This window comes from Procambarus clarkii, chromosome 18 (assembly GCF_040958095.1).
Source record: "Procambarus clarkii isolate CNS0578487 chromosome 18, FALCON_Pclarkii_2.0, whole genome shotgun sequence".
Lineage (NCBI taxonomy): Eukaryota > Metazoa > Arthropoda > Malacostraca > Decapoda > Cambaridae > Procambarus > Procambarus clarkii.
The window spans coordinates 6,080,482-6,152,570 of record NC_091167.1 but is presented as its reverse complement, the minus strand read 5'-3'; the positions used below and the strand labels follow the sequence as shown (position 1 = coordinate 6,152,570).

Below are 72,089 nucleotides of genomic sequence, written 5' to 3'. Positions count from 1 at the left end.
AGGTTGATGTCACCAGTTTCCAGTTACTCGATTTATAACACTGTTTTATTCTTTGCTTGTATTCTTACAAGGAATTTTCCGCCTAATTTCCTGCTTGCAGTGGTACTCACTAACTTTATTACTAATTCCTAGATTCACATTTCCATATTACACTATATATTTTCCGTATTTTATCCCTGTGGGACGTGCCCTGGGGTAGGCCTCGTGGCTTGTGTAAACACAGCCTACTGATGTCGCCTCTTGTCACTATTCTATATTTCTAGTATTCTATATTTATAATATTCTATGCACGATTTCCCTTCACTTCCAACTTATATGTTGTTGTGATACCCGTTCCACTTCACTGTTCCACGAATCACCGTTCACTATTTTTTCCCCATACACGCTTGTACACAAAGCCTCGTGCACTGGCTCACACGTGGTCTCCCGTTTATTCTCTATTTAACACAAAGTTCCATTCTTAATGACTTAAATTTTCCAGCGGGTCACTATGCACTTTGTTATGTCTGTAATCAGTAATCCATGGCTGTAATCCTAAGAAATCCCGGTTAATGTCACGATTTTAACGGAGCGCGCACGATACGTCTTCCCCCTCCTTCGACCCAGGTAGACCACCCCCTGGGTGGTGATTGTACAGGGTGGTGATTGTACAGGGTGGTGATTGTACAGGGTGGTGATTGTACAGGGTGGTGATTGTACTGGGTGGTGATTGTACAGGGTGGTGATTGTACGGGGTGGCGTGGGTGGTGATTGTACTGGGTGGTGATTGTACTGGGTGGTGATTGTACTGGGTGGTGTGGGGGGGGGGTGATTGTACAGGGTGGTGTGGGTGGTGATTTTACAGGGTGGTGTTAGTGGTGATTGTACTGGGTGGTGATTTTACAGAGTGGTGTGGGTGGTGATTTTAATGGGTTGTGTGGGTGGTTATTGTACAGGGTGGAGATTGTACAGGGTGGTGTGGGTGGAGAGTGTACTGGGTGGTGATTGTACAGGGTGGTGATTGTACAGGGTGGTGATTGTACTGAGTGGTGATTTTACAGGGTGGTGTGGAGTAGTAGGGATGACATGCCACAGACGATATTTTTTTTTGGCCAGAGGACCCCTGTGGACTGTACAGTCCACAGACGATATTTTGTTTCTGGGAAATATCGTGTGTAGCATGTCAGGGTTTTCAGGCGAATTTAGAAATATCGTGTGTAGCATGTCAGGGTTTTCAGGTAAATTTTGTGTCACAGATTTTAGAAGTAAGGATTTCTTTTGATGAAAATAATTTCCGAGACTTAGAAGTTTGTTAAGGCCTTATGGGAGAAATTCAAATATCGTGTGTAGCGCTTTAGGGTTTCCATGAGAACTCTACGGACATATTTTACATGTTTTCAACTTACAAAAATCGTCTATGTAAGCCTTAGTTATTCATGTAAATTTAGAAAGTTATCTGTGTAAGCCAGGGTTTTCAGGGCTCGTACCTCACACCCCCTCCCTCCCCCCTTACCTCGCAATCTCTCGCTTCACCTTTATTTACCTTACGCCCAGCCAGCCAGACGCTTCGTGTAGGTCTCCTCTTATCATATCTTATCTTTTCTTCTCCATAATATCTGGACCGTCCCTCCTCTCTCTCTCTCTCTCTCCTTTCATTCAGTTCAGCTATTTTCCAACATCGTATGTTTGCTCCTTTTCATTAAGCAAGTCAGTTTTACACAAATAAATTGTGTTAGTAAGCATGTTCTAGCTCACGTTCCCCCGCCTTAGTCCCCTGTCGTATAATGAATACTATCATTCCAATCCCTCTAAAATTTAAAAATAATCATATTTCAAACGTAGTTCAATACAGTAATTTAGTTACCAAGCTCAAGCGCTTGTCCTCCCCCTTAGCTCTCTCTCGTATCTTCGTTAATACCTATTCAAATTCCCTGAAATTTTTACCCTCTGTATTTCAGGCACCGTAAATAAGATCAAAACAGTTATCGAGCTCCAGCTCTCGTCCCCCACCTTAGTTCATTTATACAAGATCGTTAGTAACAGATCAATTTCCCTGAAATTTTTACCCTCTGTATTTCAGGCACCGTAAATAAGATCAAAACAGTTATCGAGCTCCAGCTCTCATCCCCCACCTTAGTTCATTTGTACAAGATCGTTAGTAACAGTCCAATTTCCCTGAAATTTTTACCCTCTGTATTTCAGGCACCGTAAATAAGATCAAAACAGTTATCAAGCTCCAGCTCTCGTCCCCCACCTTAGTTCATTTGTACAAGATCGTTAGTAACAGATCAATTCCCCTGAAATTTTTTACCCTCTGTATTTCAGACACCGTAAATAAAATCAAGTCAGTTATCGAGCTCCAGCTCTCGTCCTCCACCTTAGTTCTCTCTCGTATATTTGTAAATAACCCATCAATTTCCCGACATTTAAAAGCAGACATACTTCAAAGTTAGTAAATAAGATCAAGTCAGTTACTGAGCTCCAGCTCTCGTCCCCACCTTAGTTCTCTTTCGTATCTTTGTAAAATAACCCATCAATTTCCCTGAAATTTTTACCATCTGTATTTCAGACATAGTAAATATGAAGTAAACAAATATAAAACTCTAGCTCTTGTCCTCTGTCCAAGTTCACTCATGTAAATTCATTACTATCAGTCCAAATCCCCCTGAGATTTAAACACCCAACTACATTTTCAGACATAGTAAATAAAAAACCAGTTCAGTTATCAAGTTTCAACTCTTGTGCCCCAGCTTAGTTCATTTTGTACAAGTTCTTTATTTTCCAACTAAATCACCCTGAGATTTAAAATCACCTTATTTTCTAACGTAGTAAAATTAATCTGGACATTAGCCAAGTTCCATTTCCTCAGCCTTAGATCATCAGACATAAATATATTCAATCAAGTCCATCTCCAGCCTAACTCTTATCCGAGTACACACATAACCCCAACCTGTGTAATTATCTTTCACCCCCTCCCACCTTCCTCCATCTCATCTCATCTCACCTTACCCTTTCCCTCCCTTACCTTCTCATCCCCAACGTATCCAAACCTTCAATAATCGTACTGTATTTGCATATTTTCTCTATATTCACTGTGTTCTTCGTATTCTCATCCGTGTTCACTCCATGTTCTTCAAATGTTCACAGTCCCATTCAGTTCATATTTTCACAAGTATCTCCATTTTTTCTGTAATCTTTCTCTTAGTCTCATTACTTTCTCTACAAATTCTAGTCATATTTTCTATGTTTTCATGTTCATCACATGTTCTCTTTACAACTTTTATACTCAATATTCATGCTAACTTCCATATTTTTGTGTTCTTTGTCAATATTCATGTTCCTCTACAAGTTCATGTTCCTCACAAGATCACTTCGTTTTTCACCTTTACTTACATGTTTTCTACATTCTTTGTCATATTCTCCATGTTCTTCACAAGTCCATTGTTCATTCTTTGTAATCCCTATTCTCCTTATCATGTTTTCATGTTCTCTGTAAGTTCATATTCCCAGCATGTTCACTGTATTCATCAACTTTTCTTACATATGTTCTTTGCCATGTTCCCCCATATGTTCTCTGGGTTTTTCCCCTTACATGTTATTTAACGTTCCTTAACTAAAAAAATCTTTCGCCAATCAACTAAAACATAGTCACTTTCGTCATTTCTCAACTAAACTTATTATCCAGTCAACTAAAAATTGTCCAAGGAATCTTTCCAACACTGTTCATAACTAAACTTATTCCCTAGTCATCAGAAAATAACCGTGTTCGTCATGTTTCATTGTCATTTCATAACTAAAATTATCTGCCAATCATCAGAAAAAGTCATGTTCATCATGTTTTGTCTTTTGCTCAACTAAAAGTATTCATCGGTCAACTAAAAATAGTTACTTCATCATGTTTCCTTGTCATTTCTTAACTGAAATATCACTTCTCTCATCTGAAAATAGTCAGGATTAATCTTATTCAACACCGTTCTTAACTAAAACAACCTTTCGCTTAGCTAAAAATTGTCAAAGGAATCTTTTCAGCACTGTTCATAACTAACTTTATCCATCGTCAAGTAAGAAAATATAGTCAAAGATATCTATCATCGTCGTTCTTAACTGGCATTATACTTTGTGGAGCACTAAAATAGTCACTGTCGTCATATTTTGTCTTTTTCCTCAACTAAAAGAGTCAAATGTAACTTTTTCAACACTTTCGTAACTAAAATTATATGTCGCTAAGTAAGAAAAAATAGTCAAATGTAACTTTTTCAGCACTTTCGTAAAAATTATATGTCGTTAAGTAAGAAAAATAGTCAAAGGTGCTCTCCGTAACACCAAAGTTACTCTTCGAGATAACAAAAGACACTCTCAAACACTCAAAAATTTACTCGCATCCTCAAAGTTATTCTCAGAGTCATCAAAAAGTTAATCTCAGTCATCAAAATGCTATTCTCCAAGTAGCCTTTCATTCATCAGAGAACTTTCTAAGACATCTTCGTTCATTAAAGTTAATCTCAGAGGCATAAAAGTTATTCTCGGAGCTATCAAAAAGTTAATCTCTAAAACAACAAAAGTTAATCTCTGTCATCAAAGTTGATCTGCAAGATATCTTCGAGTCATCAAAGTTACTTTTCATTACATCAAAGACGCATTCAAATACTACCCATGTTCTCAGAAGTCATTCTCAAAGTCATCAAAGTTATTCAAAGAGCTAACAAAAGTTATTCTCAGAGTCACCTTCGTTCTTCAGAGAAACTTTCCAAAACATCTTTGTTCATCAAAGTTGATCTCAGAGTTAACAAAGGTAATCTCTAACTCACTCTCGTTCATCAAAGTTGTTTCAAAGACATCAAAGTTAATCTCAGAGTTAACAAAGGTAATCTCTAACTCACTTTCGTTCAACATATTAATTCTCTAAGTCCTCAAAGTTATTCTCTAAGACAACAAAGGTATTCTCTAAGACAACAAAGTCTTTCTCAGAGCTATCAAACTTGTTCTCAAAGTCATCAAAGTTATTCCAAGAGACGTTAAAGTTAATCCAAGACATCATCTTTCATCAAAGATATTCTCTCTAAGCCATCAATGTTCTTCTCTAAGACATAAAAGTTATTCTCTATGTCATCAAAAAGTTATTCTCTGAGCTAACAAAATACTACTCATGTTCTGAAAGACATTCTCAGTCATCAAAGTTATTCCAAGAGACATCAAAGTTAATCTCAGAGTTATCCAAAGATATTCTCATGTCCACAAAAGTTATTCCAAGAGACGTCAAAGTTAATCTCAGACATCTTCGTTCATAAAAGTTATTCTCAGAGCCATAAAAAAAGTTAAATACGATCATCAAAGTTATTCTCTAAGTATCTTTTCGTTCATCAGAGAAGCTTTCTAAGACATCTTTGTTCATCAAAAGTTGTTCTCTAAAACATCAATGTTGCTATCTAAGACATCAACGATGTTCTCTAAATCATAAAAGTTAATCTTTAAGTCACCTTCGTTCATTAGAGAAACTTTCCAATCCATATTCGTTGACCAAAGTTATTCTCAGAGTCACCAAAGTGATCTCTAATTCGCCTTCGTTCTCCAAAAGTTGTTCTCTAAGACACCTTCGTTCATCAAAGAAACTCTCCTTCTTCCATCATGTTATTCTTTAAGACATCTTCAGTCATAAAATTTTCTCTCCAAAATGTAACTAGTTCAGCTTTTCATACCAAACCTGCACTTGTTAAAATATATTTCCTTAGTCACTTTACCCTAAAACTGTTCTCTGAACTACACTGTTCAAACCTACGTAACCTATCCTCTCCACCCAATGTTACTTACCTAACTTAACCTGCATAACCTATCTTAACATGACTTACCTTACATTACCTATCTTACTTAACTTAACCTGCTCAACCTAACTTTACCTATCCTACATTACCTTACCTAACGTACCTAACTTACCTGCTAAACCTAACTTTACCTATCTTAACATGACTTACCTTACATTACCTATCTTACTTAACTTAACCTGCTCAACCTAACTTTACCTATCCTACCTTACCTTACCTAACTTTACCTATCTTACCTAACTTACCTACATTACCTAACTTAACCTACTTAACCTAACTTACCTAACGTACCTAACTTAACCTGTATAACCTAACCTGCTTAACCTAACTTACCTTACCTTACCTTACCTAACTTTACCTATGTTACCTAACTTAACCTGCATAACCTAACTTTACCTATCCTAACTTAACTTACCTACATTTCCTAACTTAACCTGCTTAACCTAACTTACGTAACTTAACCTAACTTACCTTACCTATCTTACCTAACTTACATAATTTAACCTAACTTACCTTACCTTACCTAACTTAACCTGCGTAACCTAACTTACATAACTTATCCTAACTTAAATACGTAACTTATCTTACCTATCCTAACCTAACCTAACTTGCTTTACCTAACTTAATCTTACATTCCCAAACTGATGTATCCTAACTTATCTAGTCAAACCAGACATGATCTAACTTACATAAGTATTCCTTCTTGTCTTTTGTGTTTCGTCAATCATTGTCTCATATTCATTTACTCTTTTCATTAGTTAATTTCTCAAATGGTCACTTATGCATTTCAAGTGCTATTTGTTAGAGATTGGATATTTAAGCATTTCAAAGAATTTTTGTTATATATGGGCATTTACTCATTTCAAGGGATAATTTCTCAAATGGACGTTTTTGCATTTCAAGTGTTATTTGTTTAAGATTGGGTGTTTAACCATTTCAAAGGAATTTTGTTATATATGGGAACTTACTCGTTTCAAGGGCTAATTTCTCAAATGGTCATTTTTGCAGATCAAGGGTTATTTGTTAAAGTTCATCAAGTTGCTCATAAGTTGTATTTATTATGTTTGTTATCATTTATTCTTATTCCCCAACCCCTTAACCTAACCTCTTATAATCTTAGTGTATTTGGTAGGTTCTATCATATGTTCTTATTCCCCAACCCTTTAACCTAACCTTTCAGATGTAGTTTATTGTGTTTTTGACGTATTTGTTGAATATATTATCCTTTTCCTAACCTTTCAGATGTAGTTTTGTTTCTCCTTTGTATATTTTTACCCAAGCCTTCTTTCCTTCTTTTACTTTGATTCTCCTACTCCTTCTAACCCTCCTTTTCTATCTCTCTCCCTTATTCTCTCTCTTCCTCCCCCGCTCTCTCCCTCATTTGCTCAAATGCTCTCTTCTTTCTCAAATTCAAGTATTAATGCCCCCATTCTCACACCCTCACTCTCATTCACTTAGTTTTTCTTTTTCTCAAATTCAAGTCTTAGTGCTCCCATGCTCTTCCTCCCCCCTCTCTCTTACTCTTTTCTCCTCTTTTCATGCTCTCACTCACTTGCTCTCTTGTTTCTCAATTTCAAGTCTTAGTTCCCCCATGCCCACACTCTCTCTCTCATTCTCTCTTCTTTGGTCCCATTTTCTTCCGCCCCCTCTCTCTTACTCCTTGCTCTTCTTTCATGCTCTCACTCCCGTGAGCTCTTGTTTCTCAATTTCAAGTCTTAGTTCCCCCATGCCCACACTCTCCCTCTCATTCTCTCTTCTTTGGTCCCATTTTCTTCCGCCCCCTCTCTCTTACTCCTTGCTCTTCTTTCATGCTCTCACTCCCTTGAGCTCTTGTTTCTCAATTTCAAGTCTTAGTAGATCTGATTCTTTACTATTGTAATTTTTATTATTACTATGATAAAGAATGAACTTATATGTGAAAACAAAGTAAAAGAAGGAAAGAAGGCTTGGGTAAAAATATACAAAGGAGAAACAAAACTACATCTGAAAGGTTAGGAAAAGGATAATATATTCAACAAATACGTCAAAAACACAATAAACTACATCTGAAAGGTTAGGTTAAAGGGTTGGGGAATAAGAACATATGATAGAACCTACCAAATACACTAAGATTACAAGAGGTTAGGTTAAGGGGTTGGGGAATAAGAATAAATGATAACAAACATAATAAATACAACTTATGAGCAACTTGATGAACTTTAACAAATAACCCTTGATCTGCAAAAATGACCATTTGAGAAATTAGCCCTTGAAACGAGTAAGTTCCCATATATAACAAAATTCCTTTGAAATGGTTAAACACCCAATCTTAAACAAATAACACTTGAAATGCAAAAACGTCCATTTGAGAAATTATCCCTTGAAATGAGTAAATGCCCATATATAACAAAAATTCTTTGAAATGCTTAAATATCCAATCTCTAACAAATAGCACTTGAAATGCATAAGTGACCATTTGAGAAATTAACTAATGAAAAGAGTAAATGAATATGAGACAATGATTGACGAAACACAAAAGACAAGAAGGAATACTTATGTAAGTTAGATCATGTCTGGTTTGACTAGATAAGTTAGGATACATCAGTTTGGGAATGTAAGATTAAGTTAGGTAAAGCAAGTTAGGTTAGGTTAGGATAGGTAAGATAAGTTACGTATTTAAGTTAGGATAAGTTATGTAAGTTAGGTTACGCAGGTTAAGTTAGGTAAGGTAAGGTAAGGTAAGGTAAGTTAGGTTAAATTATGTAAGTTAGGTAAGGTAAGTTAGGTTAAGTTATGTAAGTTAGGTTAAGCAGGTTAAGTTAGGTAATGTAGGTAAGTTAAGTTAGGATAGGTAAAGTTAGGTTATGCAGGTTAAGTTAGGTAACATAGGTAAAGTTAGGTAAGGTAAGGTAAGGTAAGTTAGGTTAAGCAGGTTAGGTTATACAGGTTAAGTTAGGTACGTTAGGTAAGTTAGGTTAAGCAGGTTAAGTTAGGTAATGTAGGTAAGTTAGGTAAGATAGGTAAAGTTAGGTAAGGTAAGGTAGGATAGGTAAAGTTAGGTTGAGCAGGTTAAGTTAAGTAAGATATGTAATGTAAGGTAAGTCATGTTAAGATAGGTAAAGTTAGGTTTAGCAGGTAAGTTAGGTACGTTAGGTAAGGTAATGTAGGATAGGTAAAGTTAGGTTGAGCAGGTTAAGTTAAGTAAGATAGGTAATGTAAGGTAAGTCATGTTAAGATAGGTTATGCAGGTTAAGTTAGGTAAGTAACATTGGGTGGAGAGGATAGGTTACGTAGGTTTGAACAGTGTAGTTCAGAGAACAGTTTTAGGGTAAAGTGACTAAGGAAATATATTTTAACAAGTGCAGGTTTGGTATGAAAAGCTGAACTAGTTACATTTTGGAGAGAAAATTTTATGACTGAAGATGTCTTAAAGAATAACATGATGGAAGAAGGAGAGTTTCTTTGATGAACGAAGGTGTCTTAGAGAACAACTTTTGGAGAACGAAGGCGAATTAGAGATCACTTTGGTGACTCTGAGAATAACTTTGGTCAACGAATATGGATTGGAAAGTTTCTCTAATGAACGAAGGTGACTTAAAGATTAACTTTTATGATTTAGAGAACATCTTTGATGTCTTAGATAGCAACATTGATGTTTTAGAGAACAACTTTTGATGAACAAAGATGTCTTAGAAAGCTTCTCTGATGAACGAAAAGATACTTAGAGAATAACTTTGATGATCGTATTTAACTTTTTTTATGGCTCTGAGAATAACTTTTATGAACGAAGATGTCTGAGATTAACTTTGACGTCTCTTGGAATAACTTTTGTGGACATGAGAATATCTTTGGATAACTCTGAGATTAACTTTGATGTCTCTTGGAATAACTTTGATGACTGAGAATGTCTTTGAGAACATGAGTAGTATTTTGTTAGCTCAGAGAATAACTTTTTGATGACATAGAGAATAACTTTTATGTCTTAGAGAAGAACATTGATGGCTTAGAGAGAATATCTTTGATGAAAGATGATGTCTTGGATTAACTTTAACGTCTCTTGGAATAACTTTGATGACTTTGAGAACAAGTTTGATAGCTCTGAGAAAGACGTTGTTGTCTTAGAGAATACCTTTGTTGTCTTAGAGAATAACTTTGAGGACTTAGAGAATTAATATGTTGAACGAAAGTGAGTTAGAGATTACCTTTGTTAACTCTGAGATTAACTTTGATGTCTTTGAAACAACTTTGATGAACGAGAGTGAGTTAGAGATTACCTTTGTTAACTCTGAGATCAACTTTGATGAACAAAGATGTTTTGGAAAGTTTCTCTGAAGAACGAAGGTGACTCTGAGAATAACTTTTGTTAGCTCTTTGAATAACTTTGATGACTTTGAGAATGACTTCTGAGAACATGGGTAGTATTTGAATGCGTCTTTGATGTAATGAAAAGTAACTTTGATGACTCGAAGATATCTTGCAGATCAACTTTGATGACAGAGATTAACTTTTGTTGTTTTAGAGATTAACTTTTTGATAGCTCCGAGAATAACTTTTATGCCTCTGAGATTAACTTTAATGAACGAAGATGTCTTAGAAAGTTCTCTGATGAATGAAAGGCTACTTGGAGAATAGCATTTTGATGACTGAGATTAACTTTTTGATGACTCTGAGAATAACTTTGAGGATGCGAGTAAATTTTTGAGTGTTTGAGAGTGTCTTTTGTTATCTCGAAGAGTAACTTTGGTGTTACGGAGAGCACCTTTGACTATTTTTCTTACTTAACGACATATAATTTTTACGAAAGTGCTGAAAAAGTTACATTTGACTATTTTTTCTTACTTAGCGACATATAATTTTAGTTACGAAAGTGTTGAAAAAGTTACATTTGACTCTTTTAGTTGAGGAAAAAGACAAAATATGACGACAGTGACTATTTTAGTGCTCCACAAAGTATAATGCCAGTTAAGAACGATGATGATAGATATCTTTGACTATATTTTCTTACTTGACGATGGATAAAGTTAGTTATGAACAGTGCTGAAAAGATTCCTTTGACAATTTTTAGCTAAGCGAAAGGTTGTTTTAGTTAAGAACGGTGTTGAATAAGATTAATCCTGACTATTTTCAGATGAGAGAAGTGATATTTCAGTTAAGAAATGACAAGGAAACATGATGAAGTAACTATTTTTAGTTGACCGATGAATACTTTTAGTTGAGCAAAAGACAAAACATGATGAACATGACTTTTTCTGATGATTGGCAGATAATTTTAGTTATGAAATGACAATGAAACATGACGAACACGGTTATTTTCTGATGACTAGGGAATAAGTTTAGTTATGAACAGTGTTGGAAAGATTCCTTTGACAATTTTTAGTTGACTGGATAATAAGTTTAGTTGAGAAATGACGAAAGTGACTATGTTTTAGTTGATTGGCGAAAGATTTTTTTAGTTAAGGAACGTTAAATAACATGTAAGGGGAAAAACCCAGAGAACATATGGGGGAACATGGCAAAGAACATATGTAAGAAAAGTTGATGAATACAGTGAACATGCTGGGAATATGAACTTACAGAGAACATGAAAACATGATAAGGAGAATAGGGATTACAAAGAATGAACAATGGACTTGTGAAGAACATGGAGAATATGACAAAGAATGTAGAAAACATGTAAGTAAAGGTGAAAAACGAAGTGATCTTGTGAGGAACATGAACTTGTAGAGGAACATGAATATTGACAAAGAACACAAAAATATGGAAGTTAGCATGAATATTGAGTATAAAAGTTGTAAAGAGAACATGTGATGAACATGAAAACATAGAAAATATGACTAGAATTTGTAGAGAAAATAATGAGACTAAGAGAAAGATTACAGAAAAAATGGAGATACTTGTGAAAATATGAACTGAATGGGACTGTGAACATTTGAAGAACATGGAGTGAACACGGATGAGAATACGAAGAACACAGTGAATATAGAGAAAATATGCAAATACAGTACGATTATTGAAGGTTTGGATACGTTGGGGATGAGAAGGTAAGGGAGGGAAAGGGTAAGGTGAGATGAGATGAGATGGAGGAAGGTGGGAGGGGGTGAAAGATAATTACACAGGTTGGGGTTATGTGTGTACTCGGATAAGAGTTAGGCTGGAGATGGACTTGATTGAATATATTTATGTCTGATGATCTAAGGCTGAGGAAATGGAACTTGGCTAATGTCCAGATTAATTTTACTACGTTAGAAAATAAGGTGATTTTAAATCTCAGGGTGATTTAGTTGGAAAATAAAGAACTTGTACAAAATGAACTAAGCTGGGGCACAAGAGTTGAAACTTGATAACTGAACTGGTTTTTTATTTACTATGTCTGAAAATGTAGTTGGGTGTTTAAATCTCAGGGGGATTTGGACTGATAGTAATGAATTTACATGAGTGAACTTGGACAGAGGACAAGAGCTAGAGTTTTATATTTGTTTACTTCATATTTACTATGTCTGAAATACAGATGGTAAAAATTTCAGGGAAATTGATGGGTTATTTTACAAAGATACGAAAGAGAACTAAGGTGGGGACGAGAGCTGGAGCTCAGTAACTGACTTGATCTTATTTACTAACTTTGAAGTATGTCTGCTTTTAAATGTCGGGAAATTGATGGGTTATTTACAAATATACGAGAGAGAACTAAGGTGGAGGACGAGAGCTGGAGCTCGATAACTGACTTGATTTTATTTACGGTGTCTGAAATACAGAGGGTAAAAAATTTCAGGGGAATTGATCTGTTACTAACGATCTTGTACAAATGAACTAAGGTGGGGGACGAGAGCTGGAGCTCGATAACTGTTTTGATCTTATTTACGGTGCCTGAAATACAGAGGGTAAAAATTTCAGGGAAATTGGACTGTTACTAACGATCTTGTACAAATGAACTAAGGTGGGGGATAAGAGCTGGAGCTCGATAACTGACTTGATTTTATTTGCGGTGTCTGAAATACAGAGGGTAAAAATTTCAGGGAAATTGGACTGTTACTAACGATCTTGTACAAATGAACTAAGGTGGGGGACGAGAGCTGGAGCTCGATAACTGTTTTGATCTTATTTACGGTGCCTGAAATACAGAGGGTAAAAATTTCAGAGAAATTGATCTGTTACTAACGATCTTGTATAAATGAACTAAGGTGGGGGACGAGAGCTGGAGCTCGATAACTGTTTTGATCTTATTTACGGTGCCTGAAATACAGAGGGTAAAAATTTCAGGGAATTTGAATAGGTATTAACGAAGATACGAGAGAGAGCTAAGGGGGAGGACAAGCGCTGGAGCTTGGTAACTAAATTACTGTATTGAACTACGTTTGAAATATGATTATTTTTAAATTTTAGAGGGATTGGAATGATAGTATTCATTATACGACAGGGGACTAAGGCGGGGGAACGTGAGCTAGAACATGCTTACTAACACGATTTATTTGTGTAAAACTGACTTGCTTAATGAAAAGGAGCAAACATACGATGTTGGAAAATAGCTGAACTGAATGAAAGGAGAGAGAGAGAGAGAGAGGAGGGACGGTCCAGATATTATGGAGAAGAAAAGATAAGATATGATAAGAGGAGACCTACACGAAGCGTCTGGCTGGCTGGGCATAAGGTAAATAAAGGTGACGCGAGAGATTGCGAGGTAAGGGGGGAGGGAGGGGGTGTGAGGTACGAGCCCTGAAAACCCTGGCTTACACAGATAACTTTCTAAATTTACATGAATAACTAAGGCTTACATAGACGATTTTTGTAAGTTGAAAACATGTAAAATATGTCCGTAGAGTTCTCATGGAAACCCTAAAGCGCTACACACGATATTTGAATTTCTCCCATAAGGCCTTAACAAACTTCTAAGTCTCGGAAATTATTTTCATCAAAAGAAATCCTTACTTCTAAAATCTGTGACACAAAATTTACCTGAAAACCCTGACATGCTACACACGATATTTCTAAATTCGCCTGAAAACCCTGACATGCTACACACGATATTTCCCAGAAACAAAATATCGTCTGTGGACTGTACAGTCCACAGGGGTCCTCTGGCCAAAAAAAAATATCGTCTGTGGCATGTCATCCCTACTACTGTGTGGGTGGTGATTGTACTGGGTGATTTGGTTGGTGATTGTACAGGGTGGTGTGGATGGTGGGTGGAGACACTATACTTCACGACACTATACAAAACAACACTATACACCATGACACTATACACCATGACACTATACACCATGACACTATACACCACAACACTATACACCATGACACTATATTAAGGATTCGATTTAACCCCTACCGGAAATCGATTCAATTGTTCCAATAGTTTTTTAATAAGGAAATCCTTCTAGAAGCTTCTGGATCCTTGAAATATCATGCACAAAGCCACGTAGGCTCCTATAGGGCCCTATGGTGTACGTGATCATAGGTGGCAGTCTTGTATGATCCAGATATAATGAATCTATAGTGATTCTGATATTATTCTGTTATGATTTTGATATGATATAGAAATAATACATTTCTTAGATAATAATATAGATATAGTGGGTAAAATTTCCCACAACATGATCACTACCTACAAAATTCTCAGAGGAATTGACAGGGTAGATAGAGATAAGCTGTTTAACTCGGGTGGTACGCGAACAAGGGAACACAGGTGGAAACTGAGTGCCCAAATGAGCCACAGGGACGTTAGAAAGAACTTTTTCAGTGTCAGAGTAGTTAACAGATGGAATGCATTAGGCAGCTCAACTCCTGCAAGCACAAATAGGTGAGTACATATATATGTACAATTCATCCCCTATCACCCAAACATCTGTCCAATCCATCCTCTCTCAATTATATATCTGTACAATCTATCCTCTCTCATCTATATATATATATATATATATATATATATATATATATATATATATATATATATATATATATATATATATATATATATATATATATATATATATATATATATGTACAATCCATCCCCGCTCACCCTATATATCTACACAATCCATCCCTCTCTCACCCATATATCTGTACAATCCATCCCCCTCTCACCCATACATCGGTGCAATCCATCCCCTCTCACCCATATATCTGTACAGTCCATCCTCCTCTCACCCATATATCTGTATAGTCTATTCCTCTCTCACCCATACTATCTGTACAATGCACTCCTTTTCGCCAATGTATCTATACAATGCATTTCATCTCTCAAATATTTGTGTAACTATCCCCCTCTCTCCCATATGTGATCAAACCATGCCCTTTCACTCAAATGTCTATACAATCTAAGTACTCTCACCCATATCCCCTCTCATCTATATATCTGTATAATCATCTTCCTCTCTCTCTTATATCTATATAATTCTTTCCCTCTCGTCTATATACATTTAAAATATATCCCCTCTTATCTTTATATCTTTAAAATCTATCCCCTTTCACCTATATATCTGAACAATTAATTCCCTCTCAATCATATATAGAAACACTCCACCCCTTTCTCTTACTCATATATATAGAGAGAATTTATTACTCAGACACTACAACACAAGAATAAAGTAGCCCCGAGAAGGCCAAATTACTGGTTAGTACTGGGTTCTCACCCAACCGCTTTCAGTATATATCCAGCCTACTTCCAAACTTGTATCAACTTAATTTGTTTTAAGTCTGATATGTTTCAGTTTTGGCTAGATTTTTTTAAGCCATTTAAAATATCCGATGTTGTTAAGTTTCAACACATTTGTTTATTAATGTAATGGCAATCTTAGACCTAGAGTTTAACTAATGTAAATTTAGATAAAGTCCGTGGGAGAGACTGACACAAGAATACGAAAAGACAAACACAAGAACTGGGAGAGACTGACACAATAATCTGGAGCGACTGACCCAAGAATCAGGAGTAACTGACACAAGAATCTGGAGAGACTGACATGAGAATCTGGAGACTGACACATAAATGGAAAAGAAGAATATATAAGCAGTCATAATACAATCAGGGGTGTTTTTGTATACTGTGTAAAATGACCAATGTATATTTTCTTAGTATATAATAAAAATAATAATAATAATAATAATAAAGATAGTACTGACATGGGTAATATTTACTTTAGGATAACAAAGGTTCAACAGTGTTAAAGTAATCAAGACGCATCTAACAATGTATTACTAAATGTTTTCCTGTTATCTTTAGTTCAATTCATCAGTCAATAGTTGGAAATAACTAATGAAAAACATTTTATTTTTTTAAATCTTTACTAATTGTAATATTAATACCGAATATATTTAAAGTTATACAAAAATATATAAATTTTATTGGCGAGCTGGTTGTGCAAGGATGGAAGGTGATGGATGCTGTCACGTGGGGGTGGGCGGTCCGGGGCTCCGCTAACACTTAACTGCTAGAGGCTCAAAAGCCCAAATACTCAGCCCCTCCGACTCCCTGGATTCACCGGAGTCTCCTTGGTCACACAAGAGAGGACCAACAATGCCCACCTCCGCAGGTCTTTGCTTCCACCACAAAGGGGTGCCACTGATTCACCCTGGAAGCCCTTCAGTCAAACACGGGGAAACTGCTGTTAACAGTTCCGGCCTAGACCCGTGGGGGAGTGAAGGAAGACTCAGGCTTACCTATAACCATAACCTCCCTGAGTCTTGCCTGCCAGACAAAAAAAGGTTGCAGGAACTCCTTTCCCGCCTGTCTTCTCTATCTTCCTCTTAGCAAGGTCGCCAGCTGGGTTATTATATCTGCACCCCAGCAATGCAGTTCAGTGGGTGTATTATATATTGTTTGTAGCCAGAAATGTATGCTCATAGAGAATTATCATAAATGGAGGCACACTCAAACACAGTAATAAAATGTGTGGATTTACTGATGCAAATTACATGAACGCACACACACAATCACAAGTAATACATGAATGTGGAATATGGATAATGAGCCTGGAGATCGTCAGCCTCTTCTCCCACGACCATCCAACACTCCTTCAACTGGGCAGGAAGACAGGAGTCTCACACTCTCACAGGAGGGCCTCTTCACCACGTCGGCACCTCTTCACTGTCCTGCCATCCATACACACTGTCCTCTCTGACAGCCCTGGACACAAGCTGCTTTGCAGCCTACTCTACTATTAAAGTAATAAAGTCTTGCTGCCACATACACAAGTAAATATTGTGGCCTATCTAGCCTACTCATACAAGGGGTAATGGGAGGGAAAAATGATCTACCTTACACTCCTGGCTCACGACGCCTGTCCCTCGATGGTGTGAGGTTCCCACGCTTCCTTGGGTCGATCCTCGACGATCCAGGACGTTCCACAGGTCCTCAGGTGTCGTGAAGCCTTCGCGTCGTCGCCGTTCCAATCCCTGAGATTCAGCTGCCCCAATCCTGGTTCATCGATGGGCGCTGAGCTAATCACTATTTTTCCCCACACTCGCCTCTCCCACAGGGCGTCGCTCCTTGTCCTAGGCACGGTGTCGTCCTTCCAAGATTCTCAGTGGATGTGACCCCAGTCACAGCTGGGCTTGCTCGCCCCACCTTCCAGACCTCAACGTCCAGCCAGCGGCGCCGCCCAGCGTCGTCGCCGACTATTTTCCAAGTTTGGCACTTCTCTGCTCACTGAACTTGGTTCCTCTTTGGCTTCCCAGAAGCGCAGGGTCTCCAATAACTGTGATGGGCTGCGAAGGCCAGCTCAATCCACTGAACAAGGCTTGCAGAGCCTCCAATCCTTGAGAGCAGACCGAGGCGCGTCCTGTCGCTTCCCAGGTCAGATCAACTCTGACGTTGGCGCCGCCCGGGGCACTCGGTGACGTCATGGCGGGCCCTGATTTGTCGCCCGCGACCTACGTCGGCCAATCCGCGATCGGCTTGTCTCCCTTCCAAAAGGTCATATCTGCCGTAGGGGATACTGTTTCATTTTATAACAGGGCGCCAATTTTCCTTTATTTACAACTTATAATATAACCTCCTTCCATTAAATGGCAGCCGGTCTGGTCGCCACATATACCATTAGACTCCCTGAACCTCAGAGAGTCAGTAGGGAGAGCTGATATGACTCTTTAAGCCGGCAAACGAAAGAAATAGGAGAGGGCACCGTAACAATGCTTATGTCGTCTTGATCTGAGGTCGTCTACCTCTGAGCTCGTCAGCCTTTCAGGAGGTTAACCTTTAAGGTCGTCTGCTTCTAGGGTCGTCCGCCTCTGAAGTCGTCTGCCTCTGAAATCATCTGCCTCTAAAGTTGTCTGCCTCTGAGATCGTCTGCCTCTGTGGACGTCAGTCTTTGAGGTCGTTACCTCTGAGGTCGTCCGCCTCTAAGGTCGTCTTCCTCTGAGGTCGTCTGCCTCTGAGATCGTCTACCTGGCATTTGCCTCTGAGATCGTATGCCACTGAGGTTGTCTGCTTTTGAGATCGTCTCCTGCAGGACGGACATCGCCGGGGCAGAGGTTGGCACGGCAACAAGGAGAGACAAATATAATTGTTCACGACTAATTATTCTGAAGAGCAAAAATTTATGTTCCGAGCCACCGACATCTTGCACCACCACAACACATTCACACACAAAAAATTAGAATTTTAGCATAAAGTTTATTTAGTAGAAAACTGTTATATTTAACAGTTTTGACATGTACAGAAGGTCGGGTGCTGACACCGTCAGGAGTAGCGGAGATCCTGGGACTCGGAGCCTCACTTGAGTCACCACAACACACCAGAGAACACATTGGGGGTGGTATAAAGCAACTGAAGTGTGAGGGCCACGGCCGGACGTTACATTAACAGTAACCCCATAATTTCTTAAATATGAAATTAATATTTATATTAATTTTCTTAAATGAATTTCAGGGAAGAAATTAACACTACAGCGGTGAGTCTACAAATCACTACAACTGTCTGTTATTTCAGCATTTTTGCCAAACCTAATATTTATAAGACAATGAAGGCGTCTTCACTAATGAAACAAGGAAGCATGATAGCTGAAGATTGCTTTGTGTCTGAACTTTCTGAATTGTGGACACTGCTTTTTTGATAACCAAAAAGATCGAGATTAATCACTGTCATCACTGCAGTATTGATCAAGATTTTCGGAGTTAAGCAAGAGATGGGACACGAACCATGGTTCAATACGACCACCTCTCATTATCTCAGCTTCCATGATCGAGCCTTCATGTTCTTCAGCTAGTGTTGTGGGTGTTATGGGTGTTGTAGATGCGTGGTGGGTGTTGTGTGTGTTATTGGTGTTATAGGTGTTGTGTGAGTTGTGGGTGGATGACGCTTCTCTATAGTGGACAGGTGGCACTGCTCTAGAGTGGACGGGTGACACTTCCCTATTCTTGGCAGCAGACACTGTTTTTGAGTGGACGGGTGACACTTCCGTATTCTTGGCAGGAGACACTGTCCAATAGTGGACGGGTGGCACTTCTGTATTTTGGACTGGAGACACTGTCCTAGTGTGGACGGATAGCACATCTGTATGCTTAGAAGGAGACACTGTCTCTGAGTGGACGGGCGACACTTCTGTATTTTGAGCTCGAGGCTCTACCATACAGTGGACGGGAGGCAATTCTCTCTTTTGAGTAAGAGGCACTGTCGTAGAGTGGACGGGTGGCACTTCTGTATCGTGGACGGCTGGTACTCGCATAGACTGAACATAAGACACTTCTGGATACTGGACAGCTGATACTGGCCTATACTGGACGTGTGGAACATTTGTATAGTGGACAGGAGGCACTGGCGTACGGTTGACAGACGCCCCTTGTGAATGGCGGACAGGAGTCGCCGGTGAACAGTGGACGGGAACCATTGTTGAGTGATTGACGGAAGCCTTCGGTGCACAACGTGAGTATGGCTTTAGTCTTCGGGGTGGGTTAGGCACTGTCCTATTGTGTTCATGAGGGACTCTCATGTGGAGCTCTTGAGTTACTGTCATTTGGGGCTCTTGAGACACCGTCATTTGGGGCTCTTGAGGCACCGTCATTTGGGGCTCTTGTGGCACTGTTATGTGGAGCTCTTGTGGCACTGTCATGTGGGGCTCTTGATCCACTGTCATGTGGACCTCATGGGGCACTGTCATGTGGGGCTCTTGATCCACTGTCATGTGGACCTCATGGGGCACTGTCATGTGGGGCTCTTGATCCACTGTCATGTGGACCTCATGGGGCACTGTCATGTGGGGCTCTTGATCCACTGTCATGTGGAGCTCTTGTGGCACTGTCATGTGGACCTCATGGGGCACTGTCATGTGGGGCTCTTGATCCACTGTCATGTGGAGCTCTTGTGGCACTGCCATGTGAAGCTCTTGAGGCATTGTCGTTTGGGGCTCTTGAGGCACTCTCATTTGGGGCTCTTGAGGCACCGTCATTTGGTGATCCTGAGACACGATCAAGTGCGTATTTTTAGGCACTGTCATGTAAGGCTCTTGAGGCACTGTCATTTGGAAATTTTGGGGCACTGTCATGTGGGACTTTTGAGAACCTGTCACGTAGGGCTCTGTTGGCACTGTCATGTGGGGCTCGTGAGGTATTGCTATATGGCATTCTTGAGGCACTGTCATATTGCGTTCTTGAGGCACTCTAATATTGCGTTCTTGAGGCACTCTAATATTGCGTTCTTGAGGCACTCTAATATTGCGTTCTTGACGCACTGTCATATTGCGTTCTTGAGGCACTCTAATATTGCGTTCTTGAGGCACTCTAATATTGCGTTCTTGAGGCACTCTAATATTGCGTTCTTGAGGCACTCTAATATTGCGTTCTTGAGGCACTCTAATATTGCGTTCCTGAGGCACTGTCATATTGCGTTCCTGAGGCACTCTAATATTGCGTTCTTGAGGCACTGTCATATTGCGTTCTTGAGGCACTCTAATATTGCGTTCTTGAGGCACTGTCATATGATGTACTTTTGGCACTGTCATAACGCTGGCGGGGAGCTCTGGCTTATGTTGGTCATGATTAACTGATGAATATTTAGCTTGTGACACAGGTGTGTAGCAGACCTGAGGCACTACAGTGTACTGGACCGGAGGCCCTGTTGAATGATGGATGGCAGGCACCGGTGTATGCTGGAAGGGAGGCATCGGTGTATGCTGGAAGGGAGGCATCGGTGTATGCTGGAAGGGAGGCATCGGTGTATGCTGGAAGGGAGGCACCGGTGTATGCTGGAAGGGAGTTACTGGTGTATGCTGGAAGGGAGTTACTGGTGTATGCTGGAAGGGAGTCACCGGTGTATGCTGGAAGGGAGGCACCGGTGTATGCTGGAAGGGAGTCACTGGTGTATGCTGGAAGGGAGGCACCGGTGTATGCTGGAAGGGAGGCACTGGCGTGTGCTGGATTGGAGGGACCGGTGCATGCACTGCAGTATAGTGAACGGATGAAGATGGTGTATAGTGTGTGGGGGTCACTGAGGTATGGTAGGCGTGGGGCACTTGTGTATAGTCGGTGTTGATCATCGCTGTATACTGGGGGGAAGCCAGTGTTTTATAATGTATGGGTAGTAATGGCGTAATATAGTTTGTGGGTGCTTGTGTTTGATTGGTGAGAGCCACTGTTGTATAGTGAGTGGGAGGTCCCGGTGTATGGGAAGAAGGAGATAATACTAACGTGTTGTACTTGGGCCTTTTGGGTTGGGTAGAGGGGACAGGAGGCTTAGGTAATATTTGTCTGAGTTGATTGTGGATGGCTGGGGGAGGTTGACGAGGGACGGCAGGCCAACTTGTTAACGGCCCCAGTGTGGACACTTGTGACGGTCTAGTAGTAGGCGGAGCCGGTGTAGACAGGTGAGACGGTCCAGTAGTAGGCGGAGCCGGTGTAGACAGGTGAGACGGTCCAGTAGTAGGCGGCGACGGTGTAGACAGGTGAGACGGGCCAGTGGTAGGCAGAGCCGGTGTAGACAGGTGAGACGGGCCAGTGGTAGGCGGAGCCGGTGTAGACAGGTGAGACGGTCCAGTAGTAGGCGGAGCCGGTGTAGACAGGTGAGACGGTCTAGTAGTAGGCGGAGCCGGTGTAGACAGGTGAGACGGTCCAGTAGTAGGCGGAGCCGGTGTAGACAGGTGAGACGGGCCAGTGGTAGGCGGCGGCGGTGATGTGAACACTTGAGACAGGCTGGGAGGTACATTCAATATCCTGCTTGGTCTGAAAGTATCGTTACGAAGAATGTAGAGAACTTGTACCTGGTCACGATTCAACATATTTACAGAGAAATATATTCAACATAAGCAGTCAAGATCTATGGAAAGCTGATAACAATACAGTTAACAGTTACATTCTAGAAACTTATATTCATCATTAAGAAATACTTTTGGTAATTGACTTACTTGTTGAACGCTGGATGTCGAGCAGGAAGAGGTGCCTGCTGCTGTTGACTTGTGGAGGCAGCAAAAGGAGGTACCTGCTGCTGTTGACTTGTGGAGGCAGCAGAAGGAGGTGCCTGCTGCTGTTGACTTGTGGAGGCAGCAGGAAGAGGTGCCTGCTGCTGTTGACTTGTGGAGGCTGCAGCATGTGGAAAAGCCAGACGAAAACGTCGTCGGAATCCTTGGTTGAAGGTTTCTGGAGCAGCTATGATGAGACGACTGCGGTGAAGCAGGTCTCCAACTCGCTTCCTCACACGAGATAAAGGCACGTCTCTTATGCAGGAGGGCGACCGTTTCATGAGCTCATTCACTGCCTCATGTGTAGACACACAACCTGTAAATATCGTTCTTGTATAAACCCATATTCTGTACTATTAATTCCCGTGGTCGTTCACACAGCAATAAAGAATTCCTACAAGAACAAACGGGACCACACTCCTTGCTCAGCACACACTCTTTACTTACAGGTGTCTAAACAGTCTAATTAATTTGTCACTCAGAAGGTCTAAGTGTAAACATTCCGAGAGTTCTGTCAGTATATTCTTGTTGTCATGTAAAGTGACTACGTGAACCCTTCTTAACAAGGTATACTTCGTTCAGGATTATTATTACCTCATGAAATTATAATTGTATATGGTTAAGTTTTAAGATGTTACTCACTAAATGTTAAAATGTTACTAATCATAACTCTTGTTAAGATTAGTAAGTAGTGTGTTAGTTTAGGTCATTACTCTGGTAAAACAAGAGTAACAACCACACTCCAACCAACGAATTATAACTTTATGTCTTATACAATACACATTAGTCTTTAATAAACTTCATCAAAGAGTATGCTGGTAAATGAGTTCTGTAGTCATTGCTAATTGTTAATTTATCCCTAATATGTTTACCTCTACTGCTACTATGCCAAAGACAGGTGAGTAGAGAGGTGACTCCGCTCTTTGTAAGGTTGACGTTCGATCCCCCAATGGTTCAAGTGGTTGGCCATCGTTTCTTCCCTCCATTCTCATGTCCAAGCTTGTTTTCCTTGTATCTTTCCCAAGTACATAAAAGTAACACGAGTTTGTGCTCACTCCTCATAATTAACTTGCCTATCTATAGTAAGTTCAGAAAAAAATAATTCAAAAGAATAATTTGCACTTACCCAAAGGAGCTGAAGCAATGATGTCGACCAAGTGCTTCGTCAACTGAGACTTGTACCCTCTGCATTGGTTGTTGTTGCCGCCTCCTGTTTACCATTAATTTATTAGACAACATCCTTTGTTTATTTTTTTTAACCAAAACAGTATAATTTATTTATAACAAATAAAACCATATTAACGTGATGATCCAGAGAAGATAGGAGCCACGAGGAGGATTCCCACTGCTTTGATCACGTCGTTGAGTTGTGGTCCAATGCGTTGCCTGGGAGTAAAAGGATTCTAATCCTTCTCTTGGATCCTACTTATTTTCTCACAAAAATAATTGTAAATTGAATTGCAAATATTCCAAAATTAAATAATAACTTCTGAAATATAAATACAGATTGTTGATTTGTTAACAAAACTTAAAATTTCAGACACCCAGACCATGCTGTCATTAGTGAAACAAAAATAATTAGTGAATTATTATATCAACTTTACACACACACACACACACATATTATATATATATATATATATATATATATATATATATATATATATATATATATATATATATATATATATATATATATATATATATATATATATATATATATATATATATATATATATATATATATATATATATATATATATATATATATATATATATATATATATATATATATATGTCGTACCTAGTAGCCAGAACGCACTTCTCAGCCTACTATGCAAGGCCCGATTTGTCTAATAAGCCAAGTTTTCCTGAATTATTATATTTTCTCTAATTTTTTTCTTATGAAAAGATAAAGCTACCCATTTCATTATGTATGAGGTAATTTTTTTTTTATTGGAGTTAAAATTAACGTAGATATATGACCGAACCTAACCAACCCTACCTAACCTAACCTAACCTATCTTTATTGGTTAGGTTAGGTTAGGTAGCCGAAAAAGTTAGGTTAGGTTAGGTTAGGTAGGTTAGGTTGCCGAAAAACAATTAATTCATGAAAACTTGGCTTATTAGGCAAATCGGGCCTTGCATAGTAGGCTGAGAAGTGCATTCTGGCTATTAGGTACGACATATATATATATATATATATATATATATATATATATATATATATATATATATATATATATATATATATATATATATATATATAATGTCGTACCTAGTAGCCAGAACGCACTTCTCAACCTACTATGCAGGGCCCGATTTGCCTAATAAGCCAAGTTTTCCTGAATTAATATATTTTCTCTAATTTTTGTTTTATGAAATGATAAAGCTACCCATTTCATTATGTATGAGGTCAATTTTTTTTATTGGAGTTAAAATTAACATAGATATATGACCGAACCTAACCAACCCTACCTAACCTAACCTAACCTCTCTTTATAGGTTAGGTTAGGTTAGGTAGCCGAAAAAGTTAGGTTAGGTTAGGTTAGGTAGGTTAGGTAGTCGAAAAAACATTAATTCATTAAAACTTGGCTTATTATGCAAATCGAACCTTGCATAGTAGGCTGAGAAGTGCGTTCTGGTTACTAGGTACGACATATATATATATATATATATATATATATATATATATATATATATATATATATATATATATATATATATATATATATATATATATATATATATATATGTCGTACCTAATAGCCAGAACGCACTTCTCAGCCTACTATGCAAGGCCCGATTTGCCTAATAAGCCAAGTTTTCATGAATTAATTGTTTTTCGGCTACCTAACCTACCTAACCTAACCTAACCTAACTTTTTCGGCTACCTAACCTAACCTAACCTATAAAGATAGGTTAGGTTAGGTTAGGTAGGGTTGGTTAGGTTCGGTAATATATCTATGTTAATTTTAACTCCAATAAAAAAAAGTTGACCTCATACATAATGAAATGGGTAGCTTTATCATTTCAAAAGAAAAAAATTAGAGAAAATATATTAATTCAGGAAAACTTGGCTTATTAGGCAAATCGGGCCTTGCATAGTAGGCCAAAAAGTGCGTTCTGGCTACTAGGTACGACATATATATATATATATATATATATATATATATATATATATATATATATATATATATATACATATATATATATATATATATATATATATATATATATATATATATATATATATATATATATATATATATATATATATTATTAAATATGACCGAAAAAGTAAGATTAATAATTCTAACACGAATTTTCTCAATCTTTCGTACATTTCTTTTCACTGTTGGAGGTAAATCAAAAATCAATTCTCCAAAATTCATTTTTATTTCTAGTCTGACGCGACACGAGCGCGTTTCGTAAAACTTATTACATTTTCAAAGACTTTAGTTCACAAATACACAACTGAATAGAACTTACGCATCTCCGATTTTATATCTACCTTTGAGTGAGGTGGAAGGGGTGATGTGGCATTAACACAAGACAGAACAAGATGTGGCATTAATAGGGTATTAATTTCATCAACACAAGACAGAACAAGATGGTATTAATAGGGTGTTAATTTCATCAACACAAGACAGAACACGAAACAATGGATATTGAATAGAAGTGTTTGTAGAAAGCCTATTGGTCCATATTTCTTGATGCTTCTATATTGGAGCTGAGTCTTGAGGTGGGTAGAATTCTACCCACCTCAAGACTCCGCTCCAATATAGAAGCATCAAGAAATATGGACCAATAGGCTTTCTACGAACACTTCTATTCAATATCCATTGTTTCGTTTTCTGTCTTGTGTTGATGAAATTAATACCCTATTAATACCATCTTGTTCTGTCTTGTGTTGATGAAATTAATACCCTATTAATGCCACATCTTGTTCTGTCTTGTGTTAATGCCACATCACCCCTTCCACCTCACTCAAAGGTAGATATAAAATCGGAGATGCGTAAGTTCTATTCAGTTGTGTATTTGTGAACTAAAGTCTTTCAAAATGTAATAAGTTTTACGAAACGCGCTCGTGTCGCGTCAGACTAGAAATAAAAATGAATTTTGGAGAATTGATTTTTGATTTACCTCCAACAGTGAAAAGAAATGTACGAAAGATTGAGAAAATTCGTGTTAGAATTATTAATCTTACTTTTTCGGTCATATTTAATAATATATGTCTACAGGAAAGACAGCTACCAAAATATACTAATATATATATATATATATATATATATATATATATATATATATATATATATATATATGCGAACAAGCCTGAATGGTCCCCAGGACTATATGCGAATGAAAACTCACACCCCAGAAGTGACTCGAACCCATACTCCCAGAAGCAACGCAACTGGTAACTACAGGGCGCCTTAATCCGCTTGACCATCACGGCCGTCAAAAGGAAGTGATAGCCGAGGCTATTTGAGCCACTTCCCCGACGGCAACTCGGATGGTAATCTTGGGCATAGCATTTCACCAAATCACCTCATTCTTTGGGGCACACGTGAGGAACACAAATGCGAACAAGCCTGAATGGTCCCCAGGACTATATGCGAATGAAAACTCACACCCCAGAAGTGACTCGAACCCATACTCCCAGAAGCAACGCAACTGGTAACTAGTGAAGTGGCTCAAATAGCCTCGGCTATCACTTCCTTTTGACGGCCGTGATGGTCAAGCGGATTAAGGCGCCCTGTAGTTACCAGTTGCATTGCTTCTGGGAGTATGGGTTCGAGTCACTTCTGGGGTGTGAGTTTTCATTCGCATATAGTCCTGGGGACCATTCAGGCTTGTTCGCATTTGTGTTCCTCACGTGTGCCCCAAAGAATGAGGTGATTTGGTGAAATGCTATGCCCAAGATTACCATCCGAGTTGCCCTCGGGGAAGTGGCTCAAATAGCCTCGGCTATCACTTCCTTTTGACGGCCGTGATGGTCAAGCGGATTAAGGCGCCCTGTAGTTACCAGTTGCGTTGCTTCTGGGAGTATGGGTTCGAGTCACTTCTGGGGTGTGAGTTTTCATTCGCATATAGTCCTGGGGACCATTCAGGCTTGTTCGCATTTGTGTTCCTCACGTGTGCCCCAAAGAATGAGGTGATTTGGTGAAATGCTATGCCCAAGATTACCATCCGAGTTGCCGTCGGGGAAGTGGCTCAAATAGCCTCGGCTATCACTTCCTTTTGACGGCCGTGATGGTCAAGCGGATTAAGGCGCCCTGTAGTTACCAGTTGCGTTGCTTCTGGGAGTATGAGTTCGAGTCACTTCTGGGGTGTGAGTTTTCATTCATATATATATATATATATATATATATATATATATATATATATATATATATATATATATATATATATATATATATATATATATATATATATACACATATATATACACATATGGTTGTTGTTATAGCCGGGGGGGAAGGGTTGTAGAGATAAGCTCCCACAGCCTGTAAAGTGCCCTTGATGGCTTGTGTCTCAAATAGCCTCTGACAACCAAGTCCAGCTCCTGGCCTGCACGTGTGGCTTAGCCCCTAGGTCTGGCGGAACTGCTTCTACCAACAGGAGAACGGGCGAAGGCAGATCTCTGCCGCCTTAAAACCAATTGCTTCGTGCAGATGGGTCTCGTTAGCCTGGAAAGGCAGCTCATCGAGGGGAAGGAAAACCCCGAGTTCAACCCTCTGCTGTCTTGTGGCTAAACCCACTCATGGGAAAGACTTCGGGAGTCAACCCTGAGGAAAAATCCGGAGTCGGAGTCCCTAAGGCAGTTTGCAGCTGTTTACAGCTACATTCTGGCAACTCCTGCGACGACACTTGTGCCAAGCATATCGGCGCCTGCCCTTCCCTTGGATCACATCGGTGGCGTGGAGAGGGTGGATCTTCTGCATGGGCAACAGCTGATCCTCCATAATTACTGCCCAGGCCTGTGCCCTGGAGAGGATACTCCAGCGTTGCCTTGGCGATGGCTCAACACGGGAAGTGACAGTTACCGGTGATAAGCCTGCCACTCAATTGGCGTAGAGTAGGGCGCCAGGGGTTGCTTCCGTCGGTGGGAGAAATCATCCGATTTCATAGGACAGCTACCGCCCGCCTCAAGCTGGGCAGTCCCCAGCCAAGAAGGTTCTGTCCCGCCACAGTCCGCCTGCTCCACTGGGTGTGTGGGGCTTAGGCCACAATCCAATAAGCGGATCGTCAACCCATGCACCAGGCAAAAGAAAACAAACACAGAGCCACCCAGCTCTCAAACTGGGCACATGGAATGTAAGGACCATGACACCGGGTCTCTCGGAAAGTCTACTGGAAGTGAACGACGCCCGCAAGACAGCTGTGATCAACAATGAACTGCGCAGGCTCCAGATGGACATAGTCGCCCTGCAGGAGACACGTCTGCCCGCAACCGGCAGCATACGGGAGAAGGACTTTACCTACTTCTGGCAGGGCAAACCACCAGAAGAGGTAAGGGAGCATGGCGTTGGCTTTGCCATCAGGAACAGGTTGTTAGGGTCCATAGTACCGCCTATGGAGGGGTCTGCAAGGATCATCAAACTTCAGCTTCATACAGCAGTAGGATGGTCAGCCTCATCAATGCCTATGCACCAACACTGACTTCCTCTACCGAAGCGAAGGACAAGTTCTATGATGACGTCGGCCTAGCTCTCAGAGATATAGCTCAACAAGAGCCAGTCTTCCTCCTGGGAGATTTTAATGCAAGAGTTGGATCACAACTCTTGGCCTTCCTGCCTGGGCCAGTTTGGATTTGGGAAGATGAATAAGAGTGGGCAGCGCCTCCTGGAGTTCTGCTGCCGTCATGATCTCTGCATCACCAATTCCTTCTTCGACACCAAGCCCCAGCATAAGATTTCCTGGAGACATCCCAAGTCTAAGCATTGGCACCAACTCGACCTGGTGCTTAGGGGGCGTAACAATCTGAGAAATGTCAAACTGACCCGCAGCTTCCAGAGCGCAGATTGTGACACCGACCACTCTCTCGTCGTTTGCATAGTAAAGTTCCAGCCCCGGAAAATCCACAGAGCAAAGAAGGAGGGAAGACCACGCACTAACGTAAACAAGACCCGTGACCTTCACAAGGTGGAGGAATTCACTGCAGCGCTGGTAAATGCCCTTCCTGTTCCATCCTGCGATAGCGCAAGTGAGAGGTGGTTACATCTCAGGGGCACTATTTTCAACACTGCCATGTCCACCTTCGGTAAGAGGCAGAACAAGTTAGCAGATTGGTTGGAGGCCAGTGCAGAGGAACTGTTACCCCTCGTAGAGGAAAAGAGACGAGCTCTCTCATCGTACAAGAACCTGCCCTCAGAAAGGAACCTTCAGGCCCTCCGTACTGCCCGCAGTAGAGTTCAACAAACTGCGAGGCGTTGTGCTAACGATTACTGGCTTCGACTCTGTTCCAGCATCCAGACTGTGGCCACTGTCGGCAACATAAGAGGCATGTACGAATAGATCAAACAGGCAACAGGCCCTACACAAAACCGGACGGCTCCTCTAAAGTCAGCCACTGGAGAGATCATTAAAGACCGTGATCAACAGATGAATCGCTGGGTGGAACATTACTCCGAACTCCACTCCAGAGAGAACTTGGTCAGCGTAGAGGCTTTGGATGCAATTGAATGCCTGCCCATCATGGAAGAACTTGATCTTGAACCAACTGTGGAAGAAGTTGAGAAAGCAGTGGATTCACTTTCCTCAGGGAAGGCCCCAGGAGACGACAGGATTCCTCCTGAAGTTCACAAGTACGCTCGTGGAACACTTAAATCTGAGCTTCATGAACTTCTGTGCCAGTGCTGGAGGGAGGGCTCGTTGCCACTAGACATGAGAGATGCAAACATCATCACTCTCTACAAAAATAAAGGTGACAGAAGCGATGTAAACAACTATCGCGGCAAATCCCTCCTCAGCGTCGTTGGCAAACTCTTCGCTAGGGTCGTCTGGTCAGGCTTCAGATTCTTGCCGAAAGAGTGTACCCCGAGTCACAGTGTGGTTTCCGAGCAGAGAGGTCGACCACTGACATGGTGTTCTCCCTGAGACAGCTTCAAGAAAAGTGCAGGGAGCAGAGAAAAGCCTTGTACATTGCCTTTATTGACCTTACAAAGGCCTTCGACCTCGTGAGTAGGGACGGACTCTTCAAGATCTTGGCCAAAATTGGCTGTCCACCCATCCTACTCAGCATGATACAATCGTTCCACAAGGACATGAAGGGGACAGTCGTGTACGACGGCTCAAGTTCTGAACCATTCAACATTAACAGTGGTGTTAAAAAGGGGTGTGTTCTTGTTCCAACCCTGTTCGGCATCTTCTTCGCGATCCTCGTCAAGGATGCCTTTGGAACAACCACAGAAGGCATCTATCTCCGTACAAGATCTGATGGAAAGCTCTATAATCTATCCAGACTCCGAGCAAAGACAAAAGTACAGATGCGAATCCTAAGGAAGTTCATCTTCGCCGACGACGCAGCGATCACCACACACAGCAGAAGGCCTGCAGGAGCTACTCAACCGCTTTGACGCAGCTTGTTCTGCATTCGGCCTGACGATCAGTCTGAAGAAGACACAGGTGATGGGACAAGATGTCAATGAGCTACCCTGTACAAATATAGCAGACAATGTGCTGGAGGCAGTTCACGAGTTTGTGTACCTGGGTTCCACAATCTCAGACACCCTTTCCCTGGTCACTGAGCTCAACAGGCGTATCGGGAAGGCCGCAACAACACTGGCCAGGCTCACAAAGCGCGTTTGGGAAAATACCAAACTGACAGTACACACCAAGGCACAAGTCTACATGACATGTGTGGTGAGTACACTTCTCTACGGCTCGGAATCCTGGACCCTGCGCTCTCGCCAGGAGAGACGGCTTAATACCTTTCACATGCGGAACCTGAGATGCATCCTTGACATCACGGGGAAAGACCACGTCACCAACAACACTGTACTCGAAAGAACAGGAGTCCCTTCAATGTTCACTCTCCTGAAACAGAGACGCATGCGATGGCTGGGACGTGTCACACGCATGGTCGATGGCCGCATACCAAAGGACCTCTTGTATGGAGAACTGGCATCAGGAAGGAGACCCACCGGAAGACCTCAGCTGTGTTTCAAAGATGCCTGCAAACGGGACCTCAAGCAGATGAACATCGACATCAACACTTGGGAGGCAGCAGCTGCGGACAGATCTGCCTGGAGATGTAAAGTGCAAAAGGGACTCCAGCAATTCGAGGATAAACTAAAGAGGCAGGCGGAGGGTAATAGATTTCAGAGAAGGTCTCGACCACTGTCAGACGCACCCGCTTCGGCGTTTATTTGCGCTCGCTGTAGTCGAGACTGTCATTCTCGGGTTGGCCTTCACAGCCACAGCAGGCGCTGCATCCAACTAGACTACAACACCTAGACACCCAGGGCACAACTTCATAACCCCACGGGATTGACGGATGCCTACTGTTACATATACACATATGCAATAACAATCAACCACATAACTAAATGTTGGCAAAATTCACTTCTTAATTAACATAAATATAAATAATGCTCACCTGTAGTCATGACTGAAATATCTGTAGGATATCACTTAAATATAAAACTGTTGACACTATAGTGATGACTGTTCTCACTAATGTTTGGCCGATGACTGGGAATTATCACCTCATCAGGTTAATTTATATGAAACAAATCACACGTGACCTAGTCTAGACCTCGCAATGTCATGTGTCGGCGGCCTCTTCTTATGTTAAAGTTGACACTAATGATGGCACGTCTCCTCCACTATTGCCACGCCATCAACGCTATTGTCGCATCCTTACATCCTCTGTCACGCCAACACTGGTGTCAATAGGAGATTGACGGTAGCATCAATGGTGCCAGGAAGAGAGACAGACACACCGCCGCAGCTGTTGTCACGACAAGAATGATGCCGCCATCACTGGCGTTATGAAGACTGTGACGCCGCTGAAGTCTATGAGAAAGCGAGGACACTGCCACTGTTCCAGTGAAGAGAGTAATGCCGCTATCTCCTGTGTCAATGATCGTGACTGCGCCAAAACTGGTGTCGTTAACACAGTAACCATGTCCCCGATGGTGTCTTTAAGAGTGTGACATCGTCACTATTTGTGTCATAAACAGAGATACGCCGCCACTAATAGTGCCATGAACAGTGTGACGCCGCCACCGCTGGTGTCACGAGTAGAGTGACGCTGCAATTAATTAAGTCACAAACAGAGTGACGCCGGCAGAGATAAGTGTCATGAAGAGAGTGAAGCTGTCACCAATAGTGTCATGAAGAGAGTGACGCCGCCACCAATAGTGTCATGAACAGGGTGACGCAGTCACCAATAGTGTCATGAACAGAGTGAAGCCGCCACATATAGTGTCATGAACAGAGTGACGCCGCCACCAATAGTGCCATGAACAGATTGACGCCGCCACCAATAGTGTCATGAACAGAGTGACACCGACACCAATAGTGCCATGAATAGAGTGACGCCGCCACAAATAGTGTCATGAACAGAGTGACACCGACACCAATAGTGTCATGAACAGAGTGACGCCGCCACCAATAGTGTCATGAACAGAGTGACACCGCCACAAATAGTGTTATGGAACAGAGTGACGCCGCCACCAATACTGTCATGAACAGAGTGACGCCGCCACCAATAGTGTCATGAACGGAGTGAAGCCGCCGCCAATAGTGTCAATAACAGAGTGACGCCGCCACCAACAGTGTTATGGAACAGAGTGACGCCACCACGAATAGTGTCACTCTGTTCATGACACTATTGGCGGTGGCGTCACTCTGTTCATGACACTATTGGTGGCGGCGTCAGTCTGTTCAATAACACTATTGGTGGCGGCGTCACTCTGTTCATGACACTATAAGCGGCGGCGTCACTCTGTTCCATAACACTACTGGTGAGGGCGTCACTTTGTTCATGACACTATTGGTGGCGGTGTCACTCTATTGTTGACACTATTGGTGGCGGTGTCCCTCTATTGTTGACACTATTGGTGACGGCGTCACTTTTTCATGACACTATTGGTGGCGGTGTCACTTTGTTTATGACACTATTGGTAGCGGAGTCACTCTGTTCATGACACTATTAGAGGCGGCGTCACTCTGTTCATGACACTATTGGTGGTTGTGTCACTCTGCTCCATAACACTATTGGTGGCGGCGTCACTCTGTTCCATAACACTATTGATGGCGGCGTCAATCTGTACATGACACCATTCGTGGTGGCGTCATGTGTTCCATAACACTATTGGCGGCGGCGTCACTCTATTCCATAACACTATAAGCGGCGGCGTCACTGTTCCATAACACTATTGGTGCCGAAGTCACTCTGTTCCATAACACTATTGGTGGCGGCGTCACTCTGTTCCATAACACTATTGATGGCGGCGTCAATCTGTACATGACACCATTCGTGGTGGCGTCATTGTGTTCCATAACACTATTGGCGGCGGCGTCACTCTGTTCATGACACTATTGGTGGCGGCGTCACTCTGTTCATGACACTATTGGTCGCGGCGTCACTCTGTTCATGACACTATTGGTGGCGGCGTCACTCTGATCCATAACACTATTGGTGGCGGCGACATTCTGTTCCATAACACTATTAGTGGCGGCGTCACTCTGTTCCATAACACTATTGGTGGCGGCGACATTCTGTTCCATAACACTTCTGGTGGCAGCGTCACTCTGTTCCATAACACTGTTGGAGACGGCGTCACTCTGTTCCATAACACTATCGGCGGCGGCTTCACTCTGTTCTATAAGACTACTGGAGGCGGCGTCACTCTGTTCTATAACACTATTGGAGGCGGCGTCACTCTGTTCCATAACATTATCGGCGGCGGCTTCACTCTGTTCCATAACACTATTGGAGGCGGCTTCACTCTGTTCCATAACACTATTTGAGGCGGCGTCACTCTGTTCTATAACACTATTGGAGGCGGCGTCACTCTGTTCCATAACCCTATTGGTGGCGGCGTCACTCTGTTCATGACACTATTGGTGGCGGCGTCACTCTGTTCCATAACACTTTTGGTGACGGCGTCACTCTGTTCCATAATACTGTTGCTGGCGGCATCACTCTGTTCTATAACACTATTGGAGGCGGCATCACTCTGTTCCATAACACTATCGGCGGGGGCTTCACTCTGTTCTATAACACTATTGGAGGCGGCGTCACTCTGTTCTATAACACTATTGGAGGCGGCGTCACTCTGTTCCATAACACTATCGGCGGCGGCTTCACTCTGTTCCATAACACTATTGGAGGCGGCTTCACTCTGTTCCATAACCCTATTGGTGGCGGCATCACTCTGTTCATGACACTACTGGAGGCGGCGTCACTCTGTTCCATAACACTATTGGTGGCGGCGTCACTCTGTTCCATAACACTACTGGTGGCGGCGTCACTCTGTTCATGACACTATTAGTGGTGGTGTCACTCTGTTCATGACACTATTGGTGGCGGCGTCACTCTGTTCCATAACACTATTGGTGGCAGCGTCACTCGGTTCATGACACTATTGATGGCGGCGTTACTCTGTTCATGACACTACTGGTGGCGGCGTCACTCTGTTCCATAACACTACTGGTGGCGGCGTCACTCTGTTCCATAACACTATTGGTGGAGGCGTCACTCTGTTCATGACACTATTAGTGGTGGTGTCACTCTGTTCATGACACTATTGGTGGCGGCGTCACTCTGTTCCATAACACTATGGGTGGCGGCGTCACTCTGTTCCATAAAACTATAGGCGGCGGTGTCACTCTGTTCCATAACACTATTGGTGGCGGCGTCACTCTGTTCCATAAAACTATAGGCGGCGGTGTCACTCTGTTCCATAACCCTATTGGTGGCGGCGTCACTCTGTTCATGACACTATTGGTGGCGGCGTCACTCTGTTCCATAACACTACTGGTGGCGGCGTCACTCTGTTCCATAACACTATTGGTGGCGGCGTCACTCTGTTCATGACACTATTAGTGGTGGTGTCACTCTGTTCATGACACTATTGGTGGCGGCGTCACTCTGTTCCATAGCACTATTGGTGGCAGCGTCATTCTGTTCATGACACTATTGATGGCGGCGTTACTCTGTTCATGACACTATTGGTGGCAGCGTAACTCTGTTCCATAACACTATGGGTGGCGGCGTCACTCTGTTCCATAACACTGTTGTTGGCGGCTTCACTCTTGTTCCATAACACTATTGGCGCTGGTGTCACTCTATTGATGACACTATTGGTGGCGGCGTCACTCTGTTCCATAACACTATTGGTGGCAGCGTCACTCTGTTCATGACACTATTGGTGGTGGCGTCACTCTGTTCCATAACACTATTGGTGGTGGTGTCACTCTGTTCATGACACTATTGGTGGTGGCGTCACTCTGTTCCATAACACTATTGGTGGCGGCGTCACTCTGTTCATGGCACTATTGGTGGCCGCGTCACTCTGTTCCATAACACTATTGGTGGTGGCGTCACTCTGTTCCATAACACTATTGGTGGCGGCGACATTCTGTTCATGACACTATTGACGGCGGCGTTACTCTGTTCCATAACACTATTGGCGGCGGCGTCACTCTGTTCCATCACAATATTGGCGGCGGCGTCACTCTGTTCCATAACACTATTATCGGTGGCGTCACTCTGTTCGATAACACTATTGGTGGCGGCGTCACTTTGTTCATGACACTAATGGTTGCGGCGTCACTCTGATCCATAACACTATTGGTGGCAGCGTCAATCTGTTCCATAACACTACTGGTGGCGGCGTCACTCTGTTCCATAACACTATTGGTGGCGGCATCACTCTGTTCATGACACTATTAGTGGTGGTGTCACTCTGTTCATGACAGTATTGGTGGCGGCGTCACTCTGTTCCATAACACTATTGGTGGCAGCGTCACTCTGTTCCATAACACTATTGGTGGCAGCGTAACTCTGTTCCATAACACTATGGGTGGCGGCGTCACTCTGTTCCATAACACTGTTGTTGGCGGCTTCACTCTGTTCCATAACACTATTGGCGCTGGTGTCACTCTATTGATGACACTATTGGTGGCGGCGTCACTCTGTTCCATAACACTATTGGTGGCAGCGTCACTCTGTTCTTGACACTATTGGTGGTGGCGTCACTCTGTTCCATAACACTATTGGTAGTGGTGTCACACTGTTCATGACACTATTGTTGGTGGCGTCACTCTGTTTCATAACACTATTGGTGGCGGCGTCACTCTGTTCATGGCACTATTGGTGGCCGCGTCACTCTGTTCCATAACACTATTGGCGGCGGCGTCACTTTGTTCCATAACACTATTGGTGGCGGCGTCACTCTGTTCCATAACACTATTGGTGGTGACGTCACTCTGTTCCATAACACTATTGGTGGCGGCGACATTCTGTTCATGACACTATTGACGGCGGCGTTACTCTGTTCCATAACACTATTGGCGGCGGCGTCACTCTGTTCCATCACAATATTGGCGGCGGCGTCACTCTGTTCCATAACACTATTAGCGGCGGCGTCACTCTGTTCCATAACACTATTGGTGGCGGCGTCACTTTGTTCATGACACTAATGGTGGCGGCGTCACTCTGATCCATAACACTATTGGTGGCAGCGTCAATCTGTTCCATAACACTATTGGTGGCGGCGTCACTCTGTTCCATAACGCTATTGGCCGCGGCGTCACTCTGTTCCATAACACTATTGGCGGCGGCGTCACTCTGTTCCATAACACTATTGGTGGCGGCGTCACTCTGTTCATGTCACTATTGGTGGCGGCGTCACTCGGTTCATGACACTATTGGTGGCAGCGTCACTCTGTTCATGACACTATTGGTGGCGGCGTCACTCTGTTCCATAACACTTTTGGTGACGGCGTCACTCTGTTCCATAATACTGTTGCTGGCGGCATCACTCTGTTCTATAACACTATTGGAGGCGGCGTTACTCTGTTCCATAACACTATCGGCGGCGGCTTCACTCTGTTCTATAACACTATTGGAGGCGGCGTCACTCTGTTCTATAACACTATTGGAGGCGGCGTCGCTCTGTTCCATAACACTATCGGCGGCGGCTTCACTCTGTTCCATAACACTATTGGTGGCGGCTTCACTCTGTTCCATAACACTATTTGAGGCGGCGTCACTCTGTTCTATAACACTATTGGAGGCGGCGTCACTCTGTTCCATAACCCTATTGGTGGCGGCGTCACTCTGTTCCATAACACTACTGGTGGCGGCGTCACTCTGTTCCATAACACTATTGGTGGCGGCGTCACTCTGTTCATGACACTATTGGTCGCGGCGTCACTCTGTTCATGACACTATTGGTGGCGGCGTCACTCTGTTCCATAACACTATTGGTGGCGGCGACATTCTGTTCCATAACACTATTGGTGGCGGCGTCACTCTGTTCCATAAAACTATAGGCGGCGGTGTCACTCTGTTCCATAACACTATCGGCGGCGGCTTCACTCTGTTCTATAACACTATTGGAGGCGGCGTCACTCTGTTCTATAACACTATTGGAGGCGGCGTCGCTCTGTTCCATAACACTATCGGCGGCGGCTTCACTCTGTTCCATAACACTATTGGAGGCGGCTTCACTCTGTTCCATAACACTATTTGAGGCGGCGTCACTCTGTTCTATAACACTATTGGAGGCGGCGTCACTCTGTTCCATAACCCTATTGGTGGCGGCGTCACTCTGTTCCATCCTTCTAGAAAACCTTCTAGATAACATGACGCATGAACGGAAAACATCATTCATTGAAAGCCTACCAGCCATTCAGAAGGAGTGGGAAAGGAACAACAATTCTAATATACAAGGGGCGGAGGCTATAGTCAGGGATGAAACTGAGGCTGAAACTCAGGAAGTTGTAAACTCTGACTCAGTAGGCCAGGATGTAGATGACATTAAACTAGAAAGTGTACCTGACAGCTCGATAGGTACAGACACCACGACGGTTCTCGATAGAGCAATTCAGAACAGAAGGACAGACTTATGCAAATTTTATGCAAAGGGCATATGCAGACATAGATATGCTGGTAATAAGAAAGGATTAGAATGCAGTTACCAACATCCCAAAAAATGTTTAAATATGCTTAGGAAAGGTGAGTGTAGATTTGGATCAATATGTAGGTTTTTCCATCCTGACATGTGCCAAACCTCACTGGAGGACAGAAAATGCTATGACCTTAGCTGCCCACACTTTCACGTGAAAGGCACGGAACGCTACATAAAGAGTGGCAAGCAGGATAATGAATTTGGAGGAAACTCTATAAATTTTTTATACCAGACCGGCAGAGAATTCAAAAGGAGCAGCATGGAGAGTGTATGGAACTGGATGCCAGATCCACTGGCATTCCAGAATTACAGATACAATTACCCACCGAAAGGGAACTACAACTACGACAGAAAACTGCCCTACAACAATCAGTACTGGTCAGAACAAACTCATTATGTCCACGATTAATGGACGTGCCGAAAAAGTCTCCCATTCAAACTATCACTAATAGAGTAACCTCATTCATCTTTGCCAACATACAAGGACTGAAAACAAGAACAAACAACAAAGTACAGTTCATAAATGGCCTCCTCACGGAGTCAAATGCAGTATTTGGAGCTTTCACAGAAACCCATGCAGGGGAATTGTTGGACAGTGAGATCTGGATTCCAGGATTTAACCTATACAGGTGTGATAGGAAAATTAGGTCACATGGAGGAGTGGGTCTGTATATTAGGGAAGACCTTGTATGCTCGGAGCTCCTAAACGTTACAAATGAGGTGGTAGAGGTACTGGGAGTAAAAATAGAGAAAATAAATTTAGTGATTATACTAATATACAAACCGCCAGATGCAACGGCTGAGGAATTCACAGAACAGATAAGCAAAATAGAGAATAGCCTTGATAATTTGGAGAACCCGATACCTGATATTATTTTCCTAGGTGACTTCAACTTGCCTAGTCTCAGGTGGAAAATAGCAAACAATAATATTATACCAGGAAATCTATCAGGACCTAACCAACCACAGATTAGAGAACTACTTAGATTCTGTGACAAATTTTCACTCAATCAGCAGATATCGGAGCCAACGAGAAATGAAAATATTCTAGATCTGGTCTTTACGAACAATGAAGACATTATCAGAGACATTACGATATCAGATACCACATACTCAGATCACAAACTCATTGAAGTGCAAACGACCATCAATACTCAGAATAGACCTAAAACGTTGATAAAGCGAGAGGGGCTATTCAGTAAATTCAATTTTAATAATAAAAGGATAGACTGGGAGATAATAAACAGGGAACTTACAAACATTCCATGGGGAACTGTTCTAAATAATACAAGTCCTACAGAAGGAATAGAAAAACTTACTTCAGAAGCGTATCAAGTCTGTCTGAAACATGTTCCTTTGAGGAAAGCCAGAAAGAGATCTAACGTAGAAAGAGAACGCAGACGACACTATAAACGCAGGAAAAAAATAACGGAACTGCTTATGCAGACACGAATTTCCCGTCAAAGAAGGAATAATTTAAATAGGGAGATTGAAGAAATCGAGCGGAAATTGAAACACTCATATGAAACTGAAGAAAGGCAGTTAGAACAGAAAGCAATTCAGGAAATAAAGAAAAATCCAAAATATTTCTTCTCATATGCGAAATCAAAAGCAAAAACCACTGCCAGTATTGGACCTATTCGTACAAGTGAAGGTTCATACACGGAGGATGACAAAGAAATTAGTGAAATCCTAAAAAAGCAGCATGAGGACATGTTTAGCACTCCAATAAACAACATGAAGGTGGAAGATCCAGACATTTTCTTTATGCGGGATATTCAAACCCCGGTAAATATAACTGATATAAACACGAGCGCACTAAATTTTGAAAAAGAAATTGAAAACATGCCCATGCACTCGGCCCCAGGTCCAGACTCATGGAATTCAATATTTATAAAGAAATGCAAAGTGCCGGTAGCACAGGCACTCAGTATAGTGTGGAGGAAGAGCTTGGACACGGGGGAGATACCAGATGCACTTAAAGTAGCAGACATAGCCCCTCTACACAAGGGAGGGAGCAAAGCATTGGCAAAAAATTATAGACCAGTTGCACTAACATCGCACATCATAAAAGTATTTGAGAGAGTGATTAGGAGTCAGGTCACCAATTTCATGGAGACCAATGACCTTCATAACCCAGGCCAACATGGATTTCGAGCGGGAAGATCGTGCCTCTCACAGCTACTTGAGCACTACGACAAAGTCACTGAGGCATTAGAAGAGAAACAGAATGCTGATGTGATATACACGGACTTCGCAAAGGCCTTCGATAAATGTGACCATGGCGTGATAGCACACAAAATGAAGTCAATGGGAATAACCGGTAAAGTAGGACGCTGGATACTCAGTTTTCTGTCAAACAGGACTCAGCGAGTAACTGTCAACCATATAAAATCTAGTCCAAGTGCAGTGAAAAGCTCTGTACCTCAGGGTACAATCCTTGCACCACTGCTTTTCCTTATTCTCATATCAGATATAGACAAAAATACAAGTCACAGCTTCGTATCATCCTTTGCAGATGACACAAAAATCAGTATGAAAATTACCTCGGCTGAGGACATTGAAAAACTTCAAGCTGATATTAATAAAGTTTTCGACTGGGCATCAGAAAATAACATGATGTTTAACAGTGATAAATTCCAGGTACTCAGGTACGGTAAAAATGAGGACCTTAAACATAATACAGAGTACAAAACACAATCAAATGTACCCATAGTAGGAAAACAGCATGTAAAGGATTTGGGAATAATAATGTCGGACGACCTAACGTTTAAGGAGCATAACCAAGCAAATATTGCGACAGCCAGAAAAATGATAGGATGGATTACGAGAACTTTCAAATCCAGGGATCCCATCACAATGGTTGTACTCTTCAAGGCACTTGTGTTGTCCCGTCTTGAGTACTGCTCAGTACTCACTTCCCCCTTCAAAGCAGGAGAGATTGCTGAAATAGAGGGAATACAGAGAACATATACGGCACGCATAGACGCAATAAAGCACCTAAATTATTGGGATCGTCTCAAAGCCCTCCAAATGTACTCACTAGAAAGAAGACGAGAGAGATATCAAATAATATATACCTGGAAGATACTGGAGGGCCAAGTACCAAATCTACAAAGTAAAATAACAACGTACTGGAGTGAACGACATGGAAGAAAATGTAGAATAGAACCAATGAAGAGCAGAGGTGCCATAGGCACAATCAGAGAACACTGTATAAACATCAGAGGTCCGCGGTTGTTCAACGTCCTCCCAGCAAGCATAAGAAATATTGCCGGAACAACCGTGGACATTTTCAAGAGGAAACTAGATTTATTCCTCCAAGGAGTGCCGGACCAACCGGGCTGTGGTGGGTATGTGGGCCTGCGGGCCGCTCCAAGTAACAGCCTGGTGGACCAAACTCTCACAAGTCAAGCCTGGCCTCGGGCCGGGCTTGGGGAGTAGAAGAACTCCCAGAACCCCATCAACCAGGTATCATAACACTACTGGTGGCGGCGTCACTCTGTTCCATAACACTATTGGTGGCGGCGTCACTCTGTTCATGACACTATTGGTCGCGGCGTCACTCTGTTCATGACACTATTGGTGGCGGCGTCACTCTGTTCCATAACACTATTGGTGGCGGCGACATTCTGTTCCACAACACTATTGGTGGCGGCGTCACTCTGTTCCATAAAACTATAGGCGGCGGTGTCACTCTGTTCCATAACACTATTGGTGGCGGCGACATTCTGTTCCATACACTTCTGGTGGCGGCGTCACTCTGTTCCATAACACTGCTGGTGGCGGCGTCACTCTGTTCATGACACTATTGGTGGCAGCGTCACTCTGTTCATGACACTATAGGTGGCGGCGTCACTCTGTTCCATAACACTTTTGGTGACGGCGTCACTCTGTTCCATAATACTGTTGCTGGCGGCATCACTCTGTTCTATAACACTATTGGAGGCGGCGTCACTCTGTTCCATAACACTATCGGCGGCGGCTTCACTCTGTTCCATAACACTATTGAAGGGGGCTTCACTCTGTTCCATAACACTATTGGAGGCGGCGTCACTCTGTTCTATAACACTATTGGAGGCGGCGTCACTCTGTTCCATAACCCTATTGGTGGCGGAGTCACTCTGTTCCATAACCCTACTGGTGGCGGCGTCACTCTGTTCATGACACTACTGGTGGCGGCGTCACTCTGTTCCATAACACTACTGGTGGCGGCGTCACTCTGTTCCATAACACTATTGGTGGCGGCGTCACTCTGTTCATGACACAATTAGTGGTGGTGTCACTCTGTTCATGACACTATTGGTGGCGGCGTCACTCTGTTCCATAACACTATTGGTGGCAGCGTCACTCTGTTCATGACACTATTGATGGCGGTGTTACTCTGTTCATGACACTATTGGTGGCAGCGTAACTCTGTTCCATAACACTATGGGTGGCGGCGTCACTCTGTTCCATAACACTGTTGTTGGCGGCTTCACTCTGTTCCATAACACTATTGGCGCTGGTGTCACTCTATTGATGACACTATTGGTGGCGGCGTCACTCTGTTACATAACACTATTGGTGGCAGCGTCACTCTGTTCATGACACTATTGGTGGTGGCGTCACTCTGTTCCATAACACTATTAATGGCGGCGTCACTCTGTTCATGGCACTATTGGTGGCCGCCTCACTCTGTTCCATAACACTATTGGCGGCGGCGTCACTTTGTTCCATAACACTAATGGTGGCGGTGTCACTCTGTTCTATAACACTATTGGTGGCGGCGACATTCTGTTCATGACACTATTGGCGGCGGCGTCACTCTGTTCCATCACAATATTGGCGGCGGCGTCACTCTGTTCCATAACTCTATTAGCGGCGGCGTCACTCTGTTCCATAACACTATTGGTGGCGGTGTCACTTTGTTCATGACACTAATGGTGGCGGCGTCACTCTGATCCATAACACTATTGGTGGCAGCGTCAATCTGTTCTATAACACTATTGGTGGCGGCGTCACTCTGTTCCATAACGCTATTGGCCGCGGCGTCACTCTGTTCCATAACACTATTGGCGGCGGCGTCACTCTGTTCCATAACACTATTGGTGGCGGCGTCACTCTGTTCCATAAAACTATAGGCGGCGGTGTCACTCTGTTCCATAACACTATTGGTGGCGGCGACATTCTGTTCCATAACACTATTGGTGGCGGCGTCACTCTGTTCATGACACTATTAGTGGTGGTGTCACTCTGTTCATGACACTATTGGTGGCGGCGTCACTCTGTTCCATAACACTATTGGTGGCAGCGTCACTCTGTTCATGACACTATTGATGGCGGCGTTACTCTGTTCATGACACTATTGGTGGCAGCGTAACTCTGTTCCATAACACTATGGGTGGCGGCGTCACTCTGTTCCATAACACTGTTGTTGGCGGCTTCACTCTGTTCCATAACACTATTGGCGCTGGTGTCACTCTATTGATGACACTATTGGTGGCGGCGTCACTCTGTTCCATAACACTATTGGTGGTAGCGTCACTCTGTTCAAGACACTATTGGTGGTGGCGTCACTCTGTTCCATAACACTATTGGTGGTGGTGTCACTCTGTTCATGACACTATTGGTGGTGGCGTCACTCTGTTCCATAACACTATTGTTGGCGGCGTCACTCTGTTCATGGCACTATTGGTGGCCGCGTCACTCCGTTCCATAACACTATTGGCGGCGGCGTCACTTTGTTCCATAACACTATTGGTGGCGGCGTCACTCTGTTCCATAAAACTATAGGCGGCGGTGTCACTCTGTTCCATAACACTATTGGTGGCGGCGTCACTCTGTTCCATAAAACTATAGTCGGCGGTGTCACTCTGTTCCATAACACTATTTGAGGCGGCGTCACTTTGTTCTATAACACTATTGGAGGCGGCGTCACTCTGTTCCATAACCCTATTGGTGGCTGCGTCACTCTGTTCATGACACTACTGGTGGCGGCGTCACTCTGTTCATGACACTACTGGTGGCGGCGTCACTCTGTTCCATAACACTATTGGTGGCGGCGTCACTCTGTTCCATAACACTATGGGTGGCGGCGTCACTCTGTTCCATAACACTGTTGTTGGCGGCTTCACTCTGTTCCATAACACTATTGGCGCTGGTGTCACTCTATTGATGACACTATTGGTGGCGGCGTCACTCTGTTCCATGACACTATTGGTGGCAGCGTCACTCTGTTCATGACACTATTGGTGGTGGCGTCACTCTGTTCCATAACACTATTGGTGGTGGTGTCACTCTGTTCATGACACTATTGGTGGTGGCGTCACTCTGTTCCATAACCCTATTGGTGGCGGCGTCACTCTGTTCCATAACACTACTGGTGGCGGCGTCACTCTGTTCCATAACACTATTGGTGACGGCGTCACTCTGTTCATGACACTATTGGTCGCAACGTCACTCTGTTCATGACACTATTGGTGGCGGCGTCACTCTGTTCCATAACACTATTGGTGGCGGCGACATTCTGTTTCATAACACTATTGGTGGCGGCGTCACTCTGTTCCATTAAACTATAGGCGGCGGTGTCAGTCTGTTCCATAACACTATTGGTGGCGGCGACATTCTGTTCCATACACTTCTGGTGGCGGCGTCACTCTGTTCCATAACACAGTTGGTGGCGGCTTCACTCTGTTCATGGCACTACTGGTGGCAGCGTCACTCTGAAATATCTGTAGGATATCACTTAAATATAAAACTGTTGACACTATAGTGATGACTGTTCTCACTAATGTTTGGCCGATGACTGGGAATTATCACCTCATCAGGTTAATTTATATGAAACAAATCACACGTGACCTAGTCTAGACCTCGCAATGTCATGTGTCGGCGGCCTCTTCTTATGTTAAAGTTGACACTAATGATGGCACGTCTCCTCCACTATTGCCACGCCATCAACGCTATTGTCGCATCCTTACATCTTCTGTCACGCCAACACTGGTGTCAATAGGAGATTGACGGTAGCATCAATGGTGCCAGGAAGAGAGACAGACACACCGCCGCAGCTGTTGTCACGACAAGAATGATGCCGCCATCACTGGCGTTATGAAGACTGTGACGCCGCTGAAGTCTATGAGAAAGCGAGGACACTGCCACTGTTCCAGTGAAGAGAGTAATGCCGCTATCTCCTGTGTCAATGATCGTGACTGCGCCAAAACTGGTGTCGTTAACACAGTAACCATGTCCCCGATGGTGTCTTTAAGAGTGTGACATCGTCACTATTTGTGTCATAAACAGAGATACGCCGCCACTAATAGTGCCATGAACAGTGTGACGCCGCCACCGCTGGTGTCACGAGTAGAGTGACGCTGCAATTAATTAAGTCACAAACAGAGTGACGCCGGCAGAGATAAGTGTCATGAAGAGAGTGAAGCTGTCACCAATAGTGTCATGAAGAGAGTGACGCCGCCACCAATAGTGTCATGAACAGGGTGACGCAGTCACCAATAGTGTCATGAACAGAGTGAAGCCGCCACATATAGTGTCATGAACAGAGTGACGCCGCCACCAATAGTGCCATGAACAGATTGACGCCGCCACCAATAGTGTCATGAACAGAGTGACACCGACACCAATAGTGCCATGAATAGAGTGACGCCGCCACAAATAGTGTCATGAACAGAGTGACACCGACACCAATAGTGTCATGAACAGAGTGACGCCGCCACCAATAGTGTCATGAACAGAGTGACACCGCCACAAATAGTGTTATGGAACAGAGTGACGCCGCCACCAATACTGTCATGAACAGAGTGACGCCGCCACCAATAGTGTCATGAACGGAGTGAAGCCGCCGCCAATAGTGTCAATAACAGAGTGACGCCGCCACCAACAGTGTTATGGAACAGAGTGACGCCACCACGAATAGTGTCACTCTGTTCATGACACTATTGGCGGTGGCGTCACTCTGTTCATGACACTATTGGTGGCGGCGTCAGTCTGTTCAATAACACTATTGGTGGCGGCGTCACTCTGTTCATGACACTATAAGCGGCGGCGTCACTCTGTTCCATAACACTACTGGTGAGGGCGTCACTTTGTTCATGACACTATTGGTGGCGGTGTCACTCTATTGTTGACACTATTGGTGGCGGTGTCCCTCTATTGTTGACACTATTGGTGACGGCGTCACTTTTTCATGACACTATTGGTGGCGGTGTCACTTTGTTTATGACACTATTGGTAGCGGAGTCACTCTGTTCATGACACTATTAGAGGCGGCGTCACTCTGTTCATGACACTATTGGTGGTTGTGTCACTCTGCTCCATAACACTATTGGTGGCGGCGTCACTCTGTTCCATAACACTATTGATGGCGGCGTCAATCTGTACATGACACCATTCGTGGTGGCGTCATGTGTTCCATAACACTATTGGCGGCGGCGTCACTCTATTCCATAACACTATAAGCGGCGGCGTCACTGTTCCATAACACTATTGGTGCCAAAGTCACTCTGTTCCATAACACTATTGGTGGCGGCGTCACTCTGTTCCATAACACTATTGATGGCGGCGTCAATCTGTACATGACACCATTCGTGGTGGCGTCATTGTGTTCCATAACACTATTGGCGGCGGCGTCACTCTGTTCATGACACTATTGGTGGCGGCGTCACTCTGTTCATGACACTATTGGTCGCGGCGTCACTCTGTTCATGACACTATTGGTGGCGGCGTCACTCTGATCCATAACACTATTGGTGGCGGCGACATTCTGTTCCATAACACTATTAGTGGCGGCGTCACTCTGTTCCATAACACTATTGGTGGCGGCGACATTCTGTTCCATAACACTTCTGGTGGCAGCGTCACTCTGTTCCATAACACTGTTGGAGACGGCGTCACTCTGTTCCATAACACTATCGGCGGCGGCTTCACTCTGTTCTATAAGACTACTGGAGGCGGCGTCACTCTGTTCTATAACACTATTGGAGGCGGCGTCACTCTGTTCCATAACATTATCGGCGGCGGCTTCACTCTGTTCCATAACACTATTGGAGGCGGCTTCACTCTGTTCCATAACACTATTTGAGGCGGCGTCACTCTGTTCTATAACACTATTGGAGGCGGCGTCACTCTGTTCCATAACCCTATTGGTGGCGGCGTCACTCTGTTCATGACACTATTGGTGGCGGCGTCACTCTGTTCCATAACACTTTTAGTGACGGCGTCACTCTGTTCCATAATACTGTTGCTGGCGGCATCACTCTGTTCTATAACACTATTGGAGGCGGCATCACTCTGTTCCATAACACTATCGGCGGCGGCTTCACTCTGTTCTATAACACTATTGGAGGCGGCGTCACTCTGTTCCATAACACTATCGGCGGCGGCTTCACTCTGTTCCATAACACTATTGGAGGCGGCTTCACTCTGTTCCATAACCCTATTGGTGGCGGCATCACTCTGTTCATGACACTACTGGAGGCGGCGTCACTCTGTTCCATAACACTATTGGTGGCGGCGTCACTCTGTTCCATAACACTACTGGTGGCGGCGTCACTCTGTTCATGACACTATTAGTGGTGGTGTCACTCTGTTCATGACACTATTGGTGGCGGCGTCACTCTGTTCCATAACACTATTGGTGGCAGCGTCACTCGGTTCATGACACTATTGATGGCGGCGTTACTCTGTTCATGACACTACTGGTGGCGGCGTCACTCTGTTCCATAACACTACTGGTGGCGGCGTCACTCTGTTCCATAACACTATTGGTGGCGGCGTCACTCTGTTCATGACACTATTAGTGGTGGTGTCACTCTGTTCATGACACTATTGGTGGCGGCGTCACTCTGTTCCATAACACTATGGGTGGCGGCGTCACTCTGTTCCATAAAACTATAGGCGGCGGTGTCACTCTGTTCCATAACACTATTGGTGGCGGCGTCACTCTGTTCCATAAAACTATAGGCGGCGGTGTCACTCTGTTCCATAACCCTATTGGTGGCGGCGTCACTCTGTTCATGACACTATTGGTGGCGGCGTCACTCTGTTCCATAACACTACTGGTGGCGGCGTCACTCTGTTCCATAACACTATTGGTGGCGGCGTTACTCTGTTCATGACACTATTAGTGGTGGTGTCACTCTGTTCATGACACTATTGGTGGCGGCGTCACTCTGTTCCATAACACTATTGGTGGCAGCGTCATTCTGTTCATGACACTATTGATGGCGGCGTTACTCTGTTCATGACACTATTTGTGGCAGCGTAACTCTGTTCCATAACACTATGGGTGGCGGTGTCACTCTGTTCCATAACACTGTTGTTGGCGGCTTCACTCTTGTTCCATAAAAATATTGGCGCTGGTGTCACTCTATTGATGACACTATTGGTGGCGGCGTCACTCTGTTCCATAACACTATTGGTGGCAGCGTCACTCTGTTCATGACACTATTGGTGGTGGCGTCACTCTGTTCCATAACACTATTGGTGGTGGTGTCACTCTGTTCATGACACTATTGGTGGTGGCGTCACTCTGTTCCATAACACTATTGGTGGCGGCGTCACTCTGTTCATGGCACTACTGGTGGCAGCGTCACTCTGAAATATCTGTAGGATATCACTTAAATATAAAACTGTTGACACTATAGTGATGACTGTTCTCACTAATGTTTGGCCGATGACTGGGAATTATCACCTCATCAGGTTAATTTATATGAAACAAATCACACGTGACCTAGTCTAGACCTCGCAATGTCATGTGTCGGCGGCCTCTTCTTATGTTAAAGTTGACACTAATGATGGCACGTCTCCTCCACTATTGCCACGCCATCAACGCTATTGTCGCATCCTTACATCTTCTGTCACGCCAACACTGGTGTCAATAGGAGATTGACGGTAGCATCAATGGTGCCAGGAAGAGAGACAGACACACCGCCGCAGCTGTTGTCACGACAAGAATGATGCCGCCATCACTGGCGTTATGAAGACTGTGACGCCGCTGAAGTCTATGAGAAAGCGAGGACACTGCCACTGTTCCAGTGAAGAGAGTAATGCCGCTATCTCCTGTGTCAATGATCGTGACTGCGCCAAAACTGGTGTCGTTAACACAGTAACCATGTCCCCGATGGTGTCTTTAAGAGTGTGACATCGTCACTATTTGTGTCATAAACAGAGATACGCCGCCACTAATAGTGCCATGAACAGTGTGACGCCGCCACCGCTGGTGTCACGAGTAGAGTGACGCTGCAATTAATTAAGTCACAAACAGAGTGACGCCGGCAGAGATAAGTGTCATGAAGAGAGTGAAGCTGTCACCAATAGTGTCATGAAGAGAGTGACGCCGCCACCAATAGTGTCATGAACAGGGTGACGCAGTCACCAATAGTGTCATGAACAGAGTGAAGCCGCCACATATAGTGTCATGAACAGAGTGACGCCGCCACCAATAGTGCCATGAACAGATTGACGCCGCCACCAATAGTGTCATGAACAGAGTGACACCGACACCAATAGTGCCATGAATAGAGTGACGCCGCCACAAATAGTGTCATGAACAGAGTGACACCGACACCAATAGTGTCATGAACAGAGTGACGCCGCCACCAATAGTGTCATGAACAGAGTGACACCGCCACAAATAGTGTTATGGAACAGAGTGACGCCGCCACCAATACTGTCATGAACAGAGTGACGCCGCCACCAATAGTGTCATGAACGGAGTGAAGCCGCCGCCAATAGTGTCAATAACAGAGTGACGCCGCCACCAACAGTGTTATGGAACAGAGTGACGCCACCACGAATAGTGTCACTCTGTTCATGACACTATTGGCGGTGGCGTCACTCTGTTCATGACACTATTGGTGGCGGCGTCAGTCTGTTCAATAACACTATTGGTGGCGGCGTCACTCTGTTCATGACACTATAAGCGGCGGCGTCACTCTGTTCCATAACACTACTGGTGAGGGCGTCACTTTGTTCATGACACTATTGGTGGCGGTGTCACTCTATTGTTGACACTATTGGTGGCGGTGTCCCTCTATTGTTGACACTATTGGTGACGGCGTCACTTTTTCATGACACTATTGGTGGCGGTGTCACTTTGTTTATGACACTATTGGTAGCGGAGTCACTCTGTTCATGACACTATTAGAGGCGGCGTCACTCTGTTCATGACACTATTGGTGGTTGTGTCACTCTGCTCCATAACACTATTGGTGGCGGCGTCACTCTGTTCCATAACACTATTGATGGCGGCGTCAATCTGTACATGACACCATTCGTGGTGGCGTCATGTGTTCCATAACACTATTGGCGGCGGCGTCACTCTATTCCATAACACTATAAGCGGCGGCGTCACTGTTCCATAACACTATTGGTGCCGAAGTCACTCTGTTCCATAACACTATTGGTGGCGGCGTCACTCTGTTCCATAACACTATTGATGGCGGCGTCAATCTGTACATGACACCATTCGTAGTGGCGTCATTGTGTTCCATAACACTATTGGCGGCGGCGTCACTCTGTTCATGACACTATTGGTGGCGGCGTCACTCTGTTCATGACACTATTGGTCGCGGCGTCACTCTGTTCATGACACTATTGGTGGCGGCGTCACTCTGATCCATAACACTATTGGTGGCGGCGACATTCTGTTCCATAACACTATTAGTGGCGGCGTCACTCTGTTCCATAACACTATTGGTGGCGGCGACATTCTGTTCCATAACACTTCTGGTGGCAGCGTCACTCTGTTCCATAACACTGTTGGAGACGGCGTCACTCTGTTCCATAACACTATCGGCGGCGGCTTCACTCTGTTCTATAAGACTACTGGAGGCGGCGTCACTCTGTTCTATAACACTATTGGAGGCGGCGTCACTCTGTTCCATAACATTATCGGCGGCGGCTTCACTCTGTTCCATAACACTATTGGAGGCGGCTTCACTCTGTTCCATAACACTATTTGAGGCGGCGTCACTCTGTTCTATAACACTATTGGAGGCGGCGTCACTCTGTTCCATAACCCTATTGGTGGCGGCGTCACTCTGTTCATGACACTATTGGTGGCGGCGTCACTCTGTTCCATAACACTTTTAGTGACGGCGTCACTCTGTTCCATAATACTGTTGCTGGCGGCATCACTCTGTTCTATAACACTATTGGAGGCGGCATCACTCTGTTCCATAACACTATCGGCGGCGGCTTCACTCTGTTCTATAACACTATTGGAGGCGGCGTCACTCTGTTCTATAACACTATTGGAGGCGGCGTCACTCTGTTCCATAACACTATCGGCGGCGGCTTCACTCTGTTCCATAACACTATTGGAGGCGGCTTCACTCTGTTCCATAACCCTATTGGTGGCGGCATCACTCTGTTCATGACACTACTGGAGGCGGCGTCACTCTGTTCCATAACACTATTGGTGGCGGCGTCACTCTGTTCCATAACACTACTGGTGGCGGCGTCACTCTGTTCATGACACTATTAGTGGTGGTGTCACTCTGTTCATGACACTATTGGTGGCGGCGTCACTCTGTTCCATAACACTATTGGTGGCAGCGTCACTCGGTTCATGACACTATTGATGGCGGCGTTACTCTGTTCATGACACTACTGGTGGCGGCGTCACTCTGTTCCATAACACTACTGGTGGCGGCGTCACTCTGTTCCATAACACTATTGGTGGCGGCGTCACTCTGTTCATGACACTATTAGTGGTGGTGTCACTCTGTTCATGACACTATTGGTGGCGGCGTCACTCTGTTCCATAACACTATGGGTGGCGGCGTCACTCTGTTCCATAAAACTATAGGCGGCGGTGTCACTCTGTTCCATAACACTATTGGTGGCGGCGTCACTCTGTTCCATAAAACTATAGGCGGCGGTGTCACTCTGTTCCATAACCCTATTGGTGGCGGCGTCACTCTGTTCATGACACTATTGGTGGCGGCGTCACTCTGTTCCATAACACTACTGGTGGCGGCGTCACTCTGTTCCATAACACTATTGGTGGCGGCGTCACTCTGTTCATGACACTATTAGTGGTGGTGTCACTCTGTTCATGACACTATTGGTGGCGGCGTCACTCTGTTCCATAACACTATTGGTGGCAGCGTCATTCTGTTCATGACACTATTGGTGGCAGCGTAACTCTGTTCCATAACACTATGGGTGGCGGTGTCACTCTGTTCCATAACACTGTTGTTGGCGGCTTCACTCTTGTTCCATAACACTATTGGCGCTGGTGTCACTCTATTGATGACACTATTGGTGGCGGCGTCACTCTGTTCCATAACACTATTGGTGGCAGCGTCACTCTGTTCATGACACTATTGGTGGTGGCGTCACTCTGTTCCATAACACTATTGGTGGTGGTGTCACTCTGTTCATGACACTATTGGTGGTGGCGTCACTCTGTTCCATAACACTATTGGTGGCGGCGTCACTCTGTTCATGGCACTATTGGTGGCCGCGTCACTCTGTTCCATAACACTATTGGTGGTGGCGTCACTCTGTTCCATAACACTATTGGTGGCGGCGACATTCTGTTCATGACACTATTGACGGCGGCGTTACTCTGTTCCATAACACTATTGGCGGCGGCGTCACTCTGTTCCATCACAATATTGGCGGCGGCGTCACTCTGTTCCATAACACTATTATCGGTGGCGTCACTCTGTTCGATAACACTATTGGTGGCGGCGTCACTTTGTTCATGACACTAATGGTGGCGGCGTCACTCTGATCCATAACACTATTGGTGGCAGCGTCAATCTGTTCCATAACACTATTGGTGGCGGCGTCACTCTGTTCCATAACACTATTGGTGGCGGCATCACTCTGTTCATGACACTATTAGTGGTGGTGTCACTCTGTTCATGACAGTATTGGTGGCGGCGTCACTCTGTTCCATAACACTATTGGTGGCAGCGTCACTCTGTTCCATAACACTATTGGTGGCAGCGTAACTCTGTTCCATAACACTATGGGTGGCGGCGTCACTCTGTTCCATAACACTGTTGTTGGCGGCTTCACTCTGTTCCATAACACTATTGGCGCTGGTGTCACTCTATTGATGACACTATTGGTGGCGGCGTCACTCTGTTCCATAACACTATTGGTGGCAGCGTCACTCTGTTCATGACACTATTGGTGGTGGCGTCACTCTGTTCCATAACACTATTGGTAGTGGTGTCACACTGTTCATGACACTATTGTTGGTGGCGTCACTCTGTTTCATAACACTATTGGTGGCGGCGTCACTCTGTTCATGGCACTATTGGTGGCCGCGTCACTCTGTTCCATAACACTATTGGCGGCGGCGTCACTTTGTTCCATAACACTATTGGTGGCGGCGTCACTCTGTTCCATAACACTATTGGTGGTGACGTCACTCTGTTCCATAACACTATTGGTGGCGGCGACATTCTGTTCATGACACTATTGACGGCGGCGTTACTCTGTTCCATAACACTATTGGCGGCGGCGTCACTCTGTTCCATCACAATATTGGCGGCGGCGTCACTCTGTTCCATAACACTATTAGCGGCGGCGTCACTCTGTTCCATAACACTATTGGTGGCGGCGTCACTTTGTTCATGACACTAATGGTGGCGGCGTCACTCTGATCCATAACACTATTGGTGGCAGCGTCAATCTGTTCCATAACACTATTGGTGGCGGCGTCACTCTGTTCCATAACGTTCCATAACTCTGTTTCATAACACTATTGGTGGCGGCGTCACTCTGTTCATGGCACTATTGGTGGCCGCGTCACTCTGTTCCATAACACTATTGGCGGCGGCGTCACTTTGTTCCATAACACTATTGGTGGCGGCGTCACTCTGTTCCATAACACTATTGGTGGTGACGTCACTCTGTTCCATAACACTATTGGTGGCGGCGACATTCTGTTCATGACACTATTGACGGCGGCGTTACTCTGTTCCATAACACTATTGGCGGCGGCGTCACTCTGTTCCATCACAATATTAGCGGCGGCGTCACTCTGTTCCATAACACTATTGGCGGCGGCGTCACTCTGTTCCATAACGTTCCATAACTCTGTTTCATAACACTATTGGTGGCGGCGTCACTCTGTTCATGGCACTATTGGTGGCCGCGTCACTCTGTTCCATAACACTATTGGCGGCGGCGTCACTTTGTTCCATAACACTATTGGTGGCGGCGTCACTCTGTTCCATAACACTATTGGTGGTGACGTCACTCTGTTCCATAACACTATTGGTGGCGGCGACATTCTGTTCATGACACTATTGACGGCGGCGTTACTCTGTTCCATAACACTATTGGCGGCGGCGTCACTCTGTTCCATCACAATATTGGCGGCGGCGTCACTCTGTTCCATAACACTATTAGCGGCGGCGTCACTCTGTTACATAACACTATTGGTGGCGGCGTCACTTTGTTCATGACACTAATGGTGGCGGCGTCACTCTGATCCATAACACTATTGGTGGCAGCGTCAATCTGTTCCATCACAATATTGGCGGCGGCGTCACTCTGTTCCATAACGCTATTGGCCGCGGCGTCACTCTGTTCCATAACACTATTGGCGGCGGCGTCACTCTGTTCCATAACACTATTGGTGGCGGCGTCACTCTGTTCATGACACTATTGGTGGCGGCGTCACTCGGTTCATGACACTATTGGTGGCAGCGTCACTCTGTTCATGACACTATTGGTGGCGGCGTCACTCTGTTCCATAACACTTTTGGTGACGGCGTCACTCTGTTCCATAATACTGTTGCTGGCGGCATCACTCTGTTCTATAACACTATTGGAGGCGGCGTTACTCTGTTCCATAACACTATCGGCGGCGGCTTCACTCTGTTCTATAACACTATTGGAGGCGGCGTCACTCTGTTCTATAACACTATTGGAGGCGGCGTCGCTCTGTTCCATAACACTATCGGCGGCGGCTTCACTCTGTTCCATAACACTATTGGTGGCGGCTTCACTCTGTTCCATAACACTATTTGAGGCGGCGTCACTCTGTTCTATAACACTATTGGAGGCGGCGTCACTCTGTTCCATAACCCTATTGGTGGCGGCGTCACTCTGTTCCATAACACTACTGGTGGCGGCGTCACTCTGTTCCATAACACTATTGGTGGCGGCGTCACTCTGTTCATGACACTATTGGTCGCGGCGTCACTCTGTTCATGACACTATTGGTGGCGGCGTCACTCTGTTCCATAACACTATTGGTGGCGGCGACATTCTGTTCCATAACACTATTGGTGGCGGCGTCACTCTGTTCCATAAAACTATAGGCGGCGGTGTCACTCTGTTCCATAACACTATCGGCGGCGGCTTCACTCTGTTCTATAACACTATTGGAGGCGGCGTCACTCTGTTCTATAACACTATTGGAGGCGGCGTCGCTCTGTTCCATAACACTATCGGCGGCGGCTTCACTCTGTTCCATAACACTATTGGAGGCGGCTTCACTCTGTTCCATAACACTATTTGAGGCGGCGTCACTCTGTTCTATAACACTATTGGAGGCGGCGTCACTCTGTTCCATAACCCTATTGGTGGCGGCGTCACTCTGTTCCATCCTTCTAGAAAACCTTCTAGATAACATGAACGCATGAACGGAAAACATCATTCATTGAAAGCCTACCAGCCATCCAGAAGGAGTGGGAAAGGAACAACAATTCTAATATACAAGGGGCGGAGGCTATAGTCAGGGATGAAACTGAGGCTGAAACTCAGGAAGTTGTAAACTCTGACTCAGTAGGCCAGGATGTAGATGACATTAAACTAGAAAGTGTACCTGACAGCTCGATAGGTACAGACACCACGACGGTTCTCGATAGAGCAATTCAGAACAGAAGGACAGACTTATGCAAATTTTATGCAAAGGGCATATGCAGACATAGATATGCTGGTAATAAGAAAGGATTAGAATGCAGTTACCAACATCCCAAAAAATGTTTAAATATGCTTAGGAAAGGTGAGTGTCGATTTGGATCAATATGTAGGTTTTTCCATCCTGACATGTGCCAAACCTCACTGGAGGACAGAAAATGCTATGACCTTAGCTGCCCACACTTTCACGTGAAAGGCACGGAACGCTACATAAAGAGTGGCAAGCAGGATAATGAATTTGGAGGAAACTCTATAATTTTTTTATACCAGACCGGCAGAGAATTCAAAAGGAGCAGCATGGAGAGTGTATGGAACTGGATGCCAGATCCACTGGCATTCCAGAATTACAGATACAATTACCCACCGAAAGGGAACTACAACTACGACAGAAAACTGCCCTACAACAATCAGTACTGGTCAGAACAAACTCATTATGTCCACGATTAATGGACGTGCCGAAAAAGTCTCCCATTCAAACTATCACTAATAGAGTAACCTCATTCATCTTTGCCAACATACAAGGACTGAAAACAAGAACAAACAACAAAGTACAGTTCATAAATGGCCTCCTCACGGAGTCAAATGCAGTATTTGGAGCTTTCACAGAAACCCATGCAGGGGAATTGTTGGACAGAGAGATCTGGATTCCAGGATTTAACCTATACAGGTGTGATAGGAAAATTAGGTCACATGGAGGAGTGGGTCTGTATATTAGGGAAGACCTTGTATGCTCGGAGCTCCTAAACGTTACAAATGAGGTGGTAGAGGTACTGGGAGTAAAAATAGAGAAAATAAATTTAGTGATTATACTAATATACAAACCGCCAGATGCAACGGCTGAGGGATTCACAGAACAGATAAGCAAAATAGAGAATAGCCTTGATAATTTGGAGAACCCGATACCTGATATTATTTTCCTAGGTGACTTCAACTTGCCTAGTCTCAGGTGGAAAATAGCAAACAATAATATTATACCAGGAAATCTATCAGGACCTAACCAACCACAGATTAGAGAACTACTTAGATTCTGTGACAAATTTTCACTCAATCAGCAGATATCGGAGCCAACGAGAAATGAAAATATTCTAGATCTGGTCTTTACGAACAATGAAGACATTATCAGAGACATTACGATATCAGATACCACATACTCAGATCACAAACTCATTGAAGTGCAAACGACCATCAATACTCAGAATAGACCTAAAACGTTGATAAAGCGAGAGGGGCTATTCAGTAAATTCAATTTTAATAATAAAAGGATAGACTGGGAGATAATAAACAGGGAACTTACAAACATTCCATGGGGAACTGTTCTAAATAATACAAGTCCTACAGAAGGAATAGAAAAACTTACTTCAGAAGCGTATCAAGTCTGTCTGAAACATGTTCCTTTGAGGAAAGCCAGAAAGAGATCTAACGTAGAAAGAGAACGCAGACGACACTATAAACGCAGGAAAAAAATAACGGAACTGCTTATGCAGACACGAATTTCCCGTCAAAGAAGGAATAATTTAAATAGGGAGATTGAAGAAATCGAGCGGAAATTGAAACACTCATATGAAACTGAAGAAAGGCAGTTAGAACAGAAAGCAATTCAGGAAATAAAGAAAAATCCAAAATATTTCTTCTCATATGCGAAATCAAAAGCAAAAACCACTGCCAGTATTGGACCTATTCGTACAAGTGAAGGTTCATACACGGAGGATGACAAAGAAATTAGTGAAATCCTAAAAAAGCAGTATGAGGACATGTTTAGCACTCCAATAAACAACATGAAGGTGGAAGATCCAGACATTTTCTTTATGCGGGATATTCAAACCCCGGTAAATATAACTGATATAAATACGAGCGCACTAAATTTTGAAAAAGAAATTGAAAACATGCCCATGCACTCGGCCCCAGGTCCAGACTCATGGAATTCAATATTTATAAAGAAATGCAAAGTGCCGGTAGCACAGGCACTCAGTATAGTGTGGAGGAAGAGCTTGGACACGGGGGAGATACCAGATGCACTTAAAGTAGCAGACATAGCCCCTCTACACAAGGGAGGGAGCAAAGCATTGGCAAAAAATTATAGACCAGTTGCACTAACATCGCACATCATAAAAGTATTTGAGAGAGTGATTAGGAGTCAGGTCACCAATTTCATGGAGACCAATGACCTTCATAACCCAGGCCAACATGGATTTCGAGCGGGAAGATCGTGCCTCTCACAGCTACTTGAGCACTACGACAAAGTCACTGAGGCATTAGAAGAGAAACAGAATGCTGATGTGATATACACGGACTTCGCAAAGGCCTTCGATAAATGTGACCATGGCGTGATAGCACACAAAATGAAGTCAATGGGAATAACCGGTAAAGTAGGACGCTGGATACTCAGTTTTCTGTCAAACAGGACTCAGCGAGTAACTGTCAACCATATAAAATCTAGTCCAAGTGCAGTGAAAAGCTCTGTACCTCAGGGTACAATCCTTGCACCACTGCTTTTCCTTATTCTCATATCAGATATAGACAAAAATACAAGTCACAGCTTCGTATCATCCTTTGCAGATGACACAAAAATCAGTATGAAAATTACCTCGGCTGAGGACATTGAAAAACTTCAAGCTGATATTAATAAAGTTTTCGACTGGGCATCAGAAAATAACATGATGTTTAACAGTGATAAATTCCAGGTACTCAGGTACGGTAAAAATGAGGACCTTAAACATAATACAGAGTACAAAACACAATCAAATGTACCCATAGTAGGAAAACAGCATGTAAAGGATTTGGGAATAATAATGTCGGACGACCTAACGTTTAAGGAGCATAACCAAGCAAATATTGCGACAGCCAGAAAAATGATAGGATGGATTACGAGAACTTTCAAATCCAGGGATCCCATCACAATGGTTGTACTCTTCAAGGCACTTGTGTTGTCCCGTCTTGAGTACTGCTCAGTACTCACTTCCCCCTTCAAAGCAGGAGAGATTGCTGAAATAGAGGGAATACAGAGAACATATACGGCACGCATAGACGCAATAAAGCACCTAAATTATTGGGATCGTCTCAAAGCCCTCCAAATGTACTCACTAGAAAGAAGACGAGAGAGATATCAAATAATATATACCTGGAAGATACTGGAGGGCCAAGTACCAAATCTACAAAGTAAAACAACAACGTACTGTAGTGAACGACATGGAAGAAAATGTAGAATAGAACCAATGAAGAGCAGAGGTGCCATAGGCACAATCAGAGAACACTGTATAAACATCAGAGGTCCGCGGTTGTTCAACGTCCTCCCAGCAAGCATAAGAAATATTGGCGGAACAACCGTGGACATTTTCAAGAGGAAACTAGATTTATTCCTCCAAGGAGTGCCGGACCAACCGGGCTGTGGTGGGTATGTGGGCCTGCGGGCCGCTCCAAGTAACAGCCTGGTGGACCAAACTCTCACAAGTCAAGCCTGGCCTCGGGCCGGGCTTGGGGAGTAGAAGAACTCCCAGAACCCCATCAACCAGGTATCATAACACTACTGGTGGCGGCGTCACTCTGTTCCATAACACTATTGGTGGCGGCGTCACTCTGTTCATGACACTATTGGTCGCGGCGTCACTCTGTTCATGACACTATTGGTGGCGGCGTCACTCTGTTCCATAACACTATTGGTGGCGGCGACATTCTGTTCCACAACACTATTGGTGGCGGCGTCACTCTGTTCCATAAAACTATAGGCGGCGGTGTCACTCTGTTCCATAACACTATTGGTGGCGGCGACATTCTGTTCCATACACTTCTGGTGGCGGCGTCACTCTGTTCCATAACACTGCTGGTGGCGGCGTCACTCTGTTCATGACACTATTGGTGGCAGCGTCACTCTGTTCATGACACTATAGGTGGCGGCGTCACTCTGTTCCATAACACTTTTGGTGACGGCGTCACTCTGTTCCATAATACTGTTGCTGGCGGCATCACTCTGTTCTATAACACTATTGGAGGCGGCGTCACTCTGTTCCATAACACTATCGGCGGCGGCTTCACTCTGTTCCATAAAACTATTGGAGGGGGCTTCACTCTGTTCCATAACACTATTGGAGGCGGCGTCACTCTGTTCTATAACACTATTGGAGGCGGCGTCACTCTGTTCCATAACCCTATTGGTGGCGGAATCACTCTGTTCCATAACCCTACTGGTGGCGGCGTCACTCTGTTCATGACACTACTGGTGGCGGCGTCACTCTGTTCCATAACACTACTGGTGGCGGCGTCACTCTGTTCCATAACACTATTGGTGGCGGCGTCACTCTGTTCATGACACAATTAGTGGTGGTGTCACTCTGTTCATGACACTATTGGTGGCAGCGTCACTCTGTTCATGACACTATTGATGGCGGTGTTACTCTGTTCATGACACTATTGGTGGCAGCGTAACTCTGTTCCATAACACTATGGGTGGCGGCGTCACTCTGTTCCATAACACTGTTGTTGGCGGCTTCACTCTGTTCCATAACACTATTGGCGCTGGTGTCACTCTATTGATGACACTATTGGTGGCGGCGTCACTCTGTTACATAACACTATTGGTGGCAGCGTCACTCTGTTCATGACACTATTGGTGGTGGCGTCACTCTGTTCCATAACACTATTAATGGCGGCGTCACTCTGTTCATGGCACTATTGGTGGCCGCCTCACTCTGTTCCATAACACTATTGGCGGCGGTGTCACTTTGTTCCATAACACTAATGGTGGCGGTGTCACTCTGTTCTATAACACTATTGGTGGCGGCGACATTCTGTTCATGACACTATTGGCGGCGGCGTCACTCTGTTCCATCACAATATTGGCGGCGGCGTCACTCTGTTCCATAACTCTATTAGCGGCGGCGTCACTCTGTTCCATAACACTATTGGTGGCGGTGTCACTTTGTTCATGACACTAATGGTGGCGGCGTCACTCTGATCCATAACACTATTGATGGCAGCGTCAATCTGTTCTATAACACTATTGGTGGCGGCGTCACTCTGTTCCATAACGCTATTGGCCGCGGCGTCACTCTGTTCCATAACACTATTGGCGGCGGCGTCACTCTGTTCCATAACACTATTGGTGGCGGCGTCACTCTGTTCCATAAAACTATAGGCGGCGGTGTCACTCTGTTCCATAACACTATTGGTGGCGGCGACATTCTGTTCCATAACACTATTGGTGGCGGCGTCACTCTGTTCATGACACTATTAGTGGTGGTGTCACTCTGTTCATGACACTATTGGTGGCGGCGTCACTCTGTTCCATAACACTATTGGTGGCAGCGTCACTCTGTTCATGACACTATTGATGGCGGCGTTACTCTGTTCATGACACTATTGGTGGCAGCGTAACTCTGTTCCATAACACTATGGGTGGCGGCGTCACTCTGTTCCATAACACTGTTGTTGGCGGCTTCACTCTGTTCCATAACACTATTGGCGCTGGTGTCACTCTATTGATGACACTATTGGTGGCGGCGTCACTCTGTTCCATAACACTATTGGTGGTAGCGTCACTCTGTTCAAGACACTATTGGTGGTGGCGTCACTCTGTTCCATAACACTATTGGTGGTGGTGTCACTCTGTTCATGACACTATTGGTGGTGGCGTCACTCTGTTCCATAACACTATTGTTGGCGGCGTCACTCTGTTCATGGCACTATTGGTGGCCGCGTCACTCCGTTCCATAACACTATTGGCGGCGGCGTCACTTTGTTCCATAACACTATTGGTGGCGGCGTCACTCTGTTCCATAAAACTATAGGCGGCGGTGTCACTCTGTTCCATAACACTATTGGTGGCGGCGTCACTCTGTTCCATAAAACTATAGTCGGCGGTGTCACTCTGTTCCATAACACTATTTGAGGCGGCGTCACTTTGTTCTATAACACTATTGGAGGCGGCGTCACTCTGTTCCATAACCCTATTGGTGGCGGCGTCACTCTGTTCATGACACTACTGGTGGCGGCGTCACTCTGTTCATGACACTACTGGTGGCGGCGTCACTCTGTTCCATAACACTATTGGTGGCGGCGTCACTCTGTTCCATAACACTATGGGTGGCGGCGTCACTCTGTTCCATAACACTGTTGTTGGCGGCTTCACTCTGTTCCATAACACTATTGGCGCTGGTGTCACTCTATTGATGACACTATTGGTGGCGGCGTCACTCTGTTCCATGACACTATTGGTGGCAGCGTCACTCTGTTCATGACACTATTGGTGGTGGCGTCACTCTGTTCCATAACACTATTGGTGGTGGTGTCACTCTGTTCATGACACTATTGGTGGTGGCGTCACTCTGTTCCATAACCCTATTGGTGGCGGCGTCACTCTGTTCCATAACACTACTGGTGGCGGCGTCACTCTGTTCCATAACACTATTGGTGACGGCGTCACTCTGTTCATGACACTATTGGTCGCGGCGTCACTCTGTTCATGACACTATTGGTGGCGGCGTCACTCTGTTCCATAACACTATTGGTGGCGGCGACATTCTGTTTCATAACACTATTGGTGGCGGCGTCACTCTGTTCCATAAAACTATAGGCGGCGGTGTCAGTCTGTTCCATAACACTATTGGTGGCGGCGACATTCTGTTCCATACACTTCTGGTGGCGGCGTCACTCTGTTCCATAACACAGTTGGTGGCGGCTTCACTCTGTTCATGGCACTACTGGTGGCAGCGTCACTCTGTTCATGACACTATTGGTGGCGGCGTCACTCTGTTCCATAACACTTTTGGTGACGGCGTCACTCTGTTCCATAATACTGTTGCTGGCGGCATCACTCTGTTCTATAACACTATTGGAGGCGGCGTCACTCTGTTCCATAACACTATCGGCGGCATCTTCACTCTGTTCTATAACAATTTTGGAGGCGGCGTCACTCTGTTCTATAACACTATTGGAGGCGGCGTCAATCTGTTCCATAACACTATCGGCGGCGGCTTCACTCTGTTCCATAACACTATTGGAGGCGGCTTCACTCTGTTCCATAACACTATTGGAGGCGGCGTCACTCTGTTCTATAACACTATTGGAGGCGGCGTCACTCTGTTCCATAACCCTACTGGTGGCGGCGTCACTCTGTTCATGACACTACTGGTGGCGGGGTCACTCTGTTCCATAACACTACTGGTGGCGGCGTCACTCTGTTCCATAACACTATTGGTGGCGGCGTCACTCTGTTCATGACACTATTAGTGGTGGTGTCACTCTGTTCATGACACTATTGGTAGCGGCGTCACTCTGTTCCATAACACTATTGGTGGCAGCGTCACTTTGTTCATGACACTATTGATGGCGGCGTTACTCTGTTCATGACACTATTGGTGGCAGCGTAACTCTGTTCCATAACACTATGGGTTGCGGCGTCACTCTGTTCCATAACACTATTGGCGCTGGTGTCACTCTATTGATGACACTATTGGTGGCGGCGTCACTCTGTTACATAACACTATTGGTGGCAGCGTCACTCTGTTCATGACACTATTGGTGGTGGCGTCACTCTGTTCCATAACACTATTAATGGTGGCGTCACTCTGTTCATGGCACTATTGGTGGCCGCGTCACTCTGTTCCATAACACTATTGGCGGCGGCGTCACTTTGTTCCATAACACTATTGGTGGCGGTGTCACTCTGTTCCATAACACTATTGGTGGCGGCGACATTCTGTTCATGACACTATTGACAGCGGCGTTACTCTGTTCCATAACACTATTGTCGGCGGCGTCACTCTGTTCCATCACAATATTGGCGGCGGCGTCACTCTGTTCCATAACTCTATTAGCGGCGGCGTCACTCTGTTCCATAACACTATTGGTGGCGGAGTCACTTTGTTCATGACACTAATGGTGGCGGCGTCACTCTGATCCATAACACTATTGGTGGCAGCGTCAATCTGTTCTATAACACTATTTGTGGCGGCGTCACTCTGTTCCATAACGCTATTGGCCGCGGCGTCACTCTGTTCCATAACACTATTGGCGGCGGCGTCACTCTGTTCCATAACACTATTGGTGGCGGCGTCACTCTGTTCCATAAAACTATAGGCGGCGGTGTCACTCTGTTCCATAACACTATTGGTGGCGGCGACATTCTGTTTAATAACACTATTGGTGGCGGCGTCACTCTGTTCATGACACTATTAGTGGTGGTGTCACTCTGTTCATGACACTATTGGTGGCGGCGTCACTCTGTTCCATAACACTATTGGTGGCAGCGTCACTCTGTTCATGACACTATTGATGGCGGCGTTACTCTGTTCATGACACTATTGGTGGCAGCGTAACTCTGTTCCATAACACTATGGGTGGCGGCGTCACTCTGTTCCATAACACTGTTGTTTGCGGCTTCACTCTGTTCCATAACACTATTGGCGCTGGTGTCACTCTATTGATGACATTATTGGTAGCGGCGTCACTCTGTTCCATAACAATATTGGTGGTAGCGTCACTCTGTTCATGACACTATTGGTGGTGGCGTCACTCTGTTCCATAACACTATTGGTGGTGGTGTAACTCTGTTCATGACACTATTGGTTGTGGCGTCACTCTGTTCCATAACACTATTGGTGGCGGCGTCACTCTGTTCATGGCACTATTGGTGGCCGCGTCACTCTGTTCCATAACACTATTGGCGGCGGCGTCACTTTGTTCCATAACACTATTGGTGACGGCGTCACTCTGTTCCATAACACTATTGGTGGTGGCGTCACTCTGTTCCATAACACTATTGGTGGCGGCGACATTCTGTTCATGACACTATTGACGGCGGCGATACCCTGTTCCATAACACTATTGGCGGCGGCGTCACTCTGTTCCATCACAATATTGGCGGCGGCGTTACTCTGTTCCATAACACTATTAGCGGCGGCGTCACTCTGATCCATAACACTATTGGTAGCGGCGTCACTCTGTTCATGACACTACTGGTGGCGGCGTCACTCTGTTCCATAATACTATTGGTGTCGGCGTCACTCTGTTCCATAACACTACTGGTGGCGGCGTCACTCTGTTCCATAACACTATTGGTGGCGGCGTCACTCTGTTCCATAACACTATTGGTGGCGGGGTCACTCTGTTCCATAACACTATTGGTGGCGGCGTCACTCTGTTCATGACACTATTAGTGGCGGCGTCACTCTGTTCCATAACACTATTGGTGGCGGGGTCACTCTGTTCCATAACACTATTATTGGCGGCGTCACTCTGTTCCGTAACACTATTGGTGGCGGCGTCACTCTGTTCCATAACACTATTGGTGGTGACGTCACTCTGTTCCATAACACTATTGGTGGCCGCGCAATTCTCTTCATGACACTATTGGTGGCGGCGTCACTTTGTTCATGACACTATTGATGGCGGCGTCACTCTGTTCATGACGCTATTGGTGGCGGCGTCACTCTGTTCATGACGCTATTGGTGGCAGCGTCACTTTGTTCATGACACTATAGGTGGCGGCGTCACTTTGTTCATGATACCATTGGTGGCGGTGTCACTCTATTGATGACACTATTGGTGGCGGCGTCACTTTGTTCATGACACTATTGGAGGCGGCGTCACTTTGTTCATGACATTATTGGTTGCAGCGTCAGATTAGAAGAATTTCTAATCCTGGAACAGAGTGACGCCACCACTAATAGTGTCATGAACAGAGTGACGCCGCCACCAATAGTGTCATGAATAGAGTGACGCTGCAACCAATAATGTCATGAACAAAGTGACGCAAAGTTATGGAACAAAGTGACGCCGCCACCAATAGTGTTGTGGAACTGAGTGACGCCACCACGAATAGTGTCACTCTGTTCATGACACTATTGGTTGTGGCGTCACTCTGTTCCATAACACTATTGGTGGCGGCGTCACTCTGTTCATGGCACTATTGGTGGCCGCGTCACTCTGTTCCATAACACTATTGGCGGCGGCGTCACTTTGTTCCATAACACTATTGGTGACGGCGTCACTCTGTTCCATAACACTATTGGTGGTGGCGTCACTCTGTTCCATAACACTATTGGTGGCGGCGACATTCTGTTCATGACACTATTGACGGCGGCGTTACCCTGTTCCATAACACTATTGGCGGCGGCGTCACTCTGTTCCATCACAATATTGGCGGCGGCGTTACTCTGTTCCATAACACTATTAGCGGCGGCGTCACTCTGATCCATAACACTATTGGTAGCGGCGTCACTCTGTTCATGACACTACTGGTGGCGGCGTCACTCTGTTCCATAATACTATTGGTGTCGGCGTCACTCTGTTCCATAACACTACTGGTGGCGGCGTCACTCTGTTCCATAACACTATTGGTGGCGGCGTCACTCTGTTCCATAACACTATTGGTGGCGGGGTCACTCTGTTCCATAACACTATTGGTGGCGGCGTCACTCTGTTCATGACACTATTAGTGGCGGCGTCACTCTGTTCCATAACACTATTGGTGGCGGGGTCACTCTGTTCCATAACACTATTATTGGCGGCGTCACTCTGTTCCGTAACACTATTGGTGGCGGCGTCACTCTGTTCCATAACACTATTAATGGTGACGTCACTCTGTTCCATAACACTATTGGTGGCCGCGCAATTCTCTTCATGACACTATTGGTGGCGGCGTCACTTTGTTCATGACACTATTGATGGCGGCGTCACTCTGTTCATGACGCTATTGGTGGCGGCGTCACTCTGTTCATGACGCTATTGGTGGCAGCGTCACTTTGTTCATGACACTATAGGTGGCGGCGTCACTTTGTTCATGATACCATTGGTGGCGGTGTCACTCTATTGATGACACTATTGGTGGCGGCGTCACTTTGTTCATGACACTATTGGAGGCGGCGTCACTTTGTTCATGACATTATTGGTTGCAGCGTCAGATTAGAAGAATTTCTAATCCTGGAACAGAGTGACGCCACCACTAATAGTGTCATGAACAGAGTGACGCCGCCACCAATAGTGTCATGAATAGAGTGACGCTGCAACCAAAAATGTCATGAACAAAGTGACGCAAAGTTATGGAACAAAGTGACGCCGCCACCAATAGTGTTGTGGAACTGAGTGACGCCACCACGAATAGTGTCACTCTGTTCATGACACTATTGGCGGTGGCGTCACTCTGTTCATGACACTATTGGTGGTGGCGTCACTCTGTTCCATAACACTATTGGTAGCGGCGACAATCTGTTCATGACACTACTGGTGGCGGCGTCACTCTGTTCATGACACTATAAGCGGCGGCGTCACTCTGTTCCATAACACTACTGGTGAGGGCGTCACTTTGTTCATGACACTATTGGTGGCGGTGTCACTCTATTGTTGACACTATTGGTGACGGCGTCACTTTTTCATGACACTATTGGTGGCGGTGTCACTTTGTTTATGACACTATTGGTAGCGGCGTCACTCTGTTCATGACACTATTGGAGGCGGCGTCACTCTGTTCATGACACTATTGGTGATTGTGTCACTCTGTTCCATAACACTATTGGTGGCGCGTCAATCTGTACATGACACCATTCGTGGTGGCGTCATTGTGTTCTATAACACTATTGGCGGCGGCGTCACTCTATTCCATAACACTATAAGCGGCGGCGTCACTGTTCCATAACACTATTGGTGCCGAAGTCACTCTGTTCCATAACACTATTGGTGGCGGCGTCACTCTGTTCCATAACACTATTGATGGCGGCGTCAATCTGTACATGACACCATTCGTGGTGGCGTCATTGTGTTCCATAACACTATTGGCGGCGGCGTCACTCTGTTCATGACACTATTGGTGGCGGCGTCACTCTGTACATGACACTATTGGTCGCGGCCTCACTCTGTTCATGACACTATTGGTGGCGGCGTCACTCTGTTCCATAACACTATTGGTGGCGGCGACATTCTTTTCCATAACACTATTGGTGGGGGCGTCACTCTGTTCCATAACACTATAGGCGGCGGTGTCACTCTGTTCCATAACACTACTGGTGGCGGCTAAATTCTGTTCCATACACTTCTGGTGGCGGCGTCACTCTGTTCCATAACACTGTTGGTGGCGGCGTCACTCTGTTCATGACACTATTGGTGGCAGCGTCACTCTGTTCATGACACTATTGGTGGCGGCGTCACTCTGTTCCATAACACTTTTGGTGACGGCGTCACTCTGTTCCATAATACTGTTGCTGGCGGCATCACTCTGTTCTATAACACTATTGGAGGCGGCGTCACTCTGTTCCATAACACTATCGGCGGCGGCTTCACTCTGTTCTATAACACTATTGGAGGCGGCGTCACTCTGTTCTATAACACTATTGGAGGCGGCGTCACTCTGTTCCATAACACTATCGGCGGCGGCTTCACTCTGTTCCATAACACTATTGGAGGCGGCTTCACTCTGTTCATGACACTATTGATGGCGGCGTTACTCTGTTCATGACACTATTGGTGGCAGCGTAACTCTGTTCCATAACACTATGGGTGGCGTCGTCACTCTGTTCCATAACACTGTTGTTGGCGGCTTCACTCTGTTCCATAACACTATTGGCGCTGGTGTCACTTTATTGATGACACTATTGGTGGCGGCGTCACTCTGTTCCATAACACTATTGGTGGCAGCGTCATTCTGTTCATGACACTATTGGTGGTGGCGTCACTCTGTTCCATAACACTATTGGTGGTGGTGTCACTCTGTTCATGACACTATTGGTGGTGGCGTCACTCTGTTCCATAACACTATTGGTGGCGGAGTCACTTTGTTCATGACACTAATGGTGGCGGCGTCACTCTGATCCATAACACTATTGGTGGCAGCGTCAATCTGTTCTATAACACTATTTGTGGCGGCGTCACTCTGTTCCATAACGCTATTGGCCGCGGCGTCACTCTGTTCCATAACACTATTGGCGGCGGCGTCACTCTGTTCCATAACACTATTGGTGGCGGCGTCACTCTGTTCCATAAAACTATAGGCGGCGGTGTCACTCTGTTCCATAACACTATTGGTGGCGGCGACATTCTGTTTAATAACACTATTGGTGGCGGCGTCACTCTGTTCATGACACTATTAGTGGTGGTGTCACTCTGTTCATGACACTATTGTTGGCGGCGTCACTCTGTTCCATAACACTATTGGTGGCAGCGTCACTCTGTTCATGACACTATTGATGGCGGCGTTACTCTGTTCATGACACTATTGGTGGCAGCGTAACTCTGTTCCATAACACTATGGGTGGCGGCGTCACTCTGTTCCATAACACTGTTGTTTGCGGCTTCACTCTGTTCCATAACACTATTGGCGCTGGTGTCACTCTATTGATGACATTATTGGTGGCGGCGTCACTCTGTTCCATAACAATATTGGTGGTAGCGTCACTCTGTTCATGACACTATTGGTGGTGGCGTCACTCTGTTCCATAACACTATTGGTGGTGGTGTCACTCTGTTCATGACACTATTGGTTGTGGCGTCACTCTGTTCCATAACACTATTGGTGGCGGCGTCACTCTGTTCATGGCACTATTGGTGGCCGCGTCACTCTGTTCCATAACACTATTGGCGGCGGCGTCACTTTGTTCCATAACACTATTGGTGACGGCGTCACTCTGTTCCATAACACTATTGGTGGTGGCGTCACTCTGTTCCATAACACTATTGGTGGCGGCGACATTCTGTTCATGACACTATTGACGGCAGCGTTACCCTGTTCCATAACACTATTGGCGGCGGCGTCACTCTGTTCCATCACAATATTGGCGGCGGCGTTACTCTGTTCCATAACACTATTAGCGGCGGCGTCACTCTGATCCATAACACTATTGGTAGCGGCGTCACTCTGTTCATGACACTACTGGTGGCGGCGTCACTCTATTCCATAATACTATTGGTGTCGGCGTCACTCTGTTCCATAACACAACTGGTGGCGGCGTCACTCTGTTCCATAACACTATTGGTGGCGGCGTCACTCTGTTCCATAACACTATTGGTGGCGGGGTCACTCTGTTCCATAACACTATTGGTGGCGGCGTCACTCTGTTCATGACACTATTAGTGGCGGCGTCACTCTGTTCCATAACACTATTGGTGGCGGGGTCACTCTGTTCCATAACACTATTATTGGCGGCGTCACTCTGTTCCGTAACACTATTGGTGGCGGCGTCACTCTGTTCCATAACACTATTGGTGGTGACGTCACTCTGTTCCATAACACTATTGGTGGCCGCGCAATTCTCTTCATGACACTATTGGTGGCGGCGTCACTTTGTTCATGACACTATTGATGGCGGCGTCACTCTGTTCATGACGCTATTGGTGGCGGCGTCACTCTGTTCATGACGCTATTGGTGGCGGCGTCACTTTGTTCATGACACTATAGGTGGCGGCGTCACTTTGTTCATGATACCATTGGTGGCGGTGTCACTCTATTGATGACACTATTGGTGGCGGCGTCACTTTGTTCATGACACTATTGGAGGCGGCGTCACTTTGTTCATGACATTATTGGTTGCAGCGTCAGATTAGAAGAATTTCTAATCCTGGAACAGAGTGACGCCACCACTAATAGTGTCATGAACAGAGTGACGCCGCCACCAATAGTGTCATGAATAGAGTGACGCTGCAACCAATAATGTCATGAACAAAGTGACGCAAAGTTATGGAACAAAGTGACGCCGCCACCAATAGTGTTGTGGAACTGAGTGACGCCACCACGAATAGTGTCACTCTGTTCATGACACTATTGGCGGTGGCGTCACTCTGTTCATGACACTATTGGTGGTGGCGTCACTCTGTTCCATAACACTATTGGTAGCGGCGACAATCTGTTCATGACACTACTGGTGGCGGCGTCACTCTGTTCATGACACTATAAGTACAGGGTAGCTCATTGACATCTTGTCCCATCACCTGTGTCTTCTTCAGACTGATCGTCAGGCCGAATGCAGAACAAGCTGCGTCAAAGCGGTAGAGTAGCTCCTGCAGGCCTTCTGCTGTGTGTGTGGTGATCGCTGCGTCGTCGGCGAAGATGAACTTCCTTAGGATTCGCATCTGTACTTTTGTCTTTGCTCGGAGTCTGGATAGATTATAGAGCTTTCCATCAGATCTTGTACGGAGATAGATGCCTTCTGTGGTTGTTCCAAAGGCATGCTTGACGAGGATCGCGAAGAAGATGCCGAACAGGGTTGGAACAAGAACACACCCCTTTTTAACACCACTGTTAATGTTGAATTGTTCAGAAGTTGAGCCGTCGTACACGACTGTTCCCTTCATATCTTTGTGGAACGATTGTATCATGCTGAGTAGGATGGGTGGACAGCCAAATTTTGGCCAAGATCTTGAAGACTCCGTCCCTACTCACGAGGTCGAAGGCCTTTGTAAGGTCAATAAAGGCAATGTACAAGGTTTTTCTCTGCTCCCTGCACTTTTCTTGAAGCTGTCTCAGGGAGAACACCATGTCAATGGTCGACCTCTGTGCTCGGAAACCACACTGTGACTCGGGGTACACTCTTTCGGCAAGAATCTGAAGCCTGACCAAAACGACCCTAGCGAAGAGTTTGCCAACGACGCTGAGGAGGGATATGCCGCGATAGTTGTTTACATCGCTTCTGTCACCTTTATTTTTGTAGAGAGTGATGATGTTTGCATCTCTCATGTCTAGTGGCAACGAGCCCTCCCTCCAGCACTGGCACAGAAGTTCATGAAGCTCAGATTTAAGTGTTCCACGAGCGTACTTGTGAACTTCAGGAGGAATCCTGTCGTCTCCTGGGGCCTTCCCTGAGGAAAGTGAATCCACTGCTTTCTCAACTTCTTCCACAGTTGGTTCCAGATCAAGTTCTTCCATGATGGGCAGGCATTCAATTGCATCCAAAGCCTTTACGCTGACCAAG

General features: G+C 44.7%; 2 protein-coding genes across 2 annotated transcripts; both read right to left on the bottom strand.

The window, feature by feature from the left end:
- Window positions 1–18,841: 18,841 nt before the first annotated feature.
- On the bottom strand, window positions 18,842–20,869 carry LOC138365913 (proteoglycan 4-like). Its single transcript, XM_069326626.1, has one exon. The coding sequence runs from the start codon at window positions 20,867–20,869 to the stop codon at window positions 18,842–18,844; it is 2,028 nt and encodes a 675-aa protein (XP_069182727.1).
- Window positions 20,870–44,900: 24,031 nt separating this feature from the next.
- On the bottom strand, window positions 44,901–61,386 carry LOC138365912 (uncharacterized). Its single transcript, XM_069326625.1, has 3 exons — window positions 61,094–61,386; window positions 60,080–60,311; window positions 44,901–45,026 (listed from the first exon to the last, which is right to left on the bottom strand). The coding sequence occupies exons 1-3, from the start codon at window positions 61,384–61,386 to the stop codon at window positions 44,901–44,903; spliced, it is 651 nt and encodes a 216-aa protein (XP_069182726.1).
- Between the last annotated feature and the right edge of the window lie 10,703 nt (window positions 61,387–72,089).

Excerpts from the sequence above, each read along its gene's own strand:
- LOC138365912 (XM_069326625.1), bottom strand. The coding sequence starts at position 61,386 with ATGGAACAGAATGTCGCCGCCACCAATAGTGTTATGGAACAGAGTGAC. Across the intron at positions 60,312-61,093 it reads GTGACACCGCCACCAATAGT|TGTTATAGAACAGAGTGACG; the intron begins GTTATGGAACAG and ends CGCCTCCAATAG. Across the intron at positions 45,027-60,079 it reads GTGACGCCGCCACCTATAGT|ATATTTCAGAGTGACGCTGC; the intron begins GTCATGAACAGA and ends GATATCCTACAG.
- LOC138365913 (XM_069326626.1), bottom strand. The coding sequence starts at position 20,869 with ATGCCTCCCTTCCAGCATACACCGGTGCCTGCCATCCATCATTCAACA.